Source organism: Nansenia antarctica, assembly GCF_963989245.1.
Source record: "Nansenia antarctica genome assembly, chromosome: 6".
Classification (NCBI taxonomy): domain Eukaryota; kingdom Metazoa; phylum Chordata; class Actinopteri; order Argentiniformes; family Microstomatidae; genus Nansenia; species Nansenia antarctica.
Window position 1 is genome coordinate 16,789,463 of NC_137676.1, and position 72,089 is coordinate 16,861,551.

The 72,089-nt window shown below is 44.6% G+C and overlaps 2 protein-coding genes across 2 annotated transcripts in view; one reads left to right on the forward strand and one right to left on the reverse strand.

Annotated features, from left to right (window-relative positions):
• The window catches only part of fbln2 (fibulin 2), a 27,942-nt gene extending 26,910 nt beyond the window's left edge, over positions 1–1,032 (reverse strand). The window contains 1 exon segment of the mRNA XM_080534929.1: positions 1–1,032. This exon segment is cut by the window's left edge and continues 403 nt beyond it. Coding sequence (XP_080391055.1) covers positions 1–1,008 — 1,008 coding nt within the window. The 5' untranslated portion in view covers positions 1,009–1,032.
• Positions 1,033–15,625: 14,593 nt separating this feature from the next.
• Positions 15,626–46,980, forward strand: nup210 (nucleoporin 210; the record flags this gene model as incomplete). Its single annotated transcript, XM_080534257.1, has 40 exons — positions 15,626–15,753; positions 18,993–19,132; positions 20,007–20,138; positions 21,763–21,859; positions 22,070–22,220; positions 22,853–22,985; positions 23,280–23,438; positions 23,831–23,899; positions 24,130–24,236; positions 24,861–25,001; positions 25,216–25,353; positions 25,663–25,818; positions 26,269–26,488; positions 27,023–27,168; positions 28,744–28,962; positions 29,280–29,453; positions 29,586–29,778; positions 29,890–29,996; positions 30,397–30,501; positions 31,150–31,251; positions 31,708–31,836; positions 32,215–32,342; positions 32,446–32,581; positions 32,928–32,990; positions 33,403–33,582; positions 33,696–33,776; positions 34,157–34,288; positions 34,548–34,706; positions 35,344–35,435; positions 35,834–36,008; positions 36,252–36,427; positions 37,449–37,669; positions 38,021–38,157; positions 39,996–40,110; positions 40,299–40,445; positions 42,099–42,349; positions 43,927–44,134; positions 44,549–44,665; positions 44,947–45,021; positions 46,895–46,980. The coding sequence occupies 40 exons, from the start codon at positions 15,626–15,628 to the stop codon at positions 46,963–46,965; spliced, it is 5,610 nt and encodes a 1,869-aa protein (XP_080390383.1). The 3' UTR covers positions 46,966–46,980.
• Positions 46,981–72,089: the final 25,109 nt, after the last annotated feature.

Here is a 72,089-nt window from a genome sequence, read left to right on the forward strand (position 1 = left end):
GGTGGTGGTGGTTGTTGTTGTTGTTGTTGTTGTTGCTGCTTCTGTTACCCCCTGTACTCTTGACGTGGTCTCGTCCTTGTGATGGGGCTCATCAGGAGCCTCTTCTCTCCTCTCCTGATCATATGCTCCAAGTCGCTCTCTCAGCTCCTGCCTGTCATCATCAACGATGCTAGAAGGAGAGCTGGACTCAGAGTAGACTGGTACTGGTGAGGCAGTGGTAGATCCCATTGGTTGGGCCGGGTCTTGTGGACTAGTGGTCGTGGGTTCAGCCGGTGTATAGTCTGTATAATCTGCCTCTTCTTCACCCAGGGTGTGTGGTGGAGTCTCTTTATAGAGAGGTAGGGTGTTACTGGGTCTGGGAGTCAGCCTGTGCAGGTTGGAAAGCGGTTCGAGTAGGCCTGTCTGTTTCTTGTCAAGCCGGAGGTTTCTGTCCCTGAGAGGGTTGTTGTTGTTCTCCGTGTTCGTCACTGACACGTGTTTTCTGACCTTCCTCGGGTCACAGTCGGGGACGGGGGAACACATCAGGCGGCCGCCGTCGTACGGGCAGTGACACATCTTACACGGATCCATTTGGAAGGAGTGGCCGGCCTTGTACTTCTGGTTGTCGTGGACGCAGCCGATGCGCACACACTCCGGACATCCGTCCGCAGGTTGCGCGACCTCTACGCAGTTGGCTGGGATTTCGGGGCACGGGATAAAACGGCAACTGATTCTCCCGCCTCCCTGTGGACAAGAGCATTCTGTGCTTCCGAAATCCACAAAGTACGACTCTCCTTCGGCAACTTTCCCGTTTCGGAACCCGGCGTTGACACAGTCGTAGTACTGGTAACCTTCACAGGCACATCCTGTTTTTACACAGGTAGCACAGCAAGCACCCTTCTCCAGGACCTCCTCGATGCAGTTATGCAGTACAGGGCAATCCACGCCGGTGCAGTCCCTTTGGCTTAGACAGGCACCCAGGCACAATATGAGCACACACTGAAACAGCATCAAATCCTGTCTGTTCATTTTGCACAAAAAGCCCTCAAGAAGAGTTGGCAAAGTTAATCTGTTGATAGATATTGCCCACAGTTCACTTCAATTCACCAGGGGTTTTTAGTGATATTGCAGGTCCGGTCTGTGTGTGAGAGAGAGAGAGGGAGAAAGAGAGAGAGAGAGAGAGGGAGAAAGAGAGAGAGAGAGAGGGAGAGGGAGAGGGAATAAGTTAACGACAGCCCCATCCATCACAAGTTTATGAGTCATCTGTCATTCAACTTAGTCAGTCACAGTCAGTGATTTCATACTCAGTCTGAAATAGGCAGATTTGTTTTAATTAAATTACATTTTTGACATTTAGCAGATGCCTTTATCCAAAGTCCAAAGCGACAGTACAGTTGTCTGAAGTAAGAGAATCAGTCATCATAACAAAAAAAAAAAATCAAAGCTAGGACCAAGGGCCCATAAGCAGTCACAATAATAGAAGGAAGGATTACTTTTTAAATTATAATTATTTACAGTATGAATGCAACACACACAACCCCAAAATAGCACATCAGGGGAACAGAACAGCCCTTACATTGACCCGTTGCCTATTGTACAGTAGTGTATGTATTTCCATGCCCGCCCTTTGGCCCAAAACACAGCAGGGAATGCATGCTGTGGATTGCATTACATTGCACATGGAAATTTGGCTCCAGGTAAAGCCAGATAGAGGATGGACAACCCAAGAACAACGAACGCCAACTGTTCGAAAAGCAAGGCTGAAAAAACAGAACCTTCTTTCCAAAACAATACGACAGGCACAGACACAAACACAGTGTGCAGAATGCTAAATACAGACTGCTTATCAGTCTGTGAAATTAATGACGTTCATATTATCTCATAAAGGGCAGCACCATGGAACGGAGGTTGCTTCTGAGCGGGAGAGTTAACGATAACAACCTATTGTGCATGCAGATACAATAGAGTAAAGAGTCTACTCAGCATTTAGAAGAAACACTGACAGATTAAACTACACCAACCGATACTGTACCTGCACAGCATGAGCTGTTCCTTCAGACCAAGTCTTAAAGATAACAGAGAGCTAATAGTCTAGCTAATAATAGAGAGATGCTGTACAGTAGAATTGTAGTGTAGCTATAGTAGCACAGTGGCGGCTGGCTGATAGAGGGCGCTGGGGCGCCGCCCCCACCTTCACTTCCTAGTTGCGATTTGTAAACTGTTTTTTTTTAAATAAACATTGTTTATTCACAAAATGCGGCTGATATTCTGTCTGCGCCTATCAGCATTCATTAAAAATCCTCCAATACAATAAACATTTGATCTGTGTGTGTGTAAAATTCACTGTGAAAATACATAGGGTAGGGAGTCGGGGCGCCGGCCGAATGCAAGTCTATGGCAGGCCAAATACTTTTGGCTTACACGTGAGCTGTAGCAGCGCTCCAATTGGCTGTCTCCTATTTCTCGGCCGAGCATGCACAGATTATAGGCTTACCTAGGCTGCAGCCTAGGGCCACTACCACTAGGGGTAGTAAAAATAAAAAAATGCCCTGAATATCCCTGAATATCCGGTTGTTAAGTCTGACGTCAAACGTGACGTTTTGCAATTTCCGGCTCCAAACCAGAAATACAACATTGTGCGCGCGACGCGAGAGAGTTTTTGCCGGGTGAGATGTCTTCAGATAGAAAGTAAGCAAGTTGAAACGTTAGCAAATATAATTGCTGAGTGTTCTGACAGAGAAAGTTGGTTAAAATTGGTCGTTATTATTGTGACTAGAAAGTGTCTGACTGACACTTGACAATGACTATAATTCCATTGTAAATAGTGTCAAAGAACTATCAAGCTAGCTAGCTCAGAGGTGATGAGATGAGCTAGTCTGCTGCACACATGTCAGCTAAAGAGCTAACTGGATGCACTTTATTATTTTACTTAAGTTAAATTAGATATACAATCTTTCTTATTCTGCTAGAATTGGGCTTCATTGGTAATACCATAATGGCATATTTACAGTACATGGACAGTGGATTGAAGCATTTGAAATGTCTGTTTTGTTGGACATGTTTTTTTTTCCAGGTGAGAGAGTAATGTCAAAATGACATTATCTGACTGCATTGCCCACAGCAATCCAAAATTCAATTATAATTATGTTATAAATTGATATGGATCAATTTATACCTCTTATTAGATTATAAATACTCTGGTTGTTATGTTTGCCTTTTGGTTGACAGCAAAAGGGAGAGAGGAGGATAGGGAGGGAGAGAAGGAGAGAGAGCAGGATGGTGTCAGCACACCAGAGAGAGAGAGAGAGCCAGAACCAGGTGAGAAAGTGGACAGGTAGTCAAGACCACATAAGTAAGTAGCCTTGAGAACCGATGGTTCTCGAGCCTAATGGCCCATAGGGAAGGAGCCTATCTCCTGTTTCCGTAGCGTGAGGCGGCTTAATGTACAAGTTAGTACACCCCCTGGACATGACGCTGGTATGTCGCAGGGTCTTACCCCCTGGGGGGGGGGGGGTCCATGCCACGGTCCATGCCACCCCCCCAAGGCAGCAAACCTAGGGGAAACACTGTTATTCTCATGCTAAAATCGACTGTAAATCCAGATTTTAAAGTTGATATTCTTCCCCGTGGAGCATGCCCCCATAACCTGTGCCCCACCCAAAATGTTTAGCACCAGCCGCCACTGGTAGCAGATCTCTGTCGAAACTCTGACGTTTTTTTGGCTATTTCTTTAGATGCAGTTCTTTCAAGTGGAGACCTGTTGTTTTTCTCTTTGTAAATTAGTTCTGTTTTGCTGTTTCTTTTTTTGTCTTGAGATAAAGAAGCATACAGAAGTATGCACAATGTGTATAATGCATCTGTGTATAAGATACAAAATGACTGTTCCTATGTGAAGTAAGCCAGTGATGTGAATTATCTGAATAAGACAACATATTGAGGACCATGTGTTTTCTATTTCAGACACACATTTCATGCCACATCTCAAGCACATAAATCTGGTTCATGGTTGGAAAAGCTTTGTTTGAACACATTCCTATTGTAAGTGAGACATACAAATAAAAAAATAAACATTGTATTCTGACATTTCACTTAATGCCCCCTCATCCTGAGCGGAAGATACATTTGATGTGTTAACTTTGGAGTGGTTTTAAGACTCACTATCCCATTAGCTCAAAATTGCATGTAGAAACAGCATGTCGGTACATAGATTCCATATGGTGTGGAGTGGTTGTAAGAGGGCAAAGGTCACCTCATGTTGACATGTTATATTTTCCTCAATAGACACCGTCTACACTCATGTGTACATTGGTGGATGGAGAAACCTGCTCTGACACGTCTTCAAGCTCTCCGTAACAACTCACAACTGCATCTACATACAGTACCTCTGGTTTCCATATCAACCCAACATAGCTTATTATACTCTTGAGGATAAGCTCTGATTTCATCATATAGTTTAAAGATATTTCAAAACAAATCATTTAAACTTTTTAGAACTAGGTTAACTCGGTAGCCGTATATGTAGCCCTTATCCCAAAGTGTGCTCCTGCTCTGTGTTAACTAGTTACATTTATATGTGCACGTTCCTGCTTGAGTGCTGATTATAGAGGACCACCCTGTGGATTGTCTATCAGACATGAACATACTGTACTTCCATCAAGCTCAATCATCATCAACCAAGATGAACCAGTGCATGACCAAGCCTGATCATTATGTTAGAGCAGTCATAGTCAAGCACACTGAATATTACACTACGTAATCCCCCTTTTCAACTCAAAGCTTTGGAGAGTCATTCAGACATCAAATTGATGTCAAATTGTTTTCTTCGGATGTTGGCTACCTCTTACACTTCTGCGACTACGTGTCTCTCTCTCTCTCTCTCTCTCTCTCTCTCTCTCTCTCTCTCTCTCTCTCTCTCTCTCTCTCTCTCTCTCTCTCTCTCTCTCTCTCTCGCTCTCTCTCTCACTTCATCATCAGCAAGCCACAAGACGAGAAGAACTGCAGCCTGGACTAAAAAGCACCACTTAGGAAATCAATGATGGCTTTGTATGCAGTGGGTACGACGTGATCATTTTAACAGATCTCACAGTCTACACTGGCATGTGCCCCACCAGCTGTGAGTTTTAATGATGTTGCATTCGGCACATGCAGACATGGAACGGGGGTAGCTACCAAAGCCTGGAGCTTTGACCTACAGTATGTTTCTCCTCCTACAGTTGCAACTGATGACCAAAAGGAGAAAGTTAAGACGGCTAGCAATAGCAGTAGAATAAACATGTGTCACAACCAATGGTCACATCCAGAAACATACTCTGTGATACGTATTGTATTGTAAGACACACCCAGCTGTATATTTGCTGATCATGATAAGACTTATTTACTTGAATAATGAAACAAAGTACATTATTTGTTTTACTATCAGCTGAGACAATGTAGAACTAACTTTCTAAAACAATGTAATTGTGGTTCTTCATCACAGTAGCCAAGAGTTTGACCTTTGCCAACCTCAGCTCTCACAGAAAACATAGTTTTCATGCAGCTAAAGCGATGACCATAAAGGAGAGTTTTCAACAGTAGGAGTGCAAACAAATAGTTTGCTTACTAACAGTAGTATTTGATGACAAGATTAATCCAGTAGGTGATGCATAAAATTGCATACTAATTACTTGAAAGTGATAAGGTGCAAACTCTCACCATGCCGAATCACATTTAACTTCTTGCATGGTTACAAATTGACTTTATCAAGAAACTTCAATGCAAATTGAAGAGACCAGTGATGGCACTACTGGCAATTCATGTTTGTGGTCAGAATAACGTTATACTCTTCTACATCTAAGTGGTAAAACTTTACTTTGGATGGCATTCATAAGATCCCAATAAACTGTTCTGCAGCTTATGTTTTCAGCATTCATAATTTTATATAAATTAAAAATATTGGTATTGATTATGTATATTGATTTGCTGCAGGACGAATACAGCACTTGTTTCTGTGCTTGACCAATGCGAATTAAGGGTGAAATAGCAATGTATATTAAAGGTAAGCAAAATGCGAAAATATTATTTTGAGAAAAAATGAAATGAGTCTGCCAAAGCCTTCATTGATGCTGTCATGCCATGCAGTAAAACTAATGGGTGTAAACCGCGGAAAACACCATACAGTACTGTACACTCTTCACCTTCTGCAACGCCGAACAACCTCACATTTAGTCTCTTACTAGTAAATAAATGCATTCTTGAAAAAAAGTGCAAAACAGAGCGGTGGATGAAAAGTTGTACATACCTTGTGTCTCAAGTCCTGTCAAAGTGCGACGGTTATCCTGCATCCAACTTGTCCCCAAACTTGTGCGCGTTCCGAAGAGGAGGGGGATGTGCGAGCGCTGTCTGGGAGAGAGGGCGGGACACAAAGTTTCTTATTCTTTAATCTTTACCCACCGAATACTTTCTCAAATTGGTTTGTGGTCTGGAATGTATTTGACCCCTCTATTTCATTAGCTAAGTGATTAATTTACAGACGACTTGTCTTGAATCGAATTTCATCCTCAACCCCACAGCATGCACCTAATCGCAGCGCTATAGTGCTTTATTTAAGCAAGTACTGTAACTGTCACCGCCAATGGCACACCATCACTTATAGCCCATTCAATACTGTTGACTTTTTCAATAATCTATATTATCATAATGCAAACACGTTTTCAGTTTGTCTCTCAGAGATACTAGAAATGGGGTTCAGGGGCATACACAGCGATAAGAGTACTACTCCCATCCATCCCTCATGGATGATTACTTCCAACTGTCTTTTGGCCTTTAGGCTACAATCTTCCAATTGAACACAACCATACCCCAGCTTTATGCTCACTTTGATGGTCATGGGGACTAATTTATGCAAAACCAAGTGAATGTATTGCTTTTCTGCTATTGTTATGTATTGTGTATCAATGTGTTTTAATGCCATGTTTCAGAAGGTTTATTGACATGTACTGAAAGTGTATGAAGTAATGAAATACAGATTGTTGTAATGTTTTAATGTAAGGACTCTTGGAAGATTAGCCATTGGCTAATAAAAGAGGTCCTAATAAAAAACTCAAACTCAAACCCCTGGTACTATTGCTGCTGCTTGCCTATTTGCAAGATTATTCAACATCTTTATGCAACTTACTGGAGAGCAGTTGCTTGCTTTTCTCTTTTTATGAGAAAGATGGCTCCCCTCTTTGACAATAATAGCCACACAATATTCAACCTCACATGCAACACCTCTCATAGCAGGACACCACATGATGGCTGATTCTGAGCTCCTCTGGGGTTTAGACCAAGGGATATACAGTATACTATGTAACTGCATTTCAGGTTTTCTCTAACTCTAATTCAATAGAGTGGGTTAGTTATCCCTGAGACAGACAGGCACTGAACAGCGTCTCAACGTCTGATGAGATTTGTAAACTCTCAGTCTGACCTAAAAGGAAGCTCCTATGATGCGGCATGGCCCCTGAAATAACCTCCAAGGAGACTGTTTTATCCTTGAGGTCATGGGGGGCCTCGGTGAGGATTGAGAGAAGACAAAGGTCTCCTCAGTGAATGGATAGATTGATCAGACAGGCACAAGAGGGTTATGAGGTCATTAATGGCTTTGTTTAACATACACCCCTCGACAAATCAATGATGGATGAGTCAGAGACTCCAGCCATTTGTTTTGTGTTCATTATTACTCGTGTGGTTGAAAAGGGAAAACAATATGGGGACCATATGTGTTCTTTTATCTATTTTATCTACTGATCTGATATACTGGACCGTCTCATCTGGGTCACTGTGTGGGGGAGTCTTTCAGCATACCATACTCAGAACTACTAAAAAACAAATAACTACGGATGCCTTGACAATAGCATAATGTCATTTGTAATAGTATGTTTCGAAAATGGCCATTAACATGTAAAAATTCAGCCCAGAAATTAATTCCCTTTGGTCACGCTTTAGCAGTCTGAGGGACAAATCTGAACAGGTCCAATCACAAGCATCAAGTAAACAACACTCCATAAATGGAAATGGTTAACATTTTGGATGTTGTCTGTATGATCAAGCCACTTATCCACTCTTAGAGTGTCCACATTTATCGCAGTGACTCTAACCACATATTGGATAGTGCATAGGGGACAGGCACATTGATTTTCCTGTTCCAGAGCTTGACCGTGATCGGAGTCTGAGCTGTGCCTGGCAGACAGGCCGTCTCTGGTGATTTTAATGACCTGAGCCTGTGAGCTAACTGGTTCTGGAGCTCGGTAATGCTCCGGGGAGCCTGGTGTCACTCTGCTCCAGGGCCCTGGTCGCAATTACAACCAACGCTCACAAGCTGCTGACCCTCCGAAATGGCCAGAAGTAAAACCACACCAGGGGAGGAAATTAAGTTTTAAGTCAGCTTTCGCTCTGGAGAAGTGGTCCATTTGATGCAGATTATATAATATACATTTACAAGAGACCACCTACTACTTCAGTAACCAAAGAATTCATGTCTAGTCATGCTGCTTTCGTCATTATGAATGCCCTCATAGATATTAACACACACTCTCTAAATAGAAAATAAAAAGACTAATCGATGGGTGTAACCGAGTTCTAAGAATAGCCATGAAATCTGCTATAATAAATCTCTATGTTTTATGAGCTCATAAACTTTGACACCTTTGACTTCTAAGGGACTTCAGCATGTACCATGCAGTGACCAGAAGAGGCCTTCTCTACAGTAGTTGACCTCTTAGCGACCTTCTGGGGCAAACTGAGTGGCCTCACTACGGTAATACCTCTCAGCATAGGGTAACATGATCTGACACGGGCTGATTCAGGAAAGGTAATTGCTCCCCGCTCTGTTGTTATTTCCTATTCATGCATGTCTGAAAGGTGACTTCTGCCAATACTAATTCACCAGCCCCACCACCGGCTGAGGGTCCCAGCCCCTTAACAGCTCACCTAATAGGCCCACTTTCTCAAATACCTCGAAAACCATTAAAACATTTTCCAAGACCTTTTGAATTATAACATGCTTATTTTGTGTTTCTTACAGGGAAGTCCTTCTCACCACATAGGGTGTGGGGGGGGGGGGGTTGTGCTGTAAATTCTGTAGTCCAAGGTAGTTTCGTTGAAGTAGACATCATTGACTGTGACATCATTGTCTAGGAGGGCCCCCTAAGTGAAGCAGGTGTCAGTGTTATCTGCTCGTTGCCTGACACATTGTCCTGACCCCACGTCTCTGTTTGAACAGGTGTACAGGGGTTCCCCAGTTGTGTTCCTCTCCACAGTCACGTGGCCACTATCCCACCTCATCGGAGGACCTTAGTACTTTGCTGTATTTTGTTTCTACATCTACATTTCATCTATACAGTACGTCCATTCATGGATTGTTGTTGTTTATTTGAGGCTTGTGATTGGGCCCATACAGATTTGTCACTCAGACTGCTAAAGCATGCACCATTCAAAGGGAATTTATGCAATTAATCCTTTACATGACCTTAACATGTTAATGGACATTTTCAAAACATATATACATATACATATATACATTATAACAAATGACATTATGCTATTGTCGAAGCATCCATAGTTATTTGGTTTTCAGTAGTTCTGTAGAGTATGGTATGTATGGTGTGTTGTCTCTTACCCCATCCATCATCAGCTCATTTCATGACATATACCACAAGGCTGTCTAAAGTTCAGTTAAGGAGGCGCCTGAATGTGTGGTTAAAATAATGTAGGAATTATTCTGACTCTATACCGATGCAGCTTGCACAACGGTGGAGTAAACAAGACTGGAATTTATATTGTTGGGCAACTGATGTTCTACTTACTGTTTTTCTGGCAGTCGTGCAGCCACACGTGTCTTCAGCTGGGTTGTTGATCAATAAAATGTTTGAGTTCCTCTCATCTGACAGCCCTGCCTTCTCGCTGAGACCCAATGTGTTTTCTATCAACACGGTACTGTATGTCAATGATGAGGTGAGGGGAGGAAGTCTTTAATGCAGGCCAGTAAAGAGCTTTGTGGCACAGTGCAGGGGGGCACACCGGAGGAAATGGAGAGTGGAATATAATGAATGTGAATACACACCTGTGTCTCGTAAAGAATTTCCACTCCCTTCGGCAATGTTTCAGTTTTACCTGAAGGGGGATCTTTGAACTCAACCTACTATATCTGTCTCTGTCCAATTGAAAAAATATTTAGTTTTTTTTGCTGAAAAAGGTGGCATGAAACACAAAAAGCAAGACATTTGACTGAAGGCAGAATATGTTAGCCTCAGACAAACAGTGTCAGTTTAACTGACAACAAGCAGTGCACTTATTGAAACATACTTACATTCCGAGCAAAACAAATATTTCTGTGTGAACCTTAAAGTCAAGTGTTCACCTTTCTTAAACCAGTGTGAATGTTATCGATGCAAATGAAGGAATACATCTCACGGGCATTCAAAATATGTTGAACTAACAAAAGTGTGTATACATTAGACTGAGAACACATGGAAATGGTTTAGTGAGATTATTCAGCTATTGTCCATGATTACTGGTGCATGGAGCTGCAAATACAAAGCTGTTCAGCTCTTTCCTCTCTATGCCTAAACCATGGGAATAGAAAGGGTATTTAAAGCATGGAGCTAAGAGCATGTACGGGGATTTAACATCTTGAACACAGTTCTCTAAACATACCCTTAATATACCGCAAAAAAATTATATGGAGTGATAGAGGCAAGTACACTAGCAAGTTCAATATGTTTGGCCAAATCACCTCAAAGTAAGTTCATTTTAGTTGATTTGGCCATGCAATTTTGAACTTTGTCTACTTGCCCCTATCACTCCCATTGTCTTTTTGTTAGCTATAGCTGAAGTTAGCTGAAGTTAGAAGTGGCTTTTAACAACTATGGATTACAGTTTCCCCTGGTCCATCAATTACTTTCAGGCTAAGGAACCATCTGACTATTAAAAAAGTGAAGTATCCCTTTAAGGGGACAATAACAGAGCTTGATGGCAGGGTTATATTATCACTACATTTGTGAATCTACCACACAACAGCTTCTATACTATTTTAGTGTTCTCTTAGGGTCCCACCACGTTCCCCTATTATGCCTTTCTTGGAACACAGAAGGCCTCCCTGAGGCCAAGACTGATTTCACTGCACTGTAACACCTTTTATTGTGTCTACCTACAGCACAGTCTTTACTGCATCCCTGTAGAGCATACCCTAGAGCTGTGGCTCCAAAACGACTTTGTGTCGTGACCTATCTCAAGTCTTTTAATGTTCCTTGTGACCCACCAATGAACAAAACCAACGTTTTTGGCCACAATTAAGTCTCAGTGTCGACCAGCGTCGGTTCTCAATTTGGAACAAATTCTCCTAAATGTGTGTTTAGGCCCCACTCTATCCATCTCTATTACCCATGAACACTTGGAATACCTTGCGAGAGGTAACCAAGGATGGCGGCCAGGGGCAATTACTGTGTGTGGTGTGGATGTGACCACAGTGGAATCCCAGAGGACGACATGATAGAAAGATGAAGTGCGCGGCAGCTGGTGTGATAAGGGAATATAGGAAAACATTTTAGTAGATTAACTTTCTCCTGCTATGGAATATGGCAGTCCAGTTGTTAATGCCAGAAGAAGTGGAAGTATTGATAAATGTTTCGAGTTAAAGTTTAAATGTAAGTTAAAGTATCAGTGATTGAGTCCAGAATGGGGCTGGGTGGCCTGTGGTTTGAGGCGGTGCATGTTATTCAAAAAAATCAGGTGCCCAAATAATTGAATTTCAATCACCATGCTTCCAACCAGCTCTCCACATTTGCTTCTGTGATAGACAACCTCTTAGGGTGAATAAGACCAGCCAACATAAATTGTACAGAAACTAGGAATGTTGCCATTTTAAAAAGTTATACCCCTCGTCCCCGCCAAAGACATTGGCAAAAACTCAACTCAATTCACTGCTAAAGAGGTTTTACTGTTTTTATACCATTGCAGACCTCCCCTTTTTTTGTTTTATCCTTGCGATCAAGTTCATGGCAACTGAGTTCTGAACACTGCCAGACTGGGGCTGGGGAGATCGCAGACAGATCTCTCTCCGAGGCAGAGAAACAGCTCAACATTACAAGCCCTCTGAGGTGAGTCTGGTACTATGTTCTTTGGCTGTCTAGACACATGAGGGTCTGTCGACAGAGGAATTCTCTACAGACACAGTGCATGACATTCAGGTATTGTTTCCCTCTTGCTAAGACGCTACGTCACTTTGCACCTATACACAGCCGACACGTAGGCCTACCACGCTGGATCTGGAACTCCATGATTCACCACCTCACAAACGGACCTTTAGCTAAAGCCAAAACAAATAATTAAACAAATGTTGCATCAACAGTCTTCTCATGTGTCAACCCCACTTCCAACAACCTGTCGTAGAGTCTTCCAAGTCTAATATTTCAGAATGTTTCTGTCACCCACAAACACCAGTAAATGGGCTCTGGTCATGATGAGTGTGTCTGAGTGTAAAGGTTAAGTGTTGTTGATTGGTGCAGTTTTCCCCTGATGGAGAAACACTACAACACTGGAGGGTTGCCATTCTGACCAACCAGGCTGGAATGCAACACCTCTTGGGCCAGCATGCAATGATGTGATCTCATAGTAGGCAATGCTTTCTGACAAATACAGTATGTCACCTCTGGCACAGCACAGCACTATGTAAAGCACATCAAGTTAACTGTAGCCGTTGATCAAGCTCATTTTCCAGAAAACCAGAAACACTAGTATCTGGGCCAAAGATCGTTGTCACAGAATCAAAGAGAATGGGGACAGGGTACTGTATCAACAAATTAGACCCAGAGAGAGAGCTGAATTTAGTAGACTGTGTGACTAGAATGTAATGTACCAGTCCGTCAGTGTTAAGTCACAGACTGGGAAGCTGCAATTCCAAATGATATTACATACGAAAATACATTATGATTTATGATCCTTGTCTCGGTCATGTCCTTTCACTATGTCAAGACATTGCCAAATATGTTGTAATTTTTCTAAACCAGTGCTGTCCTGTTTTCATCCTCTCTTTCACACTGAACTGTGCTTTCTACTCCTGGGCCTTCTCATTCGACTGATACTCAGAAAAGGTGTTGAGAATGTCTGTGTGATAGACCTCGTAGAAGAGCTCTGACTTGATTATAGCTTCCAGTTGCTGGACTCCAAATTCTTGTCTCCCTCTGCATCATAGGTGTCAATTATGAGTTGTGATATTCTCCCTCTTCAACCGTGCTGTTATTTAAAACGTCAAGGTCTCAAGCAACGTATTGCCATCGCCTACCCATAATATGCTCACATTATGACATGACTTGATTCTCTTCCTCGCATTCAAAAATGGTTTCCCAGTGAATTTCTTGCAATGCACTAATCCAATTGCATGTTTCAATAAACACTTTTCTGTTTTCTGCTGTCTGTATAAATCTGCCTTCTCTAAGGCAGAGAACACTCCTGGCCAGGTTTGAAAATGAGAACTTGTTATTGCGACCCTCAAGGAAAATATGAATAAATAAACAAAACCATGATTACTGCAGCTATAAATGAATTCTGCTAGAGACGAAGTGATTAGTAACTCTGCCTGTCTCCTGAGGATGACTAGTTTTTCCTTATAAATAGAATAGAATAACATAATTATTAATGGGGCGAAAACTGTTCTCAACAAACATCACATACAATCACTGATCAATTCCATCCCTGTTCATGGTTACAGGAGCTGTCACCTCCACATTTAAAACAGCTGTCGGTGACACCTAGGGGTGAAAAGTGGTGCATTGCAATGTAGATTTATGCACCTTAAGGTGCCAGGTAAAACCTGATGGTAGCCGTCACAAGGTACATGACTTTCATAATGTCAATTCTTTCCAGGATTTGTATAGCAATTCAAAGCCACTTTAAGACAAAGCCGAAAACCTTGTCATCCAAATCGTATAACTCAGTCACTACCTACCTAAAGCCAAAGATTGACACCAAAGTCCAGTGAGGTAACTGTATAAAATGACAAGAAGAGACAAAACAACATTGACAAAACAACATTGCCAGGTTATGTTTAAGTGGCGTTCTCTTCTGTAGAGTGTGGACATATTCTCTCAGTCAGAGAAATTAGGATCTATTCTCAACAGCATTCAATAAACCTTAGAATATCATCTACCAGAGAGCACAGCTCTTTGCTTTCAAATCACAAGCACTAGGAGGGCTGCATTTGATCTTTTGAATTTGCTCCCTGCTGATTTGCTCTCACTCGTCTCCTGGTAAGTGGTTTGGGGATCAGCTTTATCGCTTCCCATATCTGTGCCAACAAGCTCCATGGTTTGTATTGCCATTAATGAATATAAATGGGAAATTCATAAGCCATGCACTTACTCTACTCAGTCTTCTATGGTTAGTGGTGTGAATAGAGGGAGTGGAGGCAGTTAGAGGAAGAATTGGGTTGCTGAGACTAATTTAGTCCCACTGCCCTCCTAAACAACAATCAAATTGCTCAAATTGAGGTGAAAGAGCCGAAACCTTCTCCCACAAATTAGTTTGTTAATCATTAAATTAAATTGAATGAATAATACATTAGCTGACTAAGTGCACTAATCACTAGTGGGGACTGTACAATGGTAGGTTGTCAATGTGGAGGTGAAGGGGCATAATGTAATGTTGATTGTAGATTGCAATACTGAAACACAACTGTGAACATTTCAAACCTGCAAACTGCGACACTTTAAATGAATGTGCAATAACACTATGTGCAATATGACAACCCTCGGGTGCATAAGGTTCAGAGATAGGAAATGTTAGAATAGGTATAGCATAGCATAGAGTACAGCACAGTGTTTTATTTGTATAGTATAGTATATGGATAGTGTACATAGCCTTTATTTATGTAAACCAGCTCTTTTCCCTTCTTGTTTTTAGTTTTTTTCCTAGCACCAGGGGAGCCCCCCCTCCCAAATTTCGTTGTATGGTACCTGTACTATATCAATGACAATAAAGACCATTCATTCATTCATTCAAGAGGACCCATACATACTGTATTAAAAGGACCATTGCATCTTTAAGAAAAAGCGTCATTGCCACTTCCCTTAGTAAAATGACGTCAAGTGACTCCCAGCATGCACGCTGCAGCACCTTCAATTATTTTACATGGCGCGTATTTCTATAATAAGTCCCGTGAATTAGAATTTGTTGCCGAAAGTACTTTTTATCCTCAACCTGGAAAATAATGAATGTAACTTGTGCCGTATGTTTTCGCTGAGAGCCCTCTGAAGGGTACTGACATTTCAGGTTATTTTTTTGAAGAATACAACAAGAAATGGTTACAGTCATGCGGCAGCTGCTCGCCGCTACAACTGTCAATTGCAACTAAGTATCAATGGTAGAGTGTTTGCTTAGGGAAGTGGCTACAGTAGCATGGCCAATGTAACCATTACCTCATGGCAATAACTCAGTGTCGGAAATGTTAGTTATTATTGATGCATTAACTTCACAAACATTACTCAGCAATTATACAACTGGACAGCTAATATTTTTGTAATCTGCCTGCCTGCCCTATAATCTCGTTCTTTCGGTTCATATCTTTTTGAAATCTGGTCTTAAGGAAATGGCGATGTTTGCGATAAGATCAGTGACAGTGTTAGTCTTATTTATGTCAGCTGCTCTTGATATCACGCGTGCCTCGAACTCGAAGTTGAATATCCCCAAAGTGCTACTGCCTCTTGCCAGAAGTACCAGAATAAACTTCACCTTGGAGGCAACTGAAGGCTGTTACAGATGGTAAGTGTGAAATGCACAAAAGGTGATGTTCATGCCTGCCAGTAATCAGACTGTAGGCTACACGTGAACCTCGCAGGCATCACATTTCATACATAGGTCATGTAAGGACGCATCGCAACATAGCAGCTACTACTACTAACCCTAGGCCTACCACATACAACCACACAACTGTTACAGCCAGTCTATACATTAAACTATAAACAACTATGAATAAATAATAATAATAATAAAAAGAAGTAATTCTTCCTTCTTCTGGCATTATTAGAATATTTAGATTGATTAGATTAAATTAGATTAAATGTTATTGTCATTGCAGAGTACAAGTACCATACAACGAAATGCAGTTTATCATCTAACCAGATGTGCAAATAGTGATATAAGAACATGATATAAACAATGATAGTGATAGGTACAGTAACTTAGGCATGTATGGTAATTTAGAGGTACAGTTATGATAAACTATGTACAGTTAAGGTAGCTTATACAGTGAGGTAGCGTACGTACACTATGTAATGTGCAGATGTGTAAAAAGAAGCTATGTCAAAGAGACATGTGCAATATACAGTATGTGGAAACTAAACTAGTATTGTAAACATCAGTTTAGTTGAGAGGTATATACAGTTATGAGCTATACAGTTAAGGTAGCTTATACAATCTGGTAGTTTATGTACAGTTTATAGTGTGCAGAGGTCTAAAAGAAGCTGTATCAAAGAGGCATGTACAATGCACAATATACAGTATGTGCAAAGGTAGTATTGTAAACATCAGTAGTGCAGTAGTGGGGGATAGTTTATCAGAGTGACAGCTCTGTGAAAGAAGCTGTTCTGTAGCCTGCTGGTACGGGTCCTGAGGATCCTGTACCTCCTGAGTCTCTTAGATTGTAGGGGGTCAAACAGACCGTGGTTGGGGTGCGAGGTATCCTTGATGATACTTGTCGCCCACATTTACATTTTAGACATTAGCTGATGCCTTTAGCCAAAGCGCCTTACAACAAGTACATTTGCCCGAGTAAGTGAATACACCTTATACATCAGTCATCATAACAAAAACAAATCTATGCTAGGACCAGGTTGGCAGTCACAATGCTAGAAGGAAGAATTACTTATTTAATTTGTATTTTTATTTACAGTAGAGAAACTGTACAGGGGGATAGTGGGGATGAAGAGGTCTTTAGGAGGGACAGTCAAGATGGTCATACTACCATAGATTACTTTTTCTTATGATGACTGATGGATAGATTAGAATAAATAGGTGATTCACTTACTTAGACAAATGTATTTGTTGTAAGTCACGTTGGATAAAGGCATCTGCTAATTGCCAAAAATGGGAATGTAATGTAATGTAAATGCAATCATGGACGTGAACTTGAGCCCCATCACAATGCATTGTTTTGTAGAAGAGTAGGTAGGCTCTGCAACATGGCCATTTTCCACTGTGAAGTGGCACATACAGTGCCTTGCAAAAGTATTCACCCCCCTTGGCTTTTTACCTATTTTATTACATTACAAACTGTAATTTAAACATTTTTTTAAATCAGAATTTTATTTGATGAATCTGCACAAAATAGTGTTAGTTTTTAAATGAAATGAGAAATATATATATAAAAAAAGAATTTAAAAAAATAAAGAACTGAAAATTGGCATGTGCATATGTATTCACCCCCTTTGTTATGAAGCCCCTAAAAACTTCTGGTGCAACCAATTACCTTCAGAAGTCACATAATTAGTGAAATGAAGTCCGCTTGTATGCAATCTAAGTGTCACATGATCTGTCAGTATATACACACCTTTTCTGAAAGGCCCCAGAGGCTGCAACGCCTAAGCAAGAGGCACCACCAACCAAACACTGCCATGAAGACCAAGGAACTCTCCAAACAAGTCAGAGACATAGTTGTTGAGAAGTACCAGTCAGGGTTGGGTTATAAAAAAATATCCAAATCTTTGATGATCCCCAGGAGCACCATCAAATCCATCATAATCAAATGGAAAGAACATGGCACCACAACAAACCTGCCAAGAGAGGGCCGCCCACCAAAACTCACGGACGGGGCAAGGGGGGCATTAATCAGAGAGGCAGCACAGAGACCAAAGGTAACCCTGGAGGAGCTGCAGAGTTCCACAGCAGAGACTGGAGTATCTGTCCGTAGGACCACAATTAGCCGTACACTCCATAGAGCTGGGCTTTATCGAAGAGTGGCCAGAAGAAAGCCATTACTTTCAGCTAAAAATAAGAAGGCACGTTTTGAGTTTGCAAAAAGGCATGTCGGAGACTCCCAAAATGTATGGAGGAAGGTGCTCTGGTCAGATGAGACTAAAATGTAACTTTTTGGCCATCAAGGAAAACGCTATGTCTGGCGCACACCCAACACATCCCATCACCCCAAGAACACCATCCCCACAGTGAAACATGGTGGTGGCAGCATCATGCTGTGGGGCTGTTTTTCAGCAACAGGGACTGGGAAACTGGTCCGAGTCGAAGGAAAGATGGATGGTGCTTAATACAGGGATATTCTTGAGCAAAACCTGTACCAGTCTATAAGTGATTTGAGACTAGGATGGAGGTTCACCTTCCAGCAGGACAACGACCCCAAGCATACTGCTAAAGCATTTTTTTTTATAAACCAACCCTGACTTCTACTTCTCAGCAACTCTGGGGCCTTTCAGAAAAGGTGTGTATATACTGGCAGATCATGTGACACTTAGATTGCATACAAGTGGACTTCATTTCACTAATTATGTGACTTCTGAAGGTAATTGGTTGCACCAGAAGTTTTTAGGGGCTTCATAACAAAGGGGGTGAATACATATGCACATGCCAATTTTCAGTTCTTTATTTTTTTTAATTCTTTTTTTATATATATATATATTTCTCATTTCATTTAAAAACTAACACTAGGTTGTGCAGATTCATCAAATAAAATTCTGATAAAAAAATGTTTAAATTACAGGTTGTAATGTAATAAAATAGGTAAAAAGCCAAGGGGGGTGAATACTTTTGCAAGGCACTGTACATACATACATACATACATACACAGCTGTCAGTCAGCTGTCATTCAAGCTCCTTCCTGCCTTCAGTAATGACCTAATTATATTGACTTAGTAGAATCTGACTCATCTAGACACCTGCCGTTAACACAGATTTATCCCTCTAGGTTACACTCATTGACAATATAGGTTACACTGAAAATACTGTGAATCTGAGAGCATTTAGCGGTAATTGATGCTACGTGTCGCTTCCAGGTCCTCCACCAGACCAGAGGTGGCTAGCGTTGAAGCTGTAGATGAGGACCGCAGCAGACACTGTTCCCAGAGAGCGGTTCTCCAGGCTCTCTCTACCCAACCCTCCAGACTCACCAGCATCATTCTGGCTGAGGATGTCGGTGAGTAGGTCGACCTTACTTCCCACCTACAGTCAGGGTTCCCACGGGTCCTTGAAATCCTTGAAAGTTTGTGAGTTTGAGAAAAAGAAATCAAGGTCTTAAACGTTTTTGAAAATAAACATGGGTCATTGAAAGTGCTTGAATTCCCCTCTCTCTCTCAAAAAAAAAAATAATAATATATATAAAAAATGTTTTACTTAGCTCGTCAACTAGTTCTGTCTCAAACTATGCCAAGTGGGTCCTTGAATTTGAGGGAATTTAGTCTTTGAAAGGTGCTTGAAAGGTGCTTGTACGGTGCTTGAATTTGATGTTTCAGAAGGTGTGGGAACCCTGTACAGTAAACTTTCAACACATTTGTGGAAAGCGTTATAGTATAGAGCAATCAATTGGAGAGGTGAGGGTCATATCATAAACAATGTTTTGGAAAATGTTTTGAAGGTGCTTCATCCTATTTTACCTGCATGTTTGTGTCCCCCTAGGCACAGTCTGTTTGTTTAGACATCTTTTCTATTTCTATATTTAATTTGTTAGAACAGGTCACACTTGAAAATGAGCCCTTGGGGCTCAATGTGTTGTTGTTTTTTAAATTGTGCAATAGGCTACTGTCTTGCTGTTTACTGTACTTGGCTAGTTGTCATAGAGGAATGGTGGCAGCTGGAGACAGTTGTCTAATAATTAGGGGTGCCAAAAACACTTTGCTAAAAACTATTTGCTACTGTATATTCTGAACGTACTGTTTCCATTGCTAATAATGAATCTTGATAAGTCACGAGTGTGCCGGCAACCTTGCATGGTAGCTTACCGCCATTGGAGTGTGAATGGGTGAATGAGAGGCACTATAAGTCAGTCCATTGTGTCGTCTCCCCTCTCTCAGTGACCGGACAGGTGCTGCGCTGTGATGCCATAGTGGACATCATCAGTGAGATCCAGATCGTGTCCACCACCAGAGAGCTGCACCTGGAGGACTCACCGCTGGAACTGAAGATCCATGCGCTAGACTCTGAGGGTAAGACTACCAATATAACAATAATAGGCTAACTAACCATAACATAAATATTATTTATGAGCCTATTGTGTGTTATTGTTACCCCTTGTGGTATTGGACATGGAATTGTATTTTTTTTTTTTTTGAAAGCTGCATTAAGCTGAATAATCGTGGCTATACTTGTCAATTTCGTACACATAAAACATGATCTCACTCCACTGTGTCATCTGTGTTCGGTGACGCGTAGCTATATGCAGCAGTAGTGTGTTGTGTACTACCCTGCCTAAGCACCTTTGTAGTGGTGATGATGATCATCGTGCCCCTAGGCAGGCCTTCCTACCCCAAGGCAGTACTATAGCCGTTTGTTCTGTTCCACTGGTTCCATTTGGGCCAGACAACACAGTCAAATGAGCTGCAGCCTCCGCCTGATTTGTCTTTATGACAGCCCTTAGGCTTTTGTTCTGCCAGTTTATTGAAACCGTGTGGAATGAGGAAAGGCTGGAAGAGGAAGGAACAAATACCCAAGATGAAAGAGGGTTATTGGTTTTGTTTCACACATTTTTCCAATGAGCCACAGTGACCAAAGCCCTTCAACACTGTGCTGAAAAGTCTATATTATAACAGAAGCGTTGTTGTACGGGATATTATTAGTGCTGTGAAGTATATTAGAGTAATTAAACCCATTCATCAACTAGATCCTTAGTTGAGAACTCATTTAAAACAAATCAGTTTTCTTTATATCAGACCACGCATAGGAAGTTAAAGCTACAATGAATGAATGAATGAATGAATGGACTTTATTATTACAATGAGTGACATGTAGCTAAGTTAACAAGAGTGTTGTACCAAGGAAGCACATTTCAAGCAGTTGGTATCCATTAGTCTTAATCTATGGAACTGGAAACTCGCACCATTGATTTGGACCATCGTTAAACTTTATAGTACCCTATTACTCCCCCACTCATTGTTACTAGTCTCGCTGTAGTACGACTACCATCACTTTATGACTATCACCTTATTCTACTTTATTATTACTTACCTTACTTATTTTACTTGATTCTATTATTGCAGTTTTTGTATCCTACTGCAATGCCAATATCAAAGAACCTAATCCTAAGACTTTTACTCTTGTGTACCCGTACTTTGGATGTAATAAAAGCAATTCTGATTCTGATAAAGGACCAGGAAAACTAAGGCCAACAATATCACATGTCCACATTAGATTATTCAGTAGATTAAGCAACTACATGTGCCAATGAGATGCGAGCATTGCAAAATTCTTCAGCACTCCTTTTTCTTCCCTTAAAAAAATATATATATTTCAAACAATGTCTGTCAGTGTCCGCCATGTGTCTCTGAGCACCTGATTTCATCCGCGTCTCAAATAGACACTGGTTCTATTTGAGACGCTCCGTGCACACTTGTTGACGCACACTTGTTGATGCACGTGCGTGGCCGGTCTGGTTTTCGTGTAATTGGAACTAATTAATCAACACATTTTCAGAATTGACAGCCCCCCCAAAAAAACACATTTTAATATTTATATTTAAGCGGTATATGGGCAATTTGTGTTTCCACCTGGCCCTGAATTTGAAGTCCTGTATTTTATGAAATGTCTCTGACCCTTATTTATTTGATTGTGCAGGAAACACCTTCAGCACCCTTGCAAGCCTGGTATTTGGCTGGACCATTGTGAAAGATGCTGACATGGATGGATTCTCTGACTCCTACAGCTCGTTACGGTGAGGTCTCCCGTGTTGTCATGCAATCTGTCACGTAGCGAAACAACCTGGCTGCTCCAATTCAATAACCTGCTTGCTGTAATTCAATGAAAATAATAATATCCATTCATCAACCTCCGGTTTGTCATATTGTTAGAATGCATTTGTAAAGTCCCTATTTTCTGTTGATGAGTGCCTCTAATGCATTTTGTCATCTATTTTCCTCCCAAGAGTTCTTAAATTCTCTGAATCTACGTACACACCCCCTGGTTACATCTCTGAGATGGAGAGAGTTGGAAAACAAGGAGACATTATCTTGGTGTCAGGACTAAAAACAGGACATGCTAAGCTAAAGGCCAAAATACAAGAGACTCTCTACAAGGTATGTATGCTGGTTTTTTTGTGTGTTTTTTTTATATTTACTTTTTAGTTTTTGCTCCTGATCTAAAAGTTTTATTTGAAATAACATCCTGTATCGCTATGTCCTTGTGGTTTATTGTGGTTTATTTTGAGTAGTGACGGAGCACCCTAGGGTTAGAATTGGAGCTCTGTTGAATTTGTTTCCCCTAACTGTCTTCACTGGTGGTAGCAAAGCTCCTGAGAAAATGGAGAGCTATAAATAGTAGGCTTGCGTAACTGTCTCCTCTCCTGCCTTGTCTGTGATTGTCACAGTGCCAGTCTAGCTGCTTGGGCAGCGTGGAAGTGAACTGCCTGTCATGTCGTCAACAGGCTCAAATTAAAGACCATGCTCATAAGAGGCCCAGTTCTGTATTCGATTATATAGAAAGATTAGCCATGTGAGGCGTTATTCAATGTTGTATTTGAGACAGAAGGAGTACATATGTTTGCAAATTAGATTTAAACCCCCCCCAAAAAATATGTATAGAGAGAATTTTGAGTGTTGGGAGCAAATGTTTAATATCCCTTTTGAATCACATTCTGTAACTAAGTTTCTGGTTTATTGCCATGTGAAACTTGAAATGTGGTGCTGTAACTACGCTCTCCATCACACAGGATGTGGGTGCTGCGGAGGTGAAACTGTTGATTCTGGAGAACATCCTGCTCACGCCTCCACACGATGTCTACCTGCTCGCCGGCACCTCTATCCAGTACAAGGTCCAGAAGATCAGACAGGGCAAGATCACAGGTGTCTGAACACAATGAAGCATTAGAAATCTCACTATGTGTCTTTTGTATGTCAACTGTACTAACAATGGCAGACAAAATAATTAAGTACTCCTACTACTTATAATAATAATAATAATTGAATTGCATTTAACACGATAGTTTGGGTGTCGTTGATTTCACTTGAAACCATTGAAACCATTGATCACTGTTGCATGCCATGAGTGTCAAGTACAGTATGTTACTAAAACGTGAGGGAGATAGAGAGAGAGACATGTTGATGAGCTAACCCAGATTCATTTGGTCAATGTTCCAGAACTCTCTATGCCCTGTGAGCAGTACGAGCTTCACGTCCAGAACAGTGTGGCCGGGCCTGACGGGGACGCAGACCGGGCCGTGGCCCGTCTGGAGCCCAGCACATCCACGGTTCACGCCTTTCAGGTCGGACACATCACCGTGGGGCTGGATCACAAGAGTATCCTTCGAGAACACCGTTCACCCCTTACTTGATGTGGATGTGGATGTGTGTGGATGTGTGTGTATGTAGTGTATGTAGTGTGTGTAGTGTGTGTGTGTGTGTGTGTGTGTGTAGTGTGTGTGTGTGTGTGTAGTGTGTTTGTGTGTGTGTAGTGTGTTTGTGTGTGAGCCTGGTGGAGCAGAGATGGGGGGGGGGGGGGATGATGTAATGAGATATGGCAGACTGGTTCTAACTCAACGGCCCCTGATTTAGGCGCTGACCACTGGCTTGTATTGTGCACTTGCAAACACAAGACATGAGCTCCGAGGGAAACGTCTATCTAGAATGGTTCTCCTGTGTCACTCTTGGTATACCTGACGTTATTGTCCTTAATAACCACTTGCCTCAAGGCCTTCGTATGCAGGGGCTGTCTCGGCTCCCAAACAGCACTCTGTATGTGGTGGAGCCAGGATACTTGGGTTTGTTGCCTTACATTCATCTGTGTTTGTTAGTGATATTGCAGTTTTAAAGTGTTCGGACAGTATTCAGATCCTTTAACTTTTTCCACATTTTGTTGTGTTATAGACTACATTTAAAATGGATTCAATGTTTGATTGGGTTTTTTGCCATCAATCCACACACATATCAGTTAGTAGTCTCTTCAGTTACATCTTCTAATGGAAAATCGGACTTTTTCTTTTTCTATTAGGTTTTAAGATTCAACCTGGCGACAGCTGGGTTCTTGAAACAGGAAGAGTGTATGACGTCCTCGTTGAAGTATTTGACAAGTCAAACAACAGAATTTACATATCTGATGTAAGTTGGTGTTTACAACACAATGTGTGGAAATCTATCTGGTTCAGATCGTACATTTATGGCATTACCTAACCTCCAGAGATGAGTTTTATTCCATTGTCACTGTTTGCAAGAAATGTCAAAACACCCTCACCCTAAGCTTCTTCTGAAATGGAAGAAATGAAATGAAAAGCTGGAGGAGAATGTTATATCTTCCTGTGAATGCTTAATCAACTGCAGACTTTGATACATCTGACAGACATTAAAGAAGGAAAGAAAGATTTAGAACACATTTTTATACTTTATATCTGTCGGCACTGTCCTCTTTATTTTTCATAAAACAGCTTTTGCTTTTAACCCTTTGAGGTTCAGTAGCCCACTTCTTTCTCACTCCTCCATGTGGCCATGTGACCTGCTTTACTGTGATTGCATACTCATTCCTTAGTTACTGTATATTCTAGGTTTAAAGCTAGGGTATCTTGGTTGTGTGTGGTCCTCTGTGGCTCAGTTGGTAGAGCATGGTGCCAACAACGCTTAGGTTGTGGGTTAGCTTCCCTTTGGGACCATATATATGCAGAAAAATGTATGCACTCACTCAAATTTGGATGAAAGCTTTGGCTAAATGGCATGTGTGTGTATCCACAGAAGGTTCGCATCGACACTTCCTTCCCTAAGGAGTTCTTTGAGATTCTGGAATCGTCAGTGAACGGATCATACCACCGTGTGAAGGCTCTGAAAAACGGACAAACACTCATTGATGCTACACTCAAATCTGTGGTGGATCCAGTGAGTTTGATTATGACTTAAATAATAAATAGAGAGTTTTATAGCATGCTCTAGAGTGCATTTAATTGCTCTAATGCACAATATTAATTAATAATTAATAATATTATAATACATCTGTCACCCAACTCTTCCATTTCAATCAACATTTCAATTCAAGATTATTTGTCAGAAATGGCTTGACTCTGTCCCAATGAGGCTGTTGTTTTTGTTTCAGGCTGGAGAAGTCCATACTCTCCCGAACCCAGTCCACAATGAACAGGAAGTGGAAGTCTACAATCCCATAGTACTCAGTCCCAGTATTCTCACGTTTCCATGGCAACCCAAGGTTGGAGCCTACCAGTACACAATAAAGGTGTGCATCCTTGTTTGACAGCCAAACGGACTAATCTGGGTACACACTTGTGTCCTGGGCTTGCTGAAGAATCTCTCAAGTATCATGAGTGACATTAAATATGTACAGTATGATTGATTGACGTTAATTCGTTTAACCACCTCATTTTTTTGTATAAGTGAGTATACAATATGAGCTATGAGTTCATGTGAGTTAGCATTAATATGAGTTAAAGAATAGAATTAGAGACTCTTTGTTGCTCTGATGTACTTTAGATTCCCTATACCCCCAGTGTAAATATGTACCTACCTTGTGTTGTGTTGTCTCCAGGCAGCCGGAGGCAGCGGCAATTTCAGCTGGTCCTCCTCCAACTCAGCCGTTGCCACGGTGACAGTCAAAGGAGTGATGACCACCGTCAGCGACATTGGCGTCAGTGTTGTGTACGCGCACGACGTGCGCAACGCCCTGCACTACGGCCAGATGAAGGTGAGATCTCAGAGAGACGCTCGAGGGGAACCGGTGTCCCTTCAGCACTCTCTGTTCAGACTATGGGAAAGATCAATGGTCAATGTGCTGAAAAGCATTATCGCGTGTGTGACCGAAAATGAGTGACTGCGTAGTGTATTGTAAGCAACAAAGTGAATCAATCAATAACGTTTATGTATTCATGTAAATGGGGGGGAAAAGTCAAGGAAATCGAGCACTCTGACCCGTATCTCGGCTTTCACTCCTTTTCTCTAACTCCTTTCTTGGCTTCCTGTAACATATCTTACCGTCCAATTATCCCTCCTACCCTTTTTGACGTGTGTGTGTGTGTGTGCGTGTGTGTGTCTGCGTGTGTGTGTCTGCGTGTGTGTGTCTGCGTGCGCGTGCGTGTGTGTGTCTGCGTGTGCGCGCGTGCGTGTGTGTGCATGCGTGCGTGTGTGCGTGTCCCAGGTGTACGTGGTGGAGTCCGTGGGGATGGACTTCTCTCCCTGCGCGGTGGAGGCCAGAGTGGGCCTGGTGCTGGAGCTGCCTCTGAGGATCTTTGGCCTCCTGGGAGAGGAGAGCCAGGGGAGCGAGGCAGGAGGGGAGGAGAGGGTCATGCTGAGCGACTGCTCCCACTTTGACCTGCAGGTGGAGGAGGAAAACCAGGGAGTCTTCCAGCTCCTGGAGGGTGAGACAGGGCAATCTGTGGGGCTGGGGACTTCCGGGCCTAAGAACCTTGACGACACAGTCGACTCATCATGACGAACGAGGCCCGGGTTTACCGGTCCCAAGTGCTACACTGTACCGTCTTCCCTCTTGCTTCTATGCTATGCTCATTTTTAGGACACAGATTTACAACAGTTCAAGGCCAATGTCAGGGACTGACTACGTGGCTCATGGCAGACCCTCTAGTGTCCTGTAGTGTTTGTCTTTTATGTCACTTGCAGATTGCCAATATTATTTTAATTTTTTTATCTCTTTCAAAGAGCTCTTGGCTCTTCAGGGGCTCTACAAGATCGTGTGTTTTTCCAGTGTGTTATCACTCATAATAAATGGTATGACTGGTCTGGGACCTGATCCAGTGTTACTGCTGTTTGTTTGTGGTGTGTCCCATGTTGTGGTACGAGATTAGACGGAAGCCCTTTGACTCTGTGACCAGGTTTGTGAGACTGTACTGCTGAGAGAGTTCTTACCGGGTCTACGTCTGTGTGTCTGTGAACAGGGAGGCTGGCTCCAGGACAGGATCACTGTAGTGGGGTGAGAGCCCAGGCCCTGGCCCCAGGATACACCGCCCTGACGGTCAGCTACACCCACAACAACGTCCACCTCAGCGCCAAGATCACCATCGCTGCCTACCCACCACTCAGAGTGAGTCCAGGCCGAGGCCCTCTACCTGACCCTCCATGGCATGGCCCTCATATGGCCCTCATATGACCCCTATTCACACAGTTGGATTCAGGAAGGTTATGAAGAGACACTGAGACAGAAGGACATAGTGTGTATCTGTGTTATACCGCACACATATGTTTTATACATTAATGTTAAATTGTAGGGATTATTTTTCTGGGTTTTAATTTTTTTCCCTAAATAATTTATCTACAATTATTATAATGAATCTACCTTAAATGTCCTTTTTTTGTTGTTGATTTAACAAAACAAGCCACCTGTGTATTTGTGTTGTGAGGGAACAGTAGGGCCTCTCCTGGGTGGATTCATCCTGTTGTGTGGATCTTTACCTGTGGGCTGATGTCTGCCCAGCAATCTCCTTCACTACCCCAACTCTCCCCAGAGCAGCAATTAGCCTTTCTCTTAATCAGCACAGGAGTGTGACACACACACGCACACACGCACGCACACACACACACACACACACACACACACACACACACACACACACCGCACGCACACACACACACACACACACACACACACGCGCACGCACACACACACACACACACACGCACATACACACACACACACACACACACACACACATATACCTACATACACACACCCTGCAGTTTGTGAAGAAGTGCAATGATCAGCTAGTGTTAAATTCCCATCTCCTGGGTTTCCTCATTGTTCTGTGCATTTTAATTATGCCCTCATGCGCTCGATACACTGATTTGTTTTCTCTCCTGGTTTGGCTCCAGTACTGCGGTGTAATGGAATTGATGTCCCCTCTGCCACTAGAATGTGGAATTTATGTAAAGCAGGCATTGTGGAGAGAGGCTTCTTTATCTCAATGCATGGATCATTTTGTCATGCCTGCTTCATAGCTGTGCCTTTCTTTCCATATTGATCGAAATGCCGGATAAGGCGTGTTTCGTTTAACGCTTGGGAAGGCTTGTCAGTACCTTGTCTTTCTTTCCAGAACATCATGCTCCCCTGAAAATCGATTCAACTTTTTAAAGCCAATTTGTTTTTTTGTTTTTTTGTTTTTTACTCACTTTCTTTCAACTCTCTTTTACATCATAGTTATTGGAGTGCCTATTACTCCATCTTGTCTCAAGAGAGTTTTGTATGCGACCCAAGAGCTTCTCCTATTCCTTGTCTTCGCTTCCCTCTCAAACGCATTGAAAGAGAAGATCCAAGGTTGCTCCATTTTGATATTCTCCAATGCGTTTGAGAGAGGAGAGGAGACGAGGAAAAGAGCAGAGACTATTGTGATGCAACCTTGGTCTTTCGAAAAGGCCCTGGGCCAGTACTATACATTTAGTAGTAAGAGAGTAACTGTCTTTGATTGCCAACAGCAACAAAAGCGAAACCATTATGATGCTCCTCAATTTCTGATGTTTTGCATATATTACCATGAATAAACGCCAGTCGGTTTTGATAATACAATCCAGTGCCATGCTGTTCAGACATCCTGGTGAGAAACCCTGTTTACTAAAACAAGAACCAGTGCTTGTCCCTCCCTGAAACACCTCTTGTCATTAACAGGCTGTCGACCCCGCGGCTGTGGCCTTGGTGACACTGGGCTCCTCCAAGGACATGCTGTTCGAGGGAGGCCCCAAACCCTGGGTCCTGGAGCCCTCCAAGTTCTTCCGTAACCTGAAGGCTGAGGATGAGAACAGTGTTAGCCTGGCTCTGACTGGTCCCACCTCACACAGCTACCTCAAACACTGGGTCAGAGCCACCTGCAGGGCCCTGGGAGAACAGGTGAGAGATGTCCACTACGGGATGGGGGGGGGGGGCCTCCCACTCACAGAGCAGCAGAGCTTTAAAATGTTCAAAGCTGCAATGTGCTACAAATGTGTTCAGTGCAACTGAAATACAATTCAGTTAACCATAATGACACATTGAGTTGGTTATAGGAGGTTAATCAGATGGAAAAAGATATCCTGGCTTTTAAACACCCTAGACTACCCCAGATGTTGATCACCTCATTTGCTTTTTTAACTCTGTTACATTTCAACGGCAAACTGCCGTATTCCAGTAGGAATGTGTTGTAAAAGTATTGGTAACTGCATCTCTAGGTGTTGGAGGTTACAGTGGGGAACCAGCCCAGCCTGACCAATCCCTACCCAGCCGTGGAGCCGGCAGTGGTCAGGTTTGTGTGCGCCCCTCCCTCTCGCCTCACCTTGGTCCCTGTGTACACCAGCCCCCAGCTGGACCTGACCTGCCCTCTACTGCAACAAAACAAACAAGTGGTAAGATAATACGTACGGAAAATACGGTCCACGTCGTGTACTTCAGGGACGGTAGGCAGGAAGGGAAGAGTCAGTGAAAGATAATGAACTTGACTAGAACCGATAGCATGAATCTCGTTTGTTTGTTTGCAGGTACCCGTCTCGAATTACCGCAATCCGGTGCTAGACCTCGCTGCTTTCGACCAACACGGGAGGAGGTTCGACAACTTCAGCTCTCTCAGCATGGTGTGGGAGTCCACCACGGTGTCCCTGGCCAGCATTGAGCCCACTATGCCCATGGAGCTGGAGCTGCTGGAGGACAGCAATAAACAGATGAAACTTCACGGTACAGTACTGTGTTTATTTGACCTGATTTTCTGTGATTTATATTTTCGAGAAGTTTCTTCTCTCCATCCTTTGATACATGGCGCTATAAACAGGTGCTCTTGTGTCCCAGGTCGTCAGACCGTTCTTGTCCACCACCAGTCTGGGTCTACTGCTATCACAGTTACTGCTCTGGGTTACCAGGTGCCACACCTTGACGCGGCCAGGGTGCTCAGTCCGGTAAGAGAGAGAGAAACTTGTGGTTAGACAAGCATCCATTTTGTGAGCAACATAGTATAGAGAGGGTGGTTTTTCACTTCCTCCTCTGACTGCCAGGCAGGAAGCTGTCGATAAATGACTGCTTTTTTTTTGTGACCACAGAAAAGAAACCTTCACGCCTACGAAGGTTGCTATAGCAACGCCATACATAAAAGGGGACAATGCAGCCTTACAAAGAGCTTTATAAACATCTGATTAGAGTATTTCAGTTGGCAATGACATTATGACTGTTCCATGCCGTTTCATTTCCACTCGACTTTGAGAACATCACCATGTAGGGGTTTCTCCTCTCCTCGGCGTAACATTTACATCAGTAACCATGGAGTCCGTCTTGTTTTGATCTCTTCCCTCTTCCTGGCAGTTTGACCCTTTGACCCCTGTCTCAGCCACTCTGGAGCTCCTATTGGTGGAGGATGTGACAGTCAGTCCTGAAGCCGTCTCCATATACAATCACCCAGACGTGCGGGTAAGACTCGGTGTATCCACGTTCCCGCCGCTTCGGCGGGTTACACACTCTGATATTACCATCGTAACCTTATATGGTGTTCTTAACCTTCCTTGAGTAGTCCTAGCATTGTGCTGTCACGCAGAATAGGGTTACCATATTCTGTGGTTAGACAGCACATCAACAGATAACACATGTTCAAGTTTATAGCCTGAAGAAATGTCTGAAAACAACCCGTTTTTTGAAACAAGGGGGGAATTACACCTCTCTTCTGACCACTCTAGTGTTCCCCTTCATAGTCACGTAGCAGTCAAAGGTGACGTCTGTTCTGTGTTCATGTCCTCTCCTCCTCACCGGGACTCAGTATTGTCCTAATCCTGTCTTGCCTTTGACCTTGCACGCCATCTAATCCTCTTACTCAGGTCACTTCCAGCTTCCTCTCCCGCAACCCCCCCCCGCCCCCCCCCGCCACCTCTCCCATATCACTGCCCACAGGTCCACTTTAATGTCAGAAGAGGATTAGAACTCCTTGAAATACAGTATTTAATAATGTGCGTCCGTGGAGCTGATGTTTTGATGGCCCAATGTGCAATGTCTTTAATGGGTATTTTATTTTTATTTTATTGAGCTTTTTTTCTTTTTTTAACTGCTGTTGTTTTTCTCTTGCAGGCAGACCTGGCCCTCAGGGAGGGGTCCGGCTACTTCTTCGTCAACGCCAGTGTTGAAGGAATAGCCCAGGTTATGTTCCAGGAGTCTCACGGATCCGCTCAGGTGAGGAGGAGGAGGAAGGAGGGTTGCTCAGAATGCCAATGCCGCTGAAATCGTTGAATCGGTCAATAGCAACCGGTATACTGTAGAAGCAGTATAGGCAGGTTGATCAGCGATCGGCTCGTTTTGATTTTTCAGAGGTGCCTATCAGGTTTTACCAGGTTGATTTACATTGATTTACATACGTCCTGAAAGGTAATAGCAATCAAAGTGGCGCACGCTTCCCTCACGGCTGAGACATTAATTCAGCTCGCCGATGTTTCGGCTCACTCCGCCTTCCCCAGGGTGCCGTTTTCAATGTCTTGTGAAATGGGATGCGAAGCGCCCGCATTACTTTGCATGCAAATGACACACATATTCGGAGATGAATAACAGGGAAAAAATATGCCATATACTGCGAAGCTCTTCATCATTGCGCTTTCGCCCTCTCTCTCTCTCCCTCTCTACCGGATGTTCCAGGTGCTTCCGGTCCATCCAGGGCTGGTCCAGGTGATGGTTCATGACCTGTGCCTGGCCTTCCCAGCCCCCGCCAAGGCTACAGTCCACGTCTCAGACATACTGGAGGTTTATGTCAGAGTGGTTGACAAGGTATCTGATTTTATAATCCCGCCCCATTGATCTGCAGTCTGAGAGTGTGCGATTCTTGTTATCTCCTCAAAAGCCTGACTGTCCAAAAAAGATAACGCATAATAAGCCCTTATAATGGTGCCACGCTGCAATTCCAAGAGGCGGTACATCAATATTTGCTGTCAGATATTGGCAGAGCCTTGGTAATAGAAAAATGGCTTAAGAAGCAGTGAGTGTTGTGTTTTGCATCAGTGAAGCTTGTTTCCATTTTCTGATTTGATGTTGGAGTGGAGCTGTCCAGTAAGGAAAGGAGGCATCTTACCCCTGCTATGCCGATGACGAATGTACATCGAAGCAACAAGTAATTGTCTGATGCAGATTCTATGTAATGTGCTGCAGGTGGAGATTGGCAAGTCTGTGAGAGCTCACGTCAGGGTCCTGGATGACAACAAGAAGCCCTTCCAGTCCAAATATTTCAGATTCATGAATCTGAAACTCAAAGCAGCGTCTTCAATAGTGTCTTTGCAGTAAGTTAGTGTACGGTTCACACACAGCTCATCTCATCAACTCAGGTTTCTGACTTTCGCGTCTTGTAGCTATGGTATTTAAGTTTTCGCCTGTTTTCCCCAGAGCCCTATCGGATCCCTCGGAGAAGGACACCTCCATCTTCCTGGTGAAAGGCTTAGCTATCGGCCAGACTAGCGTGTTCGCTTTTGTAGTCGACAAAGATGGAAACAAAATCACCTCTGTTCCCCAGCAAATAGAGGTACAACAATTTCACAGGAGCATTGTTTACATTTACATGTACATTTTTGGCATTTAGCCAGTCGCCTTATTCCAAAGCGACTTACAATCAATACATTTGACTAAGTAAGTGAATCATCAATCCACCGGTCGTAGCAACTAACATAATTTAATTTAATAACATAATGGGCCAGTTTCACAGACAAGGCTTAAGCCTAATCCTGGACTAAAAAGCATCTTCAATGGATATTTTACATTGAAAGTGTGATTTAGTCCAGGACTAGACTTAAGCCTTGTCTGTGAAACCGGCCCTAAATGTTGTAAATATGTTTGGGAGTTTGACCCATCGATGTTTTCTGACGTTCTAGGTGTTTCCACCATTCAAGCTCATCCCCAGGAGAATGACTTTGATTATAGGAGCAATGATGCAGGTAAGGCCTGCGCCCCTCTCATCTGATAAGACTCTGCTGGGAAATTGATTTGAATCACCACATTAAATACTCTACTTTCCTGTTGAGCCACTATGCTCATTGATGTTGTTTGCATTTATGAGGCACTCCTGTCACACACGCCAGCTAATCTCTGACCATGGATTTGTGTATAAGTGTACACGTACGCTCTGTATGCTTTTTGGATTTTGATTGACTTCCGTACCGTTGATTATCATAACATTTCAAGGATAACTGCTCGCAGCAAATTGCTCCGAGACCCCACATTGACAGGAGTTAATGAATAAGCCATTAGTGTCCTCAAGGTCAGTCATGCGAGACTGATTGTCTGACGTTTTTTATGTTTTTTCTCCTCTCTCCCTCCCTCTCTCCCCTCGCTCTTTTCATTCGGTAGATCACATCCGAGGGTGGCCCCCAGCCCCAGTCCAACATCCTCTTCTCCCTGGCCAATGAGGAGATAGCGTCTGTTAACGGCATAGGTCACGTCAGGGCCATGGCCGTCGGCAACGTGACAGTGACGGGGCTGGTGCAAGCTGTGGACGCTGAGACCGGGAAGCTTGTTGTTATCTCCCAGGTAGGAATACCTATGGGAATAGCTTCAAAGGAACTATAACAAGTTGTTTTACTTTCTTCTCCATTTAAAAAAATAAATAAATCAAAAATGTGAACATTTCATTCCATGAACAGGATCAAGTGGAGGTTGAGGTATTGCAGTTGAGAGGCATTAGAATCCGAGCGCCTATCACAAGGATGAAGACCGGGACCCAGGTAACTGACAGAAAGACAAAATGAACTGTACGTCTCAGCGTCTCGTGTCTCAAACACACGACGCTCTGGCCTTGAAGATGCATGGTACTTTTGTGTGATAGACATTTTACACCTCGTCCTTTACTGGGGTGGGGGGGGGGGGGTAGTGGTGGCCTAGAGGATAGTGAGTTGGATTGGTGATCAGAAGGCCCTAACACTAACCCATCTGGGAACACACCACCACTAGTGTGCTCTTGAGTAAAGGCTCTTAGCCCTAAGTTACTCCAGTGAGACTGCCCATGTAATCTCTGATTGTAAGTTGCTTTGGATAAAAGCGTCTGCTGAATGTTTAAAATGTAAACGTCCTACTAAGTTGACCCCCTGTTGCTCCCTGTTGACAGATGCCTGTGTATGTGATGGGCCTCACCAGCAGTCAGACCCCCTTCTCCTTTGGCAACGCCCTGCCCGGGCTCACCTTCCACTGGTCTACCACCAAGAGAGACATCCTGGAGCTCCAATCACGACACGCAGAGGTGGGAGCCGTCCTCCTCGCTGTCTCCTGAGGAGGAAACTATGTGACGCTTGCATTTATAGATCACTCCGATACGCAAACGCTATTCTTGGCTTTCGCTGCTCCGAACCCTTTTGCATCACATTGACTGATTGAGGACAAAACTAAACTGTGCATCTTCCCAATAGTTGCTGTGTCATTGTGTCTATTTCAGTTTATTTTTTATTTTTTAAATCCATCTGCTTTTCACTGATGATAAACCCCCTGTTGTTGTGTTCCAGGCCAACGTGAACCTCCACTCAGGCCATTACTTTGCCATGAGTGTGTCTGGGAGAACTAAAGGGCGGACAGGGTTGAAGGTGGTCCTGCGAGCCACTGACCCCGAGGCTGGTCAACTGGAGGGGAACCTGCCGGAACTCAGTGATGAAGTCCAGATCCAGGTGTGGTGTAGTGACTATAGGGCGGCTGTGCCTCAGGAGGCAGAGCCGGCGTCTAATGATCGCGGGGTCGGCGGTTCGATCCCCGGCTGGCCACGTGTCGAGGTGTCCTTGGGCAAGACGCATAACCCCAAATTGCTCCCGATGAGCTTGCCGGGGGCCTCGCATGGTAGCTTGCCGTCATTGGTGTGTGTGTGAATGGGTGAATTTGAGCCCATTGTAAAGCACTTTGGAATAAGGTGCTATACAAGTGCAGTCCATTTACCATCTACCATAGCTTCCCCTCCCTGGGTTCAGATCAGGACACACTGCTGCGGTAGATCTGACGGTGTGGCCTGGAATCACTCACCTCTCCTAGGTTTTATAGTTCTGTATTTTATGGACCTCTGCTTTGTCCCTGAAGTGTCCCGCTGCCGAAAAACCGAAGAACTACAGCACTGAACACACACTGCACAAGTTTTTTTTTCTTGTCTCCGAGTTGGTTGATAACTTTAAAAACACCCAGATAAGAATCAAGATTAGCCTGAGTTTGGTGCATCCTGCTTCAAACAGCATTAGACTTCATCACCAAAAGGAAAACATGAAAGGATGTTTAAAACAGCTAATAGTGAGCTTTTCTTAACTCTTCCCTTTGATCAAGGTTTATGACAAGCTGCACATGCTTAATCCTGAAGTGAAGGCTGATGAAGTACTGATGGCTCCCAACTCTGTGCTGAAACTACAAACTAATAGGTAACGCGCGCGCACACACACACACACACACTGCGATTCACGACAAACGACTCACCTTGTCACACCTCCACTGGAGACTTGGCATACACAGTAACACTTTGCTGCGTCTCTACAGTAGGTTGCATTACTTTACAAGAGGAATTTAAATCCTGGGTTTAAATCCATGTCAACAACCACCTCACTCTGTGCCCTGCACTGCACATGTTCATGGGGGTAGACAGCTCCCCAACCAACACCCTGTCAACTATAATTATCATTTTCAATTTAGCAGACACTTTTAAATCCAAAGCGACATACAATTAGAGATTACAGGGACATTCTCCCTGGAGTAATTTAGGGCTCTAAGTGCCGTACTCAAGGGCACCGCTGTGGTCTTCCCCTGTGGTGTTTGTGAACAGGCACGGTGTGGGAGCGCTCTCCTACCGCCTGCTGGGCTGTCCCGACCAGGCTGTCATCACCAGCGTGGATGAGAAGGGCCTCCTGTCCTCCGGACCGCACACCGGCTCCTCCTCCCTGCTGGTGACCTCACAGGAGACCTTCGGTGTCAATCAAACCCTCGTCGTCGCAGTCAAGGTGAGGCCGGGTGCCTCCTTGGTGACGGGGGGGGCTTTGATTTCCGTTACCGTCTTTAGACCGGCGAAGGCGTTTTCCATGTTGTCCTCGGTTAACCGCATCTCATTGCGCAACAGTCAGACTCTACACTTGATGTTCAGCGTCATACCACTCTATATTCTCTACAAGTAGCGTCGGCTCCTGTCATGACCGATGACGTTGTGTGATGAAGACTTTAACTGTATCCCTTTCGTTGTTTCCCAGGTGGTGGCTGTGTCTTACCTTCGCTTCAGTACCAGTCCAGCTCTACACACCTCCACCAAAGAGACCCTGTCTGCTATTCCCCTGGGCATGGTCCTCACCTTCACTGTCCACTCCCATGCCAACACCGGAGAAGTCCTCCACAGCTCCAACTCCTTCCTCACCTTTACTACCAACAGGTAGTCACAACCACACACAAAGGATTCAGTTAGTGTTTGAAAAGAGAGAATTGAAAGAGGAAAAGCTGCAAGGCAGATAGACAGGCAGTCGCAGTAAGATCAGGTACGGGGTTAGGGTTGGCGGTTTTGTGAGTGTTTCAAGGCTCTTGAGTTATTACGCTGTCGTCGGTGGCTTTAAATGTGGTAGAGTGCTTCTCTGAGTGCTGTTTGTGCAAGCAGCATTGCCTGAACGAATGTCTCTCACTCTCTTTGAAAACAGAACTCATTCCTCTGAGCAGGTCCTCTTAGCTCTTGTTGCAGAGTAAACATTGTAAATAGTGATTCCCTGCCTTGTATTGATTTTAAAATGTCTTTTCAATGGTGGTGTGGTTTTGTTAGATATTGACCCATCCAAGATATCTATCTGACATCGAGTTATGCAGAGATGGGAGTTGTGGCTATGTTTCTCTAAATGTCACCGTATGTCACCAAGTTGCACAGACCGAGTGTGTAAATCTCTACCCCGTACAACTACGGCAGATGAGTTCATGGCAGGGTTTAAAACCAGCATGTCTCGAAGGTTCACAGCATTAATTTACCGGGCTGTTCCTTCCTCCCCATTTCAAATCGAGTTTCCGCCTGAGCGAGCTAAATTAATAGGAGCGCGCGGAGCAGGGAGGCATTACTGCACTGCCGAGCGGAGACTCCCTCATTGGCCCGCGCCATCAATTTATTCTATTACTTTGTTCTCAAGGAGCTGACAGACTATTTTAGCAGGGATGTGTCCAAATGAGAGTAAGGAGAAGAGGGAAACAAATAAAAGTCAGGAAGCGTGGATGGCTAGGGGGTAAGGGGGCTCTGATTGCTACCTGGTGGGTCGTGCCACAATACCAAGTGGCCACTTGTGGTACTGTTGCAGTTCTGCCCCAAAAACAGAAAAATGGGATTCCAGCATAACGTCATCTTCATGTTCCAACACTTTCAAATACACAAATGAATGCCCTGGCTCTCTCCCCCCCCCTCCCCCCCTTGTTCTCTGTAGGGACGACCTGGTGCAGGTGGGCAGAGGGCCCGGTAACAACACTCTGTCGGTACGGACGGTCAACGTGGGCCTCACCCTGCTGGCCGTGTGGGACGCCGAGCAGAGCGGCGTGGCGGACTACCTGGCGCTGCCCGTGCAGCACGCCATACACCCAGAGGAGGCGCACAGGGTGGTGGTGGGGGACGTGGTCTGCTTCAGCGCCCAGCTCCGGAGCCCCGAAGGTGAGAGGAGGGACAACGTGTTACTGAGTGTCCTTTTTTTATGCATTGAACGGTTAAAGCACACTCCATGATAAGAATATATTTTAAGACAGCTTTGTGATCTTGATCCTGCCCTTCCCCTCTATATAATTGGGCAATTTTCTTCTGAATGTATGATTTGGGCATTTCACCAGCCCAAGATATCAAGCTGAGGAAATCATTATTAAGTTTGAGTGATATTAATTGTAAAACGCTACCGTCGTCCTCTGAAGCGTGAAGCAGTGTGCGGAATAAGCCATTAGTCTCGTGTCTTATGTGTGTAAGTGGTGTTTGATAGAGATGACTCCATTAGCTCTACTCTGCTCCCTGCAGGTGTCCTGGGTAGCTGGAGCTCATCAGCCAATGGCCTGCTGCAGCTGGACCCTAAAACGGGCGTCGCTGTTGCCAGAGACTCGGGTGTCGTCACTGTCTACTACGAGATCCCTGGCCACCTGAGAACCTACAGAGAGGTACTGTAGCCAACTGCAACATGTATATATATATATATATATATATATATATATATATATATATGTGTATGTTACGGTACATGTGGGAAAACGGTTTATGTTGGCATTTCCGGGGACATGGCAGCATAAAACGTCGACTTGGCACATGCTGGCATGTCTAACCCTAACCCTAATCCTAGCACCTAACCCTAACCCTAGTTTTCCCGCATGTACCGTATTCCCACATGTACCGTAACATATATATATTATTATTTTTAGGGCATTTCTGCTTTATCGGGATAGAGACAGTAGAGATTAACAGGAAGGAGGGGTGAGAGAGGGGGGGGGGATGACGACATGCAGGATGTCGATCGAACCAGGGGACCTTGCAATGACATGGCGTGCGCCTTAGTGTGCTACACCACTTACGCGCCTAGCTGCAACATGTTACTAACACGGTGTGACGTGTATACTAACACAGTATGACAGTGTGTTCGAGTACGCCAGAGCGTGTCATTATATTGATCAGTTTTGGGTCACACCCGTCGCAACGTATTTCCTTGAATTCTAGTAAGTCGCGCCGGCACAGACTGCATCAGAACAGAGCTGAAGGCGCCATGATCCGGAAAGTTTCTGACGCCACACACAGACGTATCGTCAGACTTATCCGAACATCTGTGAATCGGCACGGGCTGTTGTGTGTGTGTGTGCGTACGTGTGCGTGCGTGTATGTCCCCCCCTAACACCCCTCCCATATCCTGCTGTGGAGATCATCCTCCCCCGAGACTGAGCATTGGAGAGGATTAATTAGCTGAGATGAATCTCTCTAAGAATGTCACCGCCACTGTACTATTTGCCAGTGGCAGGCTCAAACCTAGTCCTCAGAACGTACATAGGAATATTTCCAATTAGTGCACGGACGAGCGAGGCTCCGTGTGGAGTGGATTAGTGATGCTATCGGGATCAGTCCCGCCGCTCTCTGTGCCGCAGCGACTGATCTTAAGTTCTGTCTGAGCCGGAGACGCTAACTGAGACTGATGCAGCGCTGTAGCACACACCAGAGGCCGTGGCCTCGGCACTTCTTTGCATTGACTAATACATTGCAGCGATGCAGCAGTAGCTACCACACACGTCCTTTCAGCGATCGATGCCACCCTCTGTCCCTCAATCAAAACCGAAATTAGAGCACGTTTTACATAGACAATTGTGAGACAAAAGTGCTTCACAACAAGAACAATACTAAACATTATAAACACTACATACAGTATGAACTAACACCAAACCTTAACAAGCCAAGCAAAGAAAAACCTGTCCCTTTCTTTCGGATTGTAGAAAGACAGGATGGGTGAAAAGCCGTTTGGTGCATGCAACCAGGGATGCTGTGTCACTGCAGATGGAGGAGAAGATGAAGTGTCTTAATTGAACTATTGTGGCAGTCTGGTCTGGCCTGGCCTGGTCCGGCCTGGTCTGGTCTGGCCTGGTCCGGCCTGGTCTGGTCTGGTCTGGCCTGGTCCGACCTGGTCTGGTCTGGCCTGGTCCGGCCTGGTCTGGTCCGGTCCGGTCTGGTATGGCTGGCCTGGTCTGGTACGGCTGGCCTGGTCTGGCCTGGTCCGGCCTGGTCTGGCCTAGTCTGGTCTGCTCCGGTCTGGTTTGGCTGGCCTGGTCTGGTCTGGTCTGGTCTGGTCTGGCCTGGCCTGGTCTGGTCTGGTCCGGTTCGGTCCGGTATGGCCGGCCTGGTCTGGTACGGCTGGCCTGGCCTGGTCCGGTCTGATCTGGTACGGCTGGTCTAGTCTGGTCTGGTACGGCTGGCCTGGCCTGGCCCGGTCCGGTCTGGTCTGATGTTTCTTCTGTCCTGGCAGGTGGTGGTAGAGGCAGCCACCAGGACGGCCGCCACGGCTCACCCTGCAGCGGTGCGCAGTGACAAGGAGACCAAGGTGCTGCTCACCACCAGAGAGAGGGGAACCAACATCATAGGTAATAGACCTCTTCATTTAACTCATATTCTCCAACCAGCCACGTAAGCGGAGAATCTGTTCTCATTCGCTTTATTTCCTCATTACGGTAAGACTTTCAAATGACGACACTCCAGTCAGAGAGACTGAGACTGGTAGTAACACACCATACAAGGGTCCTTCTCTGATACCATGCTCCGTCCCTCGTAGGCTCCTGCTCCTCAGCCCAGGCGGACGCCATCGCCCAGCTCCGCCCAGAGACCTCCGTCAGCTGCCACCTGAGCTTCACCAACGACGCCGTCGACTTCCCCGCCCGCGACGTCTTCCTCACACACACCAGCTTCGACCACACCACCGGTAAGACACGGTGGGGTGGGAGTTGAGGAAAGCCTCACTAGCTGTGATATATCAATAAGGCAGCGTAAAACGTCCATCGCTTGGATTGGATTAAAAAAAACTGAACACAAATACATGGGAGAGGTGGCACCATAGAACTATGAATTCAAAGTGTATCGGAAATGAACGAGATTGAGCACCGAGGGGGTGATGGGAAGTGCGCACAGCCATTATAGAGTACGTAACGGTATAAAGTGACAACCTTCACTTACCAGCACAATGGATTTGACGTCATTGGCAACCCATTTAGGTCTATTCAGTAGGACCGAGTGAATGGTGGAATTATTCCAAAGCGCTTTACGACGGCCTCTCCTTCACCCATTCACATACACATTCACACACCAACGGTGTCAAGCTACCATGCAAGGCGCCGGCCCGTTCTTTTAGGGCTTTCACACCGGCAAAGAACCGTGCCGGTTCGCGTTCGCGTTTGGGAACCTCCGAACGTTGGCGCTGTCTGGCGAACGAGCCCGTGTATTGAGAGCAATCTGGGGTTCAGTGTCTTTGCCCAAGGACACTTCTGGCCAGCCGGGGATCGAACTGCCGACCTTGCGATCGTTAGACGCCGGCTCTACCTCCTGAGCCACAGCTGCCCCAGTAGAACCGAGCGAGAGCATGTGCCAGGAAGGGGCTGCTGGGGGAACCGGCACGTGCCCCAGCGGGTCTGGGCAAACAGCTCCAGGAGGGCAATGAAATACTGTGTATGAGGGAATAATCAATACTGGTACCGCTCATCAAATGAATTTACCACGGGACATAAAAGGTGTCTGGGTGATGTATGAAATTGAATCGGTCTCCCCCGCTTCACAGCAGTGGTCTAATTGTGTTTGGGAGTTGCAGGGCGTCCATCCTGCATTAGCTAACTCCTAGGGAAACCACGGGAGGGGAGGGGAGGGGTGGGAGCGAGGGGGGTGGGGGGGGGGGGGTTCAACCAGTCAGCTGAAGCCAACTGAGACGCTAATGGGGCGTGTGTGAAATGACAGGAGGGTAAACACAGCTTATCATCCTCCCCCCTTTCCCACAAATGCAGGGATTATATTATCCGGGAATTCTGCTTGGTCATGTGCTGTGTTTACATTGAAGTGTTTACATGGGAAATGATTTCAGCGCCTGGGACCACGTTGCTGCCCACAGAGCCATTGAATAATAGTCCAATTTTCTGAAACAACAACCGCTTTGATGTCACTTTCTCTTTAGACCCGGACCTAAAATGGTGCTTCTGTATTCACCCAAATTGTAATTATGCACATTTCTCTCCCCTTCTCCTCCTCCCTCCTGCTCTCTCTTCCCTCTTTCTCTCCCCTCCTCCTCCCCTCTGCTCTCTCTTCCCTCTTTCTCTCCCCTCCTCCTCCCCTCTGCTCTCTCTTCCCGCTTTCTCTCCCCTCCTCCTCCCCTCTGCTCTCTCTTCCCTCTTTCTCTCCCCCCCTGCTCTCTCTTCCCGCTCCCCCCCCCCCCTGCTCTCTTTTCCCTCTTTCTCTCCCCTCCTCCGTCCCACTGCTCTCTCTTCCCACTTTCTATCCCCCCCGCTCTCTCTTCCCTCTTTCTCTCCCCCCCTCCTCCCCCCTGCTCTCTCTTCCCACCTTCTCTCCCCTCTTCCCTCTTTCCCCCCTCCAGGCTTGTACACGTGCTCCATTACGTTGCAGCCCATGAGTGAGCAGCAGACCAGGGTGCTGAGTATGTCCCTGACGGAGCTGCTGGTGAGGGCGGGGGTGGAGGGCAGTGCCTTCTCCGGGGAGCAGGTGGGCGCCAGGCTGCCCATCGAGCCGGGCCTGTACTCGGACCAGACAGAGCTGCTCCTCACTAACCTGCACCCCTCGGCTGAGCTCACTGTGTACGGCCCCGCCACAGCACTGGCCAACCTGGAGGTCTGTCTAGTCTAGACTGTCTGTCTAATGTGTCTGTCTGTCTGTCTGTCTAGACTGTCTAGTGTGTGTGTGTGTCTGTCTGTCTGTCTGTCTGTCTAGACTGTCTAGTCTAGTGTGTGTGTCTGTCTGTCTGTCTAGTCTGTCTAGACTGTCTGTCTGTCTAGTCTAGTCTGTCTGTCTGTCTGTCTTGTCTGTCTGTCTGTCTTGTCTGTCTGTGTGTCTGTCTGTCTTTCTGTCTAGTCTGTCTAGTCTAGACTGTCTGTGTGTCTGTCTGTGTCTGTCTGTGTCTGTCTGTGTCTGTGTCTGTCTGTGTCTGTCTGTGTCTGTCTGTGTCTGTCTGTGTCTGTCCTGTGTCTGTCTGTGTCTGTCTGTGTCTGTCTGTGTATGCCCTGTGTCTGTCTGTGTCTGTCTGTGTCTGTCTGTGTCTGTCCTGTGTCTGTCTGTCTGTGTCTGTCTGTGTCTGTCCTGTGTCTGTCTGTGTCTGTCTGTGTCTGTCCTGTGTCTGTCTGTGTATGCCCTGTGTCTGTCTGTGTCTGTCTGTGTCTGTCTGTGTCTGTCCTGTGTCTGTCTGTGTCTGTCTGTGTCTGTCTGTGTCTGTCTGTGTCTGTCCTGTGTCTGTCTGTGTCTGTCTGTCTGTGTCTGTCCTGTGTCTGTCTGTGTCTGTCTGTGTCTGTCCTGTGTCTGTCTGTGTCTGTGTCTGTCTGTGTCTGTCCTGTGTCTGTCTGTGTCTGTCCTGTGTCTGTCTGTGTCTGTCTGTGTCTGTCCTGTGTCTGTCTGTGTCTGTCTGTGTCTGTCTGTGTCTGTCCTGTGTCTGTCTGTGTCTGTCTGTGTCTGTCTCTGTCTGTCTGTGTCTGTCTGTGTCTGTCTGTCTGTGTCTGGTCTGTGTCTGTCTGTGTCTGTCTGTGTCTGTCTGTGTCTGTCCTGTGTCTGTGTCTGTCTGTGTCTGTCTGTGTCTGTCCTGTGTCTGTCTGTGTCTGTCCTGTGTCTGTCTGTGTCTGTCTAGTCGGTCTAGTCGGTCTAGTCTGTCTAGTCGGTCTAGTCGGTCTGTCTGTGTCTGTCCTGTGTCTCTCTGTGTCTGTCTGTGTCTGTCCTGTGTCTGTCTGTGTCTGTCTGTGTCTGTCTGTGTCTGTCCTGTGTCTGTCCTGTGTCTGTCCTGTGTCTGTCCTGTGTCTGTCTGTGTCTGTCTGTGTCTGTCTGTGTCTGTCTGTGTCTGTCCTGTGTCTGTCTGTGTCTGTCTGTGTCTGTCTGTGTCTGTCCTGTGTCTGTCTGTGTCTGTCTGTGTCTGTCTAGTCGGTCTAGTCGGTCTGTGTCTGTCTGTGTCTGTCCTGTGTCTGTCTGTGTCTGTGTCTGTCTGTGTCTGTCTGTGTCTGTCTGTGTCTGTCTAGTCTGTCTAGTCTGTCTGTCTGTCTAGTCTGTCTAGTCTGTCTGTCTGTCTAATCTGTCTAGTCTGTCTGTCTGTCTGTCTGTAGTGTGTCTGTCAGTCAGTCTCTGTCTGTGTGTCTAGAGAGTGTAGTGTTGCTGGGTCCTGTGACCTGCCCCGTTCCTTTAAGCACCCGTGTGTTTCTCCGTACTGCCAGGTGACCCCGAGCTCTCCCTCCATCACGGTCGTGGAGAAAGAGACGTCTTCCCACGGCTTCCCCAGTTTCTCCAAGTACACAGTCAGCGCCAAGTCCACCACCGCCGCCGCCTCCGTCTCCGTCTCCATCCGCAGCCCGTCCTCCGATCAGGCCCTTGTCATCCCAGTGGCCCTCATCCACGTCCCCGACCCGACCACAGCTATGCAGGGTAAGGTCCCGTGTGAGCGTAGAGAGGCGGAGGCGGGGAGGGGGGGCTTTAAAGGCACGTCTTACAATTTCACAACAGCCCGATAAACTCCAATCAGGTGGCAGCTGAAGGATATCGGGAGGCTGCAGCGTGATCGTGGGCCGATTTTGACAGGCTCATCCATCATGCCATTAATTGTTAATAGGCTGGAAAAGAATATGGAAGGCATTACGCATTTGCAGCGCGGGGTGTCAAACCCCCCGTACCAAATCGTTTCAGTACGTGTCATTTGCAGTATGAAAACATTCAACACTGTTCATTTGTTCTACGTAAGTGGTAATTTGTTCATTATCGTTTGAAAGCAGAGGGGGGCGTGAGGGGGAGGGGGTTCAGATTTGTCAGCTCCTTATCCCTCCCGTCCGTCTGTCTCCCCAGCTGCCGCTCCAGTTGTCAGCGCGGAGGGCGCACACTTCCAGAACTTCATCGACTCGTACCAGATGATGTTCTTCACCTTGTTCGCCCTGCTGGCTGGCACCGCCATCGTCGTCATCGGTGACTTAACCGCCGCGCACCTGCAGTCTGATTGGCTGTGCTCGAAAGGCTACTTACACTACTTAGATTTCTTTTAATGATTCTGCTTGGTTGAAGTGATATAATGAAAATGGCATATATAATGAAAGTCGATATAATGAAATATTAATATAAATATATATAATGAAAAGCGTTCCGAATGTCGAAGGTATGTTTTAACATTTACAGCTGTTGATTCAGAGACTAATGTCCATATCTGGTCAATATGACATTGTGTCTGACGGGTGTGATCTCTTGTCCAGTGTGCCACGCTGTCTTCTCTCCGAGGGATCAAGCCAATCACCCAGCCTTCATCCACAGGACACCGCCCCCTATAGGTAGAGTGACGTCAGTATTTACACATGCTTGTGGTTTAATAGCTTTTAGGGATCGATTGTTCTCTACTGATTGCTCTCGTCCACTGTCCTCCATAAGATGGATGTTTGAGTGTCTGTTCTGCTGTGTGTTTACCCTGTCTCCTGGTTGTTTACCCTGCCTCCTGGTTGTTTACCCTGTCTCCTGGTTGTTTACCCTGTCTCCTGGTTGTTTACTCTGCCTCCTGGTTGTTTACCCTGCCTCCTGGTTGTTTACCCTGCCTCCTGGTTGTTTACCCTGTCTCCTGGTTGTTTACCCTGTCTCCTGGTTGTTTACCCTGCCTCCTAGTTGTTTACTCTGCCTCCTGGTTGTTTACCCTGCCTCCTGGTTGTTTACCCTGCCTCCTGGTTGTTTACCCTGTCTCCTGGTTGTTTACCCTGCCTCCTGGTTGTTTACCCTGCCTCCTGGTTGTTTACCCTGTCTCCTGGTTGTTTACCCTGTCTCCTGGTTGTTTACCCTGCCTCCTGGTTGTTTACCCTGTCTCCTGGTTGTTTACCCTGCCTCCTGGTTGTTTACCCTGCCTCCTGGTTGTTTACCCTGCCTCCTGGTTGTTTACTCTGCCTCCTGGTTGTTTACCCTGCCTCCTGGTTGTTTACCCTGCCCACCTGGTTGTTTACCCTGTCTCCTGGTTGTTTACCCTGTCTCCTGGTTGTTTACCCTGCCTCCTGGTTGTTTACCCTGTCTCCTGGTTGTTTACCCTGCCCACCTGGTTGTTTACCCTGCCTCCTGGTTGTTTACCCTGCCTCCTGGTTGTTTACTCTGCCTCCTGGTTGTTTACCCTGTCTCCTGGTTGTTTACCCTGCCTCCTGGTTGTTTACCCTGCCTCCTGGTTGTTTACTCTGCCTCCTGGTTGTTTACCCTGCCTCCTGGTTGTTTACCCTGCCTCCTGGTTGTTTACCCTCCCTCCTGGTTGTTTACTCTGCCCACCTGGTTGTTTACCCTGCCCACCTAGTTGTTTACCCTGTCTCCTAGTTGTTTACCCTGCCTCCTGGTTGTTTACCCTGCCCACCTGGTTGTTTACTCTGCCTCCTGGTTGTTTACCCTGCCTCCTGGTTGTTTACCCTGTCTCCTGGTTGTTTACCCTGCCTCCTGGTTGTTTACCCTTCCTCCTGGTTGTTTACCCTGCCCACCTGGTTGTTTACCCTGCCTCCTGGTTGTTTACCCTGCCTCCTGGTTGTTTACCCTGCCTCCTGGTTGTTTACCCTGCCTCCTGGTTGTTTACTCTGCCTCCTGGTTGTTTACCCTGTCTCCTGGTTGTTTACCCTGCCTCCTGGTTGTTTACTCTGCCCACCTGGTTGTTTACCCTGCCTCCTGGTTGTTTACTCTGCCTCCTGGTTGTTTACCCTGTCTCCTGGTTGTTTACCCTGCCTCCTGGTTGTTTACCCTGCCTCCTGGTTGTTTACTCTGCCCACCTGGTTGTTTACCCTGCCTCCTGGTTGTTTACCCTGCCCTCCTGGTTGTTTACTCTGCCCACCTGGTTGTTTACCCTGCCTCCTGGTTGTTTACCCTGCCCACCTGGTTGTTTACTCTGCCTCCTGGTTGTTTACCCTGCCCACCTGGTTGTTTACCCTGCCTCCTGGTTGTTTACCCTGCCTCCTGGTTGTTTACCCTGCCCACCTGGTTGTTTACCCTGCCCACCTGGTTGTTTACCCTGCCCACCTGGTTGTTTACCCTGCCTCCTGGTTGTTTACCCTGCCTCCTGGTTGTTTACCCTGCCTCCTGGTTGTTTACCCTGCCCACCTGGTTGTTTACCCTGTCCTGGTTGTTTACCCTGCCTCTTAACCCTGCCTACCCGGTTGTTTACACTGTACCTTACTTCCCCCCCCCCTCTTTCAGGGTTCAACTCTCCAGCCTCAAACACCTTCAACCACACGATGCTCTTCTCCCCAGACTACAAGTCCCGGTAGAGCCCCCCTACCCCAGCCTCTGAGAACACCACAGGCCTGGTCTCTCTATGGTAGAGCCCCCCCTACACCAGACAGGCCTGGACTCTCTATGGTAGAGCCCCCCCTACACCAGACAGGCCTGGACTCTCTATGGTAGAGCCCCCCCTACACCAGACAGGCCTGGACTCTATGGGAGACGTGCCTTTCTTACTCAGAGGAGAATGTCAGGGGACTTTACTGCTTAATTCTGTCTGGTCTATTGTGTTGAAAAGAATGTGTGGTTGTTGAGCATCTTAAGTTAAGACGTAATATTAAGTCAACAGGGCTAATTTTGTTTTGTGTATGTGTATGTTTAGAGAGTGTGTGTGTGTGTGTGTGTGTGTGTGTGTGTGTGTGTGTGTGTGTGTGTGTGTGTGTGTGTGTGTGTGTGTGTGTGTGTGTGTGTGTGTAGCATGGTACATCTTATAAGATTTGATTTTGTAGTTCTTGTTTTCAATACGTTTTTATATGCTATAATGCTTGAATGATTTCAGACACGTCCATTTGGAGAGCGTGAACTGCTACAACAGTTAACTCATTTATACTCACATTGATTCTTTGCTTTGCACTTTTTATAGTTTTGCTTTATGTACTTCGAAGTGTGAAGATTTGTATTGTAAAATCGAGAATAGACTTGTTTTGAAACTCAGGAATTAGACAAACCACACTACTGTATTACAGTTGAAACAAAGATGTTAATTTCAATCAAGTCTGTTTAAATGTTATTGTTTTTGTAAATGTTGTAGCATATTGATTGTGTGTAACAAACAGTATCACCACTTAAACCGTCCTTTTGTTAAGTGACATTTAATAAGCCCTCAATAATGTGCACATCAGGACAATGGTCAGTCCATTCATTTTGGTGGCATTCTTGCCCGAGAGTGTTCTCGTAGTCTTGTTTTGTAATTAACCATTTTATTTGACCCTCTCAATGCCTCAGTACTGGATTATTTAAACCTTCAGACATGCAGCTTTTTTCTCAAATCAATGATGTGAAATGAGTTAGAAATGTGAAGCAACTGTCAGTTTTCTGCCATGCACTCCTTCGGTATGTCTGCCCATCAAAGTGAACTGGTTTTGTTATTGTGAATGATCTGTGTAATAGAGGCATTTGTTCATGTACTTCATGTCCGTCCACATGAATGATCTGAAAGAGGGCTCTGATAAGTTATTATTAAGGTCTATTGAGACTGCAGCATTGTTTGAAAGACTGACTATTTTTGTACTTAAAGAAGAAAGCTGCTTAGGATTTACTTGCTACTTGTGCTGACGGAGTATATTATTCCCCTACTTGATTACCAAAATGGTTGTAAAGTGAGTTTAATTGTGTTGAATTATCTTGCCTTATTCTCTTCGGAATAACTTTCACTATTTGTGCTCATAAAATGTATATACTGCAATTATAGTACATGAAGGACTGGTTGGCTTGAATGTTTTTGTCTAAGTAATAATAAAACAAATACTTTTTGAACTCTGCTGCCCATGTCTCTGTTATTTACTACTCCAACTATGTTGATTCTTGATTTTCCAATAATTTCATCTTGCATGGAGAACACAAGCTCACTTTGGAAGGGGGTGTCCATAGCAGGACTGATTACACTGATTGGAACAGAAGCTGCTATATTACGTCATGCAAGTATAGTACCTTAGTACACATTTTCAGCCTACAATATTTTGAGGAAATCCTTTCTTCCATTTGATACGCACGTTTATTATTCCCTCCGTTTCCCTGTGTCTGAGCCGGAGACGTGGCCCCCTGTGCATCACAGCTAGCTGATTTCCCACCTGTGACTGAGCCCAGTGATACTGTCACACACCGCGCTCTGCGACTGAGCACACACAAACAGAGGGGATTAAGGGAGAGGCGTCCTCCCCGGCTCTCTGGGGATGTGTTAAAGGTCTGAGACCAGTGATCAAACAGTCCCAGTCTGTTTGCGTCAATCTGGACTGCTCAGTTGGGGCTGCGTACACAGCTTAACTGGATGCCCTGGGAGGCAAACTGGATGCCAATAAGCGCTCAGCAGCCCTAAGCGAGTGTGGAAAGCACTTCGGGGTACCGTGGCATGATTCTGCAGGCAACTGTGAGCTATAACGAGCTGGGTCGTTTGTGAGATGCAAATGTGTTCTTTATGTAATTACTTGACATTTACGTAAGCCCTTTTTGAATGTCACAAAATCTTTAACTGTATGTAGACTAATTAGGGCGCCATCCTTTTACCACAGCCAATTAAAGGGGTCTGAGGCATGTGGTATCCCGGTGGGGGTGTGGCCAGGGAATGCCACTGTTCGAGAGAAAGTCACGCCTCCAAACCAGCACTTCAGCCTTGGAGGCAGCTAGCAAGATTGGTTGCACTCCGCACCTGAAGCTACTACCAGATGCCTGGTTAGACACACCTGAGGTGGCTTGTTGGACTGTGCTCAAAAGCTGCTGGCACACTGACAGGGGAGGAGAGCTCTGCAGGAATAGGGCTGGAGGCCACCCTGCTTCAAACCCTGGGGTAGAGGACCAGGCTGTGGCTATGGGGGTAGTGGTGGCCTAGTGGGAGAAGTGTCCCTGTAATCTCTAATTGTAAATCGCTTTTGGATCAAAGCGTCTGCTAAATGGTTCAAATGTAAGACTGAAGCCCGGTATGCTGGATCGCAGCCCGGCACTCTTTGGACCCTTTATGTTAAGAAGTATGTTGAGAAGTCCTAGTTTATGTTCAGCCTCTCTGTTTTGTAAAAGCCCCTCTGTCTCTTTAATAATTACGTCAGTAAAAGCTGGTTTTAACCTTTGCCTGTGTGTGTTGAGCCTCTGAGTGGTCTATCTTCACTGCCTGACCCTACGCTCCGCTACAGGGAATTAAGTACACAAAAACACCAGAGCTATGTAAACATGCCCAACTGCCAACACTATCCCTCCTGTACCCCACTATTACTCTGACATGCAGTATAAATGACATACAATGTCATAGTACCCTTTAATAATAGTAAGCTCCATGGCAATGTCATCACACGCTACTTATTTTTCTGCGGAGAGGCTGAGCCTCTGCCTGTACCTAAACAGTATTGGGGACAGCGTGACGTTTGATTTAGGCCAGAGCCACCATTGTGGTGCAACAACACACACTTCAGAGCATGGCCAGCTCTCTTAAAAGAGAAGATAGGTCTAGTGTTGTGTACAGACAGACATCTCTCTGACTGGTTATCCATAACAGCAGTGAAGGATTCATCAACAGCTGCTTTTGGGAGAAGAGGACACACTTAACTTATTGTCGAAAGAAATCCCCTGCTTCCCTACATGGTTTCATTCAAATTAGATGATTGTAATGGAGATGACTGGAGTGTCATAAATGACTGAATATCCATCTGCCACAAAATGAGACATGCAACGTATGTGTGTGCACATACTGGCTTTATAGGACTGTTTACTAGACGGTATAGCATCTAGAGATTTAGGGCAGTCATGTGCATGCTAAAGCTAAGAAGCAACACAACATGTTTCCTATATCTGGGTGTAGGAATTACGTATTTCCTGAGCTGGGTGAACAAAGAGGAGGACAGCCACTTCTGTTCCACTTGGTTCACTGTTCAGACAAGAGGAGGAAATAAATGAGGCTTGGCACTGAATGACACCTGACTGGAATAACAAGGCTTTCCCACCCTGAATGACACACCAGAGTGAAAAGTCAAAAACTGTCTCAACTGTGGTAATGTTTTTGTTTCTTTTCTGTTTTCTTCTACTGGAGGTCCCTTTGGCACTTAGAAGTGCCACTTCTAGATGTCAATGGGAAGAAGAAGTCTGGTGATATTGGTTTTATGTTGATATAACAGACAACAATGGTAATGTGAGGTTCTGGGGGGCGAGAGGTAATGACATTATATAGTACAGCAGGCGTCTGCTAGAAGGTGACAGCTTGAATAATGTATGTGCAATTTTAGTCTCCACTAGCTTCTGATTTTGTATTATTCCACCATTGATTTGTCATAGAAATAAAACAGAAAGGAAATGCAATGAACCACTTTTCACCGATGCCTTTTCATTCAACCTTCAAAAAAAGTATTCTTCCACCACTGCTTTGAAAGAGAACCAAGGACTTCTATAATAGGTATGGTCTGTAGGTCTGTACTGTAGGTCACCAATTCAAATCCATCACATAGCATGCAGTCTATCTTTATGAGGAATTGGGTGTTGTTGGAGCTGAGCACATGGCACTGGCAGGGTATATGGCATTCTCTGTAAAAACGTTTCCACACCGCTGGCTAAATGATAGGGACCCCTATTCCATCACACAGCCGGCGAAAGTTTTGTGGAGCTGAACTAAGAGAGCCTCAGAATGGCTTCGCCTCAGTGGAAATATACGAGTTGTTTCACACAGTCAATCTGTGGAGCTGGCACCCAACCAGTGGCATTGGCACAGCAGGGCTGGTCATCGGAGGGGAGGGAGGGGCGAGAGAGTGCAGAGGCAGACCACAGTAATGATTAACAATGTTTTCCAAAGTGCTTTTTCTCCTTTGTGGGTGGTGGTTCTCCTGGTGCACTGCTAATGTGTGGCTCCCACCTGGGTCACGATGCACATTCTGCATCAAGAGAAAGGAACCACCTTTAAACCACAATTATGAGCTGGAGTCCTGTGAGGTCGGCGGGACAGGGAGATATATAGCAGAGAACTACTGCATGTATAAATGGACTGCACTTATATTATAATTCTATAATATATGATTCCAAATCGCTTTACAATGGCCTCTCATTCACCCATTCACACACACATTCACCCACCAATGGCAGCAAGCTACCATGCAAGGCGTCAGCCCACTCATAGGGAGCAATTTGGGGTTCAGCGTCTTGCCCAAGGACACCTCGACACATGGCCAACCTCGGGATCGAACCGCCGAACCACGGACCTTGCGATCATTAGATGCCAGCTCTACCTCCCGAGTCACAGCCACCCGCAAAACGTAAGTACTCTACTGAGGGGCATTTCATATTGATGTCTGCTAAATGGCAAATAAATGGAGAATGGAATGGCCATCTGTGTTGCAGCATCATGCTGTGTCATACTGAATGGGATAATGAGACTTTGGAGACTTTGGGACCAGGCATTTGTCAATGGTTACACAGTTGTGTTGGCATGTGCAAGGGCACACAGCTGATACTGTGTCAGCTGATCTTGCTGAATGCTGTGTGCTTATCTGGTTGGCATTTTGCCGTTGCGTCAAGTCTGACCTGAGATAGGAGACAGGAAGGTATGGCATCTGGCGATGTTGCCAGGGCACATAAGTCTGGTGACTATCACCTGATGTTGATGGGTGCTGCATGCTGATCTGGGTGGCATATGCCTGGGTTCGCTCTAGCCCCAGCCGGCCTCCTTGGCAACCAGCCACAGGGATTAGGGAGCTGCAGCAAAAACCTAATGCGCTACATCGGCACTGCATGTTCCTAAACGGCCTCCCACTGTCAGTGGTTTGCTGCACAGCTCCAGTGTCTGTGTGTCTACAGGGAAATCAAGTTATCTCTGGAACTACAGAGGACATTACAGCCCATCCACCTTCCGGACTCATTCTGTGAATGTGAAAAACTGTCTATTTCTTTGGGAAAAAATGTTCATCCAAACTCCAAAATGTACTGTAACAGCAGCATCCAGGAGCATCTCAATCTGTAGTTGAAATATTGATCAAAGGGAACGAGAGGGGGAGAGAGGAGGAGAGAGAAGGGAGATGGATGTGAGAACGTTTGAGCTGCATCTCTGTGGCTCTGTAGACTAGTTCCAGTATCATGCTGGCAGTATGACTGCCTGCCTGTGTCATCTCCCCCTGGCCTTGATAATAGAGCCACTAACAGGCAGTAATGTGAATAATGCAATGAATAATCCCTTTCATCAGTCGCATTTGATACATAATGAACCTCTCTAGATGTACTGTATATGATATGATAGCTAGAAAAGATGGTGTTGTAAGTAAGGCACCTGGTAATACTGTAGAGCGTATCTGGTTCCTCTCTCTTGTGACAAAGTTGTGTTTTTCTTGTGAAACAGCTTTTTTTCAATTTCACACTATGTTATCCATTTAAATAACCATTTATTTAAGAAATATTTTTTTCCGATTCATCATCAACACTCTCTTTGTGTCTGGCCGTCACAGTGTCATTGCACAGTGCCTCTGCAGCAGTTTGCCATCTCACCAGCCTTTTGGGATAAGGTGTGTGGAAAGATGCTACCTGCAGCGTCACACACAATGTGCTGAATCATTAGCGATAAGTCCTTCCTGACATAAACACTGTTACAGCCCAACTCCTCCAATTCCCACCTGACACCTTCAACAGTGCAGTGGGAGTGTTAGCACAGTTGCTGTTGTAGTGGAAATGAAAATGTTTGTATGAATAAATCCACTATACTATACTGTACAGATAAAACACTGTGCTGTACTCTATGCTTTGCTATACCTATTCTAACATTTCCTATTTCTCTGCAACCTTATGTACCCTAGTTTTGTAGTAAATGTTTGTAGTGTAGATATTCACAAGCTAGAAGACACTATAGTCTCTGAAACAGTGTGTGTATGTGTATGTGTGTGTGTGTGTGTGTGTGTGTGTGTGTGTGTGTGTGTGTGTGTGTGTGTGTGTGTGTGTGTGTGTGTGAGAGAGAGAGAGACAGAGAGAGAGAAATAGAGAGAGAGGAAGAGAGAAAGAGAGAGAGAAAGAGAGAGACAGAGAGAGAGAAAGAGAGAGAGAGGGAGAGAGAGAAGGAGAGAGAAAGAGAGAGAGAAAGAGAGAGACAGAGAGAGAGAAAGAGAGAAACGAGGGTGGTGTTTCTGTGATATTTGAGTGTCTGATTGAATTTCCAAAGTGTCGCTTGTGAAATGCAGGATAGAATTGAAAAACATGAAAGATGTTGTTGAACTGTGGTAGGCGACCACTCAACATCATGACTTCATCATACAGCTATCTCTATCCAGGCTGCAGCAGGATTTGAGCCCTGTAAAATGCAGATTCATAAAAACTTGAAAACCCCGCCTACCTGGCAACCAGCAGCTGTTTACGAAAAGTCACGGGTACAACGTGGAGCAGCGGATGATAGGGAAGTCATACAGAGAGGCTCGGTATAGTGGTGAGTGACAGTGCCCTCATTATGTTTACTATAGGAAAGATTACAACACTTGTTCAATTAAAAGGTCTCCAATTAGATGAGCCGTGTCTGGAAATCTATTGAAGAGTTAAAGGTATTTTTCCCACTAAACTGGAGTGGATTCGGGAGCATAGTTTTCGTTTTTGTAGAGCTTCTGGAACGCACTCTGCACTGGAGACGAGTCGGACCCATTTCAATCCCCTTTTCAACCATCACCCAATACTAAATGAATACAATGGCGAAGCGCAAAAGGCACAACGGTTTGGGGATTTAATAACTGCGCATAGTAGCTAAAAAAGCGCAGGATTTCTTAACGACTGAGACCAGGAACACCAGAGGCGAGATGGAAAGCCCACCGGAGAACCCAAACAGGGCTGCGGAGTACCTGAAGGAGCTTAATAATATAATCGAAACCCAGCAGGAGTTACTGGAGCGCCAAAAGGACCGGATAGGACAGCTGGAGCAGCAAGTGTCCGACTTGTGTGCGGAGAACGTCTGTCTGAAGGAGCAGTACCAGCGGCACCTGGCCATGTGCAGGCTGCAGCCGAGCAACAACCACCCAACATTAGGGGCCATAAAGGAAAACATTACCCAAGAAAAGTAAGATCATTTATTGCACACATTACTCATTAGGCTAAAAAGCAGGTTGACATCAAAATTGTTGTCTCATAAAAACTCAGAAACTCTCTTAGGATTTGGAATATATTTGCTCTTGTAATATAATAGATTAAACTCACCATATCGTGACGTTAGAATGATAAGGTTCTATCTCCGTTTAGGGTAGTTCAGAGATATTGAGCGTCAAAGTTTTTACATTCCATTATGTTTTGTGAGATAGAACCTTTGAATTTTATGAATTACTAACTCAAAAATGTAAACATTTAAAAAATAACACCACACAGGCATTAATAAACACCTAATGGATCAGATTATGTAAAAAACTAAAATTTAACAAAAATGGAGATAGAACCTTATAATTCTAATGTCACGATATGCACCTGAGACTTCTCTGCAATTGGTAATAATCTCCATCAACCTGATACGTTGCATTGCATCAAAGGTTCTTATTTCAGGGACCATGGACCCTGTAGCCTACGTACGCACGACTGAGACCACTGTTTAATTGCAGCAATTGTATCATTCTATTCTGTTTCAACCCCACAAGATAACTAAAGACGTTATTACGTAAACAGTATTCAACGTAACAGAACTGTCTGGCGACATTCGCTTACTAGCCCCGGGGGGATCGGGATCTGTGTTGATACAGATGCCCGGGAGATGTTGGGCACATTCAATGGTCAGCTTTACGCACGACACGACCACGTATTGTCCTAAATTACACGATGCGGAGCTTTTTTGGAAACCCCGAACATATGAATACAATGAGATTTTGAATACAATTCATTTGATCAAATGTATCAAAATCTGTCATTTTAGTCAGTATAGGCTATTTCTGTCATTTTATTATTGTTTAATGTATTATTATTATTATTTTATTATTATTATTATTATTATTATTATTATTGTTTAATGTTCGCTTTTTTGTGAATTATTGTTTCCATGTTGCTCTTGTCTCGGTTTCTCTTTAGAGGCCTTATCTATCTTGTTTCTGGTAACCATGTTACCCATAAAGTGGTTAAAGTGAGCCATTATGCCATCTAATTGAGTCAATTAAGCCTTATCTTGCATCCGGTTGGCGAGCATTAAAAAAAAAAGTGACATGATGACTGAGGATCATCCTCTTTCTGTGAATGACTGAATGTTTTTCAATGCAAACAATTTCCATGGCTTTCTGCCAATGAATGTACCCTTATTACCCTGTCGTTTGTTCCAGGATTTAATCACTTGGACGACGTCCACAGATCAGGGATCTTTGCTTTGTCATCATCTCAGCCTTTTTCTTTGTCATCTGTCAGAGGGCTGGCTCCTCCTGGCTGTCAGGTCCACTGGTGTCATGAAGTCTGTTGCTCCATGTTTGTTAACCTTTGTGGGCTGAGATGTCTCCTAGACCAGGCCAGTTTAGCCCCAGCTTGCTAGTCTTTTAAGTGGATTTCATGTGCGGGGCAGGCACATAAATCAGGGATATTTATGGAATGCGGTACAAGCTCTGGGAAAGGAGCAGAGTCGGGATAGATCAATTATGCAATTACTTCCATATGTTTCATTTTTATGTACGAGGGACGCTCTCATCTGAGAGGGATTGTAGGTTTAGCCCAGGGCAGGGCAGAGCAGGGCAGGGCAGAGGTTATGGAGCATATATCACAGGGAGAGGTATGGCAGTGATACTGTGCAGGATTACCTTTCTCACCCTATAATGCCTTGTTTGAAAGTCCACTTTCTCTGCTAGTATTATCTCACTAAGGCCCCAGCATGCAGACACTTACTTCACCCTTTTGATCGCCTGTGGGATGTTGTGACCGTGTGCAACCTTTACCTCAGAGGGTGTTTGTGTGGTGATGATTGGTGGCTGGCAGCCAATCAATATGAATGAGTCATGTCTTTGCGGTTAGATAAACTAGACATATGAGACCAGAACAGACTCCACTGTTGACCTTTAACATGCTACTCTTAATAACCACATGACGATAGACAATAGGATGTCTATGAAAAATCTTACCGTCTCATATTTTCCTCATGGTCACAGTGTGTGAAGATCATACAGCAATGACAGACTGCATGATGGTAGTTACTTTAGAAGTCTGTGCTTTCCCTATGATCCTGATTCAATATGACAGCTATTATGAATGTAAAGTGGGTTTTATGGTTGGTTATAGAATCCTAAATGCCATATTAGTGTGGTGGGAAATTTAAGCTACGATATCTCCTTAGAAAAGATAGGCTGCCTGGGTTCTGTACAGGTCATTTCAATAAGGGCAGTTCTGCCTAATAGGACCCAAGAGGACCAAAATGTGAAGTTCATCAGAGCATATCAAATTGGGTATCAAAGGTAAGTAGTATAAAAAGTATATTTTGGGGGAAATTAAGTCAGAAATACATTTCTCAACCATCTTCCTTCATAAAAATAGGGATAAGCAAAGGCTTTGACTTCTGGTCAAACAAAAGGAAAAGCGTGTAAGAAAACATCTACCAGAAAAAAAAGTCTTTAAAGGTGTTTAGAAAAACATCAAACCTCATTAATGTTCATTAATTAAAGTATAGACCTCGGTCAGCTAAAATCAATGGTTTGGTTTCTGTTATAGAATCATTGCTCAGTCTCTGGATAATTCTGTTTACCAAAAATATGTTCAAAGTTAGCAAAAGCAAGACGTAAAGGTATTTACTGGTATCAATTTAGTTTATGAATTAATAAGTGATTCAAACTCACTGGTCATTTTGTTACAAAATGTTTGGGCTCCATGTCGCGACTCGCGACTCTTAACAACGTTGACATATTTAAAATTAAAAGTCTGAACATTTGATCGGCTGCCGACTTGTTCCCGGTTTCACCAGCTGCTGTCACATATTATGACTTTTAATATATTTTCTTTCCTTTGTAGGCTAAAACAAACCTTGATCATATTTTCCCCAATGGTCTATTTATAGAAAGAGCTGAATAAAGCACATTGGTTTCACGAGACAGACTTTCTGTTTCGTTTTTGTTACCACATATTTTTTACGCCACGTATCTTATCTGATCAGCACATTGAGCGGTTACTACTACCTCCCTTTAAAATCACAGTGAATACATAATCAGGGGGACAACTAGCCATGTGATGCCAGGTCAACAGATTTCCCTGTGGGTTCTGCACTGCAAACCCTGGGGCAGCTCTGACTATCAGCTTCTGAGGCATGGCCATAGAACAAGTATTGGAAATCATTTCAGTGTTTACTGACCCTGCATTGGATTCATGGATCCCTAGCACATAGATGACTGCATGAGCATACAGTGTGCCCCCAGGTTAGTGGTTGGGCAGGATAGGATTAGGTGCCGGGGGCAGGTTTGATCGCCTTAGCAGAGTTGTTAGTCTGGTCCCTGCTAGAGAAGAAAAGGTGGATCAAGCTGGGTAAAGCTAGTACACGCATGCACACGCACGCACACACACACCCACACCCACACCCACACCCACACCCACACCCACACCCACATGCATGCACGCACGCACGCACGCACACACACACACACACACACACACACACACACACACACACACACACACACACACACCCACACCCACACCCACACCCACACCCACACCCACACCCACATGCACACACACACACACACACACACACACACACACGCACGCACACCCACACCCACACCCACACCCACACCCACACCCACACCCACACCCTCACCCTCTCTCTCTCTTACTGTGAGAACCTGAGCACAGTAAGTCAGACAGAGAGAGTGAGATGGTGGCTCCTGCTCTTAGTGCTACCTACCTAAACAGCCTGCTCAGCTCTCTCTCTCTCTCTCTCTCTCTCTCTCTCTCTCTCTCTCTCTCTCTCTCTCTCTCTCTCTCTCTCTCTCTCTCTCTCTCTCTCTCGTCTGGTGTTAGTGCTGACCATGTGCAGTTTCCATAGAGTGAGCACTTATAATGGTCTGTGTTGAAGACACACAGCTGCATGTCTTCTCTCTTTTTCCACTTTAGAGTCTCTCTGAGTGACAGATAGACAAACGTAAACATTTGTTATTGTACTTCAGATTGTTAAGAGGATATAGGAATTGGCTTCAGCTTTGTCAGCCTGAGCCTACGGCAAAGTCATTTTGGTAACCTCACAGTATGTTCTGTGTCCGCTACAACACAATAAACAGCCAATTGGACCTCCTATAGTAGCATAGGCCATATTTCTATCTCCTGTGATCAGTAAACTGTTACCGCTGGAAATGAAATTACAGCCCCAAAACAAGACTCTGTCCTTGAGGCAATATGAAAGCATGGTATTTGCTCTGTCTTGCCGCCTCTTTGTTGCATGATGCATTAGGAGACAGGAGGTTTAATCAGAAAGGCTCCTGTCTGGTTTGAAGGGGTCCTCTGGGGTCTGGGGAGAAATGGTGTTTGCAAAGCACTTTCATTTATTATCTCTGCAGATGCTAGATCTGCAAACTCTCATTTAGCATTCAAGCTGTGTCCTAGGCCTGGATGGATGGTCAACATACTGTAAACATCATTTTGGATGATCACTGCAAAGATAGTTTCCTGGCATTTTTTTTTTTTTTTTATGTATTATTGGATATTAAAACCATGTAATGGAACCGGGCCTTCATTTCAAGGACAATTTAAGGAAATCTGTATTCTTGAACAAAGTATTTGGATAATCAGGTCCGCCAACAAGACAGTTGGATATCTCTGGTTCCTAGTACCAATGTGGCATGCACCCATGGGCAATAGTAGCCTACTTACCGTATTCAGTGAGGTGAAATGTTTGCAACGTCATGTATAGAGCCTGACATAGATTTGTGGTCCTCTGTGGCTTAGTTGGTAGATCATGGCACTAACAATGCTTAGATTAGGGGTTCGATTCCTGCTGGGACCATACAGTATACTGAATAATGTAATGTAAGTCACTTTGGATGAAAGCATAAGGTGAACGGTATATATATACTGTATATCAATAGGGAAATGCTTGGTGGTCTGCCTCAGCTGGCTGTGTGGGAATGAGAGGCTGGGTGATAGTTGGTAGGGGGTCATAGAGAGCAGGACCCTGGGGTGGGCTTGTCAGACTGCCATTTGTATTCAGCCTGAACTCCAGTGGGTAAACAAACATGAAAAGCATTCTTGACTGATGAAATATTGATGGACAGGGTGACAAATCATGGCCAGCTCCAAACCTCTCCTCGGTTAAGTGGTAATGGACCTCATATGTACATTACTCATTCCCTGATGGACGAACAGTGAATCAATGGTCTCCATGCCATTGGTAGACCATACAGTACACAGTACAGAGTTGTTCTACCACTTTGACTTGGTTGTAAGAAATCAGATATGTGTACTTGCTATGGAGATGGATAGAGAATAGCAGCCAACTTTTCTCGAGGCTTTTACTTTTTTTTTACCATGTTTTCAGATAATAGTTCGCTTTTCTATGCTTTTCATCATCAAGAGATGTCCGTCAGCTTGGTTCCACTGTCCAGTCACCATGTCTTCCACTGGGTAGATTGATAGGGTCTATCAAACGCTTAATGATAATGCTTTGATAGCTAATTACCCTGCGCTTAATTTCTCTGTAACATAATAAATCAGTTTCCTCAGCTTCAGTAAATGGACATTATGTAGTCACTCTGTAACTTAGTTGGTAACAACAATGCGGTTATTACTGAAGTGTAAAGGGTAAGTGAAGACATCAGATATAGACACATCAATTAGGATTTCATTATGATTGGATGGTTAAAGCCCAGCAATCAATCCTGTGGTCAAGAAGGTCAGAGGAAATGACACAGCACATTGATATTTGAAATGCTCTTCTTTGTTAAGTGTGCTTCTGAAGCTGTTCATTTTGTCCCAAAGCTTTTTCTACAAAGAGCTGGAATTACAGACAATGTCTCATACTGTACGGTGCTATTTCTAGCTCTAGGTTGATTCTTTTTTGGCTGCTTTTTACTGTAATTTGCTGTCTTAACAGAGTCGCATGCGGCCGTTGTAAACTGAGAGATTGGCAGGTTCATAAATAGTTCCACCCAATCCCCTCCTAACAGCTTTAGCATGTGTTCTGGGACCCCTCAGCAGGAAATAATAGCGTGATAGAGAGGGGCCGCTTCCTGTGGCCTCTGAGGGCACACTCATTCACCCGCCGATCTGCTGAACAATCAGTGTGCCAGGTCAAATTTACGAGCACGAGAACTCCCTCTCTCTGGCAAAAAAAAAAAACTTAATGAAATCCCCCCCACCGGATTAATGTCGACGCCAGGATGATTTGCATGTGGGCTCTCGTATAAATCACAGGGCAATGGCCGAAGATAACTCGGAGCTTGTGCATGAATTCAACCACAGCAGCCGACATTTTTTAATGAAGTGCAGTTTTTTTGACAAACAGAAAAATTCCACTCCTTATCTCTGTGTGGTGGCGGGGGGATCCTGCCCGGATGGACACCCGGCTCCACTGACCCCGGGTCCTCCCAGTCAGCGATGTTAAGGTGGAGTTAAGGTTGGGGTTTGTGTCCTTTGATGTAGCCGGGGACGCCCCACGAGGATGGCTAATGGCGGCTCTAATGAGCGCTTTTAGCTCTATCTGATAGTGTTTCTGGTAAAGGCCACGTCCAGGGGGGGGGGGGGGGGGGATGGAGCAGCTCAGTCGCTCGCCTGTGCGGCGTGTGGGGCCAAGCTCGAGACAACAGCTTTCAGTTTAATTTGGCTTCTGACAGCGAGGGGGGGGAAAATGTCTTGTTATTCATTCCCTGTGACATTTGATAAGACTGTTTTTGAATTACACACCGGGGCTTGATGAGATGTATAATGTGACTTTGTTTCAGGCATCTATTTCAAAGAACCGTTGAATTTAATCTCCCCCACAGATAGTCTTGTCTGGAAGGCAAAATGCAAACTGGTGTGAAAGCCTATCTGTAGACCTCTCCCTCATAGGTATTCTGCCTGTGTGTCCTGTATGAAGATGAACATCCTTAACCTCCCGCTGGTGTTTGATGTCAGACAGATATACAGTACCTTTCATTATGCCAGCTTGATTCTCATTTCAGAGGATTGAATAATGCGGCATTTGAATTGGACTCTTATAGAGATCGGATTTGTTCCTTCTGATATATATATATATATATATACAGCAGCTCAGTTATTTCCACTCCTTTCCAAACTCTGACCATCATAAAGAATGTTGTCAGCGCCCCCAGGTCAGAGTGATATGAAAAACACAATTTTACCAAGGTTGGTTATCTTGTATTTTCTCATTGGATTGCATTATTTTCTCCATCTTTTGAACAAGCAAACAATAACAAAGACATTGGCAGAACATGAAAGCACTTAAGGCATCAACAACACTTGACTTCTAGGAGGTCCATTATAATTGAACACAATTGAAATCTGCAAATTCTCTTTGTAGCTCTCAGTCGCATCATCTCTTTAAGGTTGTTCACAGGGTCAAAAGTGGTCCGTTAGCTACAGCAGTATACTGTACATTAAGAAAACATGGTCACTTTTTGGAGCATTTGAATGTGCTTTACATGTTGGTTACAGTAATGAATGTCTTACACTTTAAGGTGCAATGAGAGGTATCCTTCTGCCTGGTCATCGAACAACTTTATCTTGCATACAGTGCAGTTGACAGTTTTAGTACGAGCAAACCGCGTTCACTTTGTTTGGAGTAAAGCTGACGCATGTGATAAGAGTGGGTCTAAACCAGTGTCTGGTGAATAGATAATTTAATGTTAATTCTGTTGGTTTATTTGTCTTTAATTTCCTCACTTTAATCACATGACTCCTCTCCACAACCTACTACTTATAGGTGTTATATGTTATATGGCTGTTCCAACTGGTGCCACTCGGGGCGCTTAGGTGGCGTAGCAGATTAAGCGTTGACCATGTAACCGCAGGGTCCCCGGTTCGATTCCGGCCGGGGACATATCCTGCATGTCATCCCTCCTCTCTCTCTCACCCATCCTTCCTGTCTAAATCTCCACTGTATCTATCAATAAAATGAAAAATATGAGTGGTACTGCCCCACTCAAGCATTGCCAAGTATGAATAGGATCTTGGCTGTGGGGTGGTGGCGGCGGCTGAGTCAACAACTAGACACAGAAGAGGAAACCAGTAGTCACGCACCTCTTAGTCATGACCACCAAGTCGTCTTCTAACCCTAAATACTAGAGGTGTCTGTGAACCTGAAAAGCCAAACTTGAACTCACACTTTTCAGTAGCCAATATAATCTACTCGAATTTGAAAAAAAAGATTGGAGATTGTATGACATGTTTTTTTACCTTAGCATCCATGGTCTCAGGTGCCATAACAGCATGCACCATAGGCAAATGAACAAAAGTGACCCTCTAGTGTTTGTCTAGCACTAGTTTCTGTGTTTGTGTTTGTATGTTGTCATTGTAGAAAGCCCCCAGCTACCCCCATGAGCCATCAATATGAAAATGCAGAGTGAGGCCAGCGCTTCTGTGATAGGGTGTAAAGCAATCACTTACAGACAGTGAGATATCACCTCCTTCATTTCCACTCTGCCAGTAGAAGAGATTTCTATGGCTGTTAAAAAATCCAAGCAATATGTATTGGAATGTAGCTGGAATGAAAATGGAGATTCTGTAGCTCCGTGCGTTCAGACATCTTTGTTAGGACAGCTGTTGGTTGGGTTGAGGTTAGGAGAGGAGGAATCTGCAGACTCTAACACACACACACACACACACACACACACACACACACACACACACACACACACGTACACACACACGCACAGTCCTGTACCTACTGCACACAGTGCAAGTCCTGTAGTGTAGGATTTGACTTCGCTAGGAAGAGACAATCGGGGTTCAGTTTTTATGGATAATTCAAACGTGAGTTTTACCATATCAATAATGTAGGGAGAGACCCGTTTAACATTTCATCTGCTAAGGAGACGAATGAGGAGTTTAAATGCTAAGTTGATGTGCACTGCTGAAGACAGAGCCAGCTCAGCCACAGAGGAACTGAATTTGGTCTGTGCGTCAAGGAGACGGTGTCTCACGGAACGTAATTTGACTGGAATCTTAATCATTACGGCCTTGCTGTTAGACAACAAGAGAAAGCCGATCTGATTTCCTGTCTGAACTCTAGCTTCTAGCACTCGGATCTATACTTAGCATGTTTAAGCTAAATGGAGCCCGGACTCAGAGATGAAACAGCATTCGACATCGTCCATGTCTTGCGGTCCGCCGCCGGCTTCACGACTATACTGATGACTGACAGGGTATCAATTCTTGAAGGTCTGCTAGCTCCGCCGCTCTATTTCAAGCCGTACGGCCGCTGCTGGCTTGTCTAAATAAGTTATTGACCACCGTGGTGCAATCACTGGAAATAGATGGAGAGGAATGAAAGTAGATGGAAGGAGGCAATGTTGTCATCAGTGGGTGTCAGAGGGTGGGGACTTGGATTACCCACCCCCGCCCCCACCCCCCGGGGCGCGCACACACACACACACACACACACACACACGCACACACACACACACAAACACACATGCATACACACACACACACACCACACACACACACACACACACACCACACACACACACACACACACACACACCACACACGCACGCACGCGCACGCACGCACACATGCACACACACACACATGCACATACCACACACACACACACACATACACACACACACACACGCATGCACACGCACACACACACACACACACACACACACACACACACACACACACACACACACACACACACACACACACACCACTGAGTTGGACAGACTGGAGAGTCATGCTGGACTAAGTCCCCATGGATAATTAGGCAGCACCATGAGAAACATACCACAGCACAAGTTCAGACAGAGTCATTATATCTGGTTAGTCAGACACATCTCTCTGTAATTAGTAGTTGATTAATACAGATCATTTAGATTTCTGTAATGGGGAGATTTTAGTAATGGGGTAACCAGGCACCGTAACTGTGTGGTGCATTGGTGGATTGTAGGACGGTGTTGGATGATGAATGGCCTTCATTTATGCAGTAGATTGAGGAAAAGGACTGCATCAGGGGGCAGACACACACACACACACACACACACGCACATGCACACCCACACACACATGCACTCACACACACACAAACACATTGACATCGAGCACACACATCGAGCACACACACACACATACTCACACACACACAAACACATAGACATCGAGCACACACACATACACACACACACACTCACACACACACACACACACACACACACACACACACACGCACCTACACCTACCACACACAATATAAAGTGTATAGAACTTGCTACAGTTCTCAACGCTGCCTCAGGAGACTTGTTGTGAGTGAGTTGTTGTTGCCAAACAGGAGTTCAAGCCATTGATCATTTGGTGACATTGATGTGAGGTGAAGCCAGAACCACAAAATTGAAAAAGTGCCTCTCTGTTTTCTATTAAAAGTTGTACATTTCACATTGTTTTCGTCACAATCTCTTTTTCATCACAGCTTGCAGGGATTTGTTTGTTCACCAATGCCTGAACTGTTGCATATCCGTCACCATTCCTGCATGGACACAAACTGAACATTAGTTCCATACATCCAGATCCTGGAGGTCCTCTTTTAAAATCTATTGTAGAAGTTCAGTTTGAACGCTGTTTTATATTTTAAAAAGCATTATATCATTGTTCATAGGTTTATAATACGCCTCTCAGCTACCTATGTGTAGAGGGATTTTGGGCGTCAGCCTTGATTTCAAAGCGTATAACTATTTGCAGTTGAACGAGCCTGGCGGACATCCTGAAGAAGTCACACCCTCACCAATGTCTGTTTGCAGTTGAATAAGTCTGGCGGATATCCTGAAGAAGTCACACCCTCACCATTTTTCAATTCCTTTGCGATTGTGATGTATCTCACACCTTGTCCTTTGTTGGAAATGATATTTAACACAGCCGTGCCTTTTTAAGTACTAAAAGAGTAGTTGCTAAGCTGCAATGCTAAGCTGCAATGCTAAGCTGCTATTTACACATAATGACCACTTGTTGGCCACTTGTAAATTAGCCTGCTTCCTACACAGAAAAACTGCAAAATAGCTTTATACTAGCTTATCCTGGTGTGATTTTGAAAATGTAAGGATACTGGGTGGTAGAACAGCACATATCTAGGAAAAGTCATGAAAGCAGGGTCCTGAAATTTGATCGAGTGCAAAGATATAAACATTCATTTCACTCAAATGACCCCTCACGGCTGATTAAGTGTTAAGGAGAGGTACGGCATTATTTGAGTTTTGGCTTATGCCCGTCACAGGCACGATTCTCCCGTGTTGTCCTTGACGCACGTTAAAAGGTTGTTAACTTACTTAGTCATGTGACCTTGTGTAGAGTTTGTTTGATCATGTCCATGACTGTTAGGAATAATCATTTGGACTAAATGTCTTGTGTTTGACACGTCATCTATTCTTCAGTGTTTTCTTTTCATATTCTATATATGGATTTGATAAACAGGCACGCCTACATGCTTGAGCGAGCACGCACACACGCACACATGCACACACGCACACATGCACACACGCACACACGCACACACCGTGGCCAAACGTTAATTACCCATGCGTTCCATGCCCAGAGAGATAAGGAAATAGCCATGTGTGTGCTTTATCACTTCAGCTTTTCTAATTTTCATAACTTGGCCATAATGAGAGAGGTTATCCAACAAGGTTCTGGGTCACACGTTAGTCCTTCAAGGCGTAACCCTATATTTGACCATGGAATAAGAAATCATATGCAAAGTAATTACAGTAGAAAGGTCACCCCAGAGACAAGCCAAGGCCAAAATAATAATAATAATAATAATAATAGCTGTAGGGAAGATTCTCCAAGGTAGATTATTAGGGATGTTTGAAGCCATTCACAGCAAGTAAATAGAAATGATTGGGTGTAGGTAAATATTGTTTTAGTTAAATGTGATTTATATTGATGATATATTCGAGTTACACACGCAGTGAAGGAGAAGAGGCTTGTTGTTGTGCGTGTGTATGCATGTGTGCAACTTAAATGAGAGAAAGCAGGAAGCCATTATCAAAAAAGCCATCCATTGCACTCCTGCAGGACGTGTCCGGTTGCGCTTACTAATGCAGAAAGGGCGATTGATAAAAACCTGAGTCAGCATGTTGGTGAGCACCCCCCCTGTCCTCTGCTGTCTATCTTACAGGAAGTATGCCATCCTCCCAGAATGCAACTGTGTCCTCGCCGGCGCACCTTTGAACCAGGGCAGAAGAGAGGAAACTGTAATGCTGTTGAGAAGGCAGATTCTCTCTCTCTCTCTCTCTCTCTCTCTCTCTCTCTCTCTCTCTCTCTCTCACACACACACACGCACACACACACCCATTCACCCATTCACACAACACACACCACACACACACACACACACACACACACACACACACAGACACACACCACACACACACACACACACACACACACACACACACACACACACACACACACACACACACACCAGAGCCTGACAGTAAAGATAGGAAACTGAGATTAAGTTCCAGGAAGCAGCTGGATTTAAATCTTCCCGTCTGCCGCTGGAGATTTGGGCTCTATGTGAAAAGCGACGGGTCCTACCAATCACTGAGCCCGTAAAGGTCTTCCTGGAGAATGATACCTCCAATGGGATCTGGCATTCCATGCATTATTAAAAGGGCTTGTGGAATGCACCCAAAATGCCCCTCTGCAGATGTTGTTCTGGAGCAGGGCAGAGGGACATGGTATAAACGGGAATCTGTTGCAGTGTGCCAAACTTGACCATACACTGTCACCAGGACTGTATGATAGGTTCTGCTCAGATGTAGCTGTGAACCTACTTGTGATGAATGTATTGCAATAGCCTAATAAAAAAATGTTGTTTTAATTGTTGCTAAGTGCTCTCCTGCTTACTGCCTTGTGTGTACTCACTTTTTTGGTTTGTTTGGTTGCATTGCAGTCTACTTTTATTTTTATTTGTATCCAAAGCGACTTACAACGACGTACATGTTTCTGAAATAAGTGAATCATCAGCCATCATACGAAAATAAATCTATACTAGGACCTGGTACCATTGGCAGTCCCAATGCTAGAGGAAGGAAGGATTCTTTTAGTTTTTATAATTTATTATTATTATAAACCTTGGAGGAACTGTACGGAGGGGTAGCGGGGGGGTGAAGAGGTCTTTAGGATGGGCCATTGCGTCACAGTACTGTTGCCATAGTTCCACACGCTGTTGCTGGCAAACACTTTGGCGGGTGATGATGCATTATTTGTATTCAAATCAGCCAGTGTCAATTCGTGACGTTAGAATTATAAGGTTCTATCTCCATTTTTTGTCAAAAAAATTACATAATTTGATCCATTAGGTGTTTATTAATGCCTGTGTGGTGTTATTTTTTAAATGTTTAATTTGTTTAGGTTCCATCTCACAAAACATAATGGAATGTAAAAACTTTGACGCTCAATATCTCTGAACTACCCTAAACGGAGATAGAACCTTATAATTCTAAGCTCATGAATTGGTAGTGCCCTCTTGTAAATGCTCTGTTGTAAGGACATCATTATTAGCAATGTATTGGATTCATTTCCATGTAGAACCACAAGATTAAAGTGGTAAATCATTATTATAGGTTGAATGAATTTCGCCGCTGTGTGGAAATGTCAACAAACTGACAGTTGAATCAGCATGTGGAATATTGTTCAATATTGCATCTCTGTCATTATTATACGCCCGTGCTTGAGGGCTGCAGTATATAGGCATGTAATGGTGTGACCTGCCCTTCACCCAGAGGCACAGAGATGTAGGCCCTTTTGTTTCATAATGACAATGTCTAGTGGACTCAAGTGGATCTCTATTGCTCTTCCTTGTTGTAGGATGTGATACCACACAATATAAAGTGCAGCACTCCAGCCAATCTATCCACCTCTAAATGTGACATTCTTCCTGAATGTCCTTCTACTGCGGATAATTCTCTCTGCCCCGACTGAAGTGTTTGCCCTGAGAGCGTTTTTAAGTATTAAGTGGCTTGTGGCAGTGAAAGGGGAGCTGTCCAGGGTTCTGACTGCTACAGCCGTTCATGGTCAGGAGAGAGAAGAGACTGTCTGTTAACAGCTCCGGGTCTGGGCCTGTCAGACACGAGTGGTAGGTGGCAGTCTCATGGAGATTGAGAGGGGAAGAAAACGAGTCTCACAAGGCTTAGAAACGAGCCGATCAGGCGGGTTAAGGAGTTCTCACACGCAACTGATGAAGGAAAGAAAACTTCAGGGAAGAAGCAGAGATGCAAAACTGCTTTTTTTACATTTGATTTTCAGGATGGTGCAAGGGTGTGCAATAAAAGTGCCTTATAGCGCAACACTGTCTCAATGATATTCCCGTTTGTGTACGTAATGGGACAGTGACGTCCCATTCTTTTGGTGTTTGGTTCTTTTTTGGTTCTATACTCCAAATGTTTGGATTCAAAATTAAACAATTACTATGAGGATAAAGCAGAGATTCTCATAGTATTTAGTAGATTGACGTAGATTTCACTTTTTTATACATAGTCCTCAGGGCATTTCAGGGCATCAAAAGTAATGGGACAATTGGTTTGACAGGTGTTTCTGGTAAGTCAGGTGTGCACTGTCACATCATTTGTGCAGGCGTAAGAGAGCTGACAGTGTCTCGTATTGATTATAGGCTTTGCATTTCCCTTTGGAGACTAATATTGGTATCTGTCAACATGAGGACAAAAGAAGCCATTATTAGACTGAAAGAAATCCTGAACATAACCTTAGGCTAGGCAGGTCAATGAAGTCTTCTACAGTGGATGACCGAGGAATGCTCGTCGAAATTAAGAAAAAGCCCCGGGGCGTAAGTGGAGTAGCACACTAAGGCTCATGCCATCACAGGGTCCCTGGTTCAATCCCGGCCAATCGACACATCCTGCATGTCATCTTCCCTCTCTCTCATCCATCCTTCCTGACAATCTCTACTGTCTCTGTCCCAATGAAGCAGAAATGGCCTAAAAACATGTTTAAAAAACGAAAGAAAGAAAACCCCAAACAAAACAACACATCAGGAACACTCTCCAGTGGGTCGGGGAATGTGTCCACTACCGAGGCTACCCAAATACCGTCAAGTACAAGCTGAGAACCTAGAACTCAACCTCATAGTAATCCACTTTTGGAGTATGGAGCCAAAAGAAGAAAAAAATTACTTACACAGGACACTGTATTTTGGGGGTCATGACCCCACGCATCAATGGGAGCTCTGTGTTTTACAAGATCTTTGCTTTGCATCATGCTGTGAAGGGCTTACGATATACAGCGATCAATAATTTCAGTAATTGGCATTGGGTAGAAGCTCTGGTATGTGTGTCAATGGATCTCACCGCATCATATTGACCCAACGTTGCTTTTGAACTCAATCGAGTTCAACGATGATCGGGGAACGTGGTCTCATTAGATCTCCAGACCCACTCTGTGATTGCTTCAGCAGGATTTTGAGTTCAGCTTGTAGGGCTTTGGCAAACACTCAAAGAGCGTTTCAAATCTGATCACGACAGACAGAGGGAGAGGGAGGCAGAGAGGAGGGGGAGGAGTCTTTGTTGCTGAGTTTGGCAACTGCAATTTGGTTTGAACCAAACAGATTTCAAACATGATTGGTTGAAGTCTGCTGATCATATGCTGACAATCTGAGTGAAGGGATGGTATAGAAGCAGCAGGACCGTATGCTAGCAGTCGGATCATCACATGCCAGGTTTTCCTTTCTGGGGACTATAAACCATTTATAACTCTGTTTGTACTGTGTAGAAGCATAATATGCGTATATATCTATCATATATCTGAGGGACCAGACCAGATGTTGCTGTGAGAGAAAGAGAGAGAGAGAGAGAGAGAGAGATGGTGAGAGAGAGAAAGAAAGAGAAAGAGAGAGAAAGAGAGAGAGAGGGAGAGAGAGAGGATAATAGAGAAGAGGGGGGAGGGAGGAAGGGAGAGGGATAGCCAAGAGGGATGAGAGAGAGAGAGGGGGGGGGGGGAGAGAGAGAGAGGTAACCAATAGAGATTCAGCCCCAGTGAGCCCAGATGGTGCTGTTGGACACAAAAACTCCCATCTCCCCAACCCAAACCTCCACAATGCCACAAACAACAACAATGCAATTCCCTATGATTAGGAAAACTCTTGCAGGGACTGTGTGTAATGTAGTTTACTGCGTGCGTCTCAGTTTCACTATTGTTCATGATTACCTTTGAATTCCTGAGCTACCGTAGGGAATGAACCAAAATGTTTTTTCCGGTTTCTAGCTTCTTTTCCTTTTCCTTTTCCTTCCCTCTCTCCAGAAGGAGAATGGAGACACAGGTGATGAGGGCGGCATACACATTTAGCGAGATATAGCCTGTGGCTTTATTGCCCCAGAGTGCTGTGTTCCAGAGAACAGCGTGTGCTGAAACGCATCGCCTTCCTACTGGACTGGCTTTTATTGCAGCCTGTAATAAAGAGCTCCTCTGGAATGGCATGACGGACCTGAAAGAGCACGGCTGACTGGAAATGGACAACATTACTGTTCGCATGGGGCCAGGAAGCCATTAAACTGATGACTGCGGTGCACTGTACAGTAGCTATACTGTCTTAGCCCCTGTAATCCTCAACAAAGTTGAATTCCAGTCTTGGAAGTCTAATCTTAACTGAATAGTGCTTTGTTAGATTAAACCCCTATCAAGACGTCGGCTACATAGGCACAGGGTAGATTTCCCACACACGTACAGTTCTTTTAAAGCAACAATGTCTCTGTGGTTGAAGTGGTGTAGTGGCTTTGCCACAGGCTCCCCTGAGGAACTTAGAAATGTGACAGCAGCTGCAGCTGGTGAAACCGGGAACAAGCCGCCAACCAATTGAAATGTTCAGACTTTTATTCAGAACATTTTCAATTAATGTCAACATTGTTGAAAATCAATGACACACTCAAGCCAAAACATTGCAATGATGCAATGGATTCGGTGAGTAATCCCCACTACTACCTAGTTAACTATAACACTGTTAGTAAGAACATTTACATTGTTAGCAGGCTCACGAAACAAGCCGTGTTAGTCGACTAGCGAGTGTGTCATGATTGATTTTCAACAACGTATTTACATTTTTTCAGAATAAAAGTCTGAACGTTAAATCTGTTGCCGACTTGTTCCTGGTTTCACCAGATGCTGTCACAAATGTGGAGCCGTAGTCCAACAAAGCTGGTGGACGCTACTCGCAATTATGCCTCCATCATTGTGATCTTTTGGGAAAATTATCTGCCAAATGTTTATCTGAAAAGGTATTGTAAATCTATATGTAATTACCCATTGCTTTTCCACATTGGGTCTGGAGAGCATTCTTTCAGTTTTTCTCTTCTTTTGC